Below are 72,089 nucleotides of genomic sequence, written 5' to 3'. Positions count from 1 at the left end.
TTATGCATCAGTTTTAAAGTTTCTGAGGTCGTGTTAATCAGCCAAAGGAATCACTTAAACCAACTTATAGATCAATGTAAAAAGTGTGTTAGATTAAAATAGCTTTTAGAAGATTGTATTTTTTGTGCATTCTATTATTTTGTGTTCTAAGTTACACATTTGAAATCAAGGAAAGTACAAACAAGCAACCTATAAAATATTAGGGTTAACTTTTATCAAGACTTCTGTACTAAAGAACTGTGAGACTTGTATGTAAGTAAGGTTTTATTTATTGATATAACAGTAACTAAAATTTACAAGTTGAAACATATTATGCTGGATAAGAAAATGAAAAAAAAAATCTTTTAGGTATGCATGCATGATGTAACTCAGTATGTTGTTTACTGTAACATTGTGCTCTAGCCAGGTGATTTACTGATTTATTGTACTAGTTTCCTTAGATACAATGGAGAGAGTAATCAAGTTAAATAAAAGTAGCAATAAAAGATTAAAAGACTAGGTTTTAGGATAAATAATTGTAATATGTGTTGCAATATGCAGTCATTATACAAATAAACATACTTTTTATTTCACTTTATATGTTTCGGCTTTTAGCTACAGATGATTTCATTATAATTAGTGTTAGAGTAGAGACAATATACTAAAATGGCTGAAAAACTTTTGATATTTGTTTAAGAACCTGTATAGAGGCTATGTATATGAAAACTGTAATATGAATATAAAAATTATTTTTGTTCTTAATATGAAAAATGACCACTGAATCAGACTAGCTTTAAGTTCACAGTCAAATCTTTAGTAAAAATACTTTATTAAAAAATGGGATTTTTGTTTTCAGCAGACTTCTAATCTTTACGTAAACAGTATTAAACTTTATAGTTTGATGGTTGAAATAACTGAACTCATGTATGGAGAGTTAATATATCATACCTTATGATTCTGAATATTTGGACATGATAGACTTGAATAACCATCCACTTTGGTTTTGGATACAGTTTTTTATTGTATTGATATGTTTGAAGTAGTGGTAAACATATATTACCAGTTCATGTAATGGTTACATGTTTTGATATGTTTGAAGTAGTGGTAAAAATATTTTACAAGTTTATGTAATGGTTACATATTTTGATATGCTTGAAGTAGTGGTAAATATATATTACCAGTTCATGTAATGGTTACATGTTTTGATATGTTTGAAGTAGTGGTAAAAATATTTTACAAGTTTATGTAATGGTTACATATTTTGATATGCTTGAAGTAGTGGTAAATATATATTACCAGTTCATGTAATGGTTACATGTTTTGATATGTTTGAAGTAGTGGTAAAAATATTTTACAAGTTTATGTAATGATTACATATTTTGATATGCTTGAAGTAGTGGTAAACATTTATTACCAGTTTATGTAATGGTTACATGGTTTGATATGTTTGAAGTAGTGGTAAGCATGTATTAACAGTTTATGTAATGGTTACATAAAATAAAGATGCAAAATATTAAACAGAATGAAAGAAAAACAAACCAAAATGAGTTGCATGGGTGTTTGCATTAATAATTTAGAATAGAGAACTTTTGAATATCTTTATGTGATTTTTAATTAAACGTTTTCTTTGAATGAAAAGAATTGTATTGCATGTAACTCGAACTGCATGTTTTACTTTATTTTGTATTAATGAGGGACAAAGAGTTTCTTTTTGCATGCTTTATCTTATGTTTATAGTTAACTTTTCTTTTACAGCTCATGGCTTTAGACAAGAACAACCAAAGTTCCTATAATAAGGTTTGATTCACGTTTGTTGCTTATGATAGTCTTTCACACATGATTAAAATTTGTTTTCATGATCAAAGAAGGTAAGTTATGGACTCCAATATTCTTCTGAGAATTATCCTCTGGATGAGAAAGTTTGCAAGCAATGATATTTAGAGTTAAATACCACAAGCCATCTTCGGGTCAGGAGATGGTATACAGAAGTAATCTGTAATGTCTTTGTCCACCAACTGTCCTTTATTCAAAGGATTTGTTGTTTCTAATGTAATTGGCATCCATAACCAACCTTCTTTTTTTCTTGTTACTTTTGACATTTTAAGGTTTTTGAGATTTTAATTATTTTTCAAATACTTCAATAAAGAAATGCTAAGTAAGGAAGTCCAGTTAGTCTTAATTTAATTATAATTATGTGGATTTCTGTACGTGATGTTCTCAAAATATTCTGAATCATATTCCATAAGGCAACACTTTGTTCATAATTAAAATATTACATGGAAAGCTCTGGACTTAAAACATGGCCTGTAGTTTTATGTTGACGTATTACTTCAACCTCTTCTTTACTTTCGCTCACAAGTTCTTAGTAATAGTTCTTTTTGATTTAATGCAGTGATAGCAACCCTGGAACGTCTTGATCCTGAAACAATACAGCAGAAAAAGGAAGAAGATGAAGATGACAACGAAGACTGGAGTCCAGTGCAGCCTCTTCCCATCACACAACAGCGAAAACTACCTCACTTAAACTCAAGTCTGTCATGGGTAGCTATGGAGAAACTGAAGTGATGTTGGAAACTCTACATGAAAATAAAATAATATAAAACCTTATCTCATGTAGTATCATACTAATGATGTGTTTCAAATCATGGAATGTTTCCTCTAACCAGTAAAGCTAATTCATGCTTAAATTATGTAGATGGGTAAAAGGTACCTCCAGGCTTATGTTATACAAATAAAGGGGTAATTGTATAGATTCCTGTTTTAAGTGCCTGAAACTTTCAGTAGTGGTGAAAGAATGTGTTTATATTGATGTGCATCTTGGTGGTAGATAACAAAGAAAATGACAGGAGTGATAGTAATACATGTGTGATATTAAGGCTTGTGACTAAAGGTTGTTTCTGGTTGGTGTTTTTAGTTTGCAGCATTTTGAACGTGATAATAATAAAAGTACGTCACCGTGCTTCAGCAGATGAAACAATATTTGACATACTACAAAACACTGACATTCTTTTCTGAAATATAAATGTTTTGATATCTTTTTGTAGTTCAGTTACATCATAAATCTCTTTGTTGTACCACAGTAGTTCTCAAACCTAGGGTCAAAGAAGGCTTAGTTGCAGTTCAAAGTTTGGCAGAAAAGATATATGTAGTAAGCAGGACTGGTTGAAACAGATTTTCAGATAAATACGATTACTTATGTTCAAGACGCCTTTGAAAATATTTGGGGAGGTGCTGTTCTGTTACAGTTCATACAAAGTTGGGTAATATTAGTTGGAAACTGTAAAATTAAAACTGTAACATGAGATTTGGAGCAAGTTATTTTAATTTTGAAGGTACAATTAATATTCACAGTTTAAACAGATAATTAGAAGCTATTAATGCTTCATTTTTTGTATTTTCTCACATATGCAACTGTTTCATGAGTCATACTCCAATTAGTAGGTAATTTATAAATCAGTAGCTTTAAGTATGGGAATTTGTTGCAAAGTGCATACATGTAAAGAGTACCACTTACAGAATTATCTCACAAATGGCCTGATGCTGATTTAAACTATTCATTAATAAGAATATTTTAATCAACATAAATTAATCTTTGTTTTTGAGGTGTTATGTGTTTCAAGGTGTTTGTTTTTTGTAAGTTTTCACAAATTGTTGCTTATTTCTATGAAGGAATTGAGGAAATATTCTAGCATGCTAATGTTAAGTTTCTGTTACAGGTATATATGACATTTTGTTGTATAAAAAGTAATTGTAAAGTAGTAACAGTAGGTTGTGGACAGTTTTCATCTGTTACCAAAATGTTGTAATAGAACGGGATCAATGTATGGGCTTGAAATTAGTTTAAATGATTGATGAATTGTATCCCAGGAAAGATGTTACCATGTTTTGTAACATATTCAGATAACTGTTGCTAGTTGTATGTTTTCACCAGATAACAGTGATAAAGTATGGTAAAGATCATAAGTTCTTTAAGGTTTGTTACAGGAAAAAATTTATCCATTTGAAGAGTTACTTGTTCTTACAAGTGTTGTTTTTTAGGAAAAAACAGTGGAATTAATAGGATAGCATGAATTAGTTAGTAATATTACCTCCAGATGGGGACATAGACAACTTAGTCAATTTATTAGAAATAACAATAATGCTGAGATATAATGAAGTGTTTAATGTCACTCAGGATATATGAACTGAGCTCAGAAAGGCTTCTGTTTCTTTAGATTTAAACAACATCCTGTTTATTGCTCTTTGTTCAAGTATCTAATAGTAACATCTTGTTTCAAAAAGCCAATTTAGCTTTCATTAGTACTAATATAAGATTAACAGACTAGCAAAATTTGGATGTGTTCATCAAACATTTATTACATTTCACTAATAGAGCTGCTGAATTTACTTGTTTCAGATTAAAAGAAGAAAACTAAAGTACTTGTGAACACTAAGATAACAGAACTCTACAGTAGTAGTGGAAAACCTCAAATAGTAGAATAATTCATCAACATTTATAAAAACAAAACATTCAATTTAAAATATCCAAGGAGTACTTATGTAGACAGTACTACCAGAACAGTTCACTACTACTTGTGTAGACAGTACTACCAGATCAGTTCACTACTACTTGTGTAGACAGTACTACCAGAACAGTTCACTACTACTTGTGTAGACAGTACTACCAGATCAGTTCACTACTACTTGTGTAGACAGTACTACCAGAACAGTTCACTACTACTTGTGTAGACAGTACTACCAGAACAGTTCACTACTACTTGTGTAGACAGTACTACCAGATCAGTTCACTACTACTTGTGTAGACAGTACTACCAGAACAGTTCACTACTACTTGTGTAGACAGTACTACCAGAACAGTTCACTACTACTTGTGTAGACAGTACTACCAGAACAGTTCACTACTACTTGTGTAGACAGTACTACCAGAACAGTTCACTACTACTTGTGTAAACAGTACTACAAGAACAGTTCACTATTGTGTAGACAGTACTACCAGAACAGTTCACTAGTACTGGTGTAGACAGTACTACCAGAACACTTCACCTACTACTTGTGTAGACAGTACTACCAGAACAGTTCACTACTACTTGTGTAGACAGTACTACCAGAACAGTTCACTACTACTTGTGTAGACAGTACTACCAGAACAGTTCACTACTACTTGTGTAGACAGTACTACCAGAACAGTTCACTACTACTTGTGTAGACAGTACTACCAGAACAGTTCACTACTACAGGTGTAGACAGTACTACCAGAACAGTTCACTATTACTCTGTGGACAGTACTACCAGAACAGTTCACTATTACTTGTGTAGACAGTACTACCAGAACAGTTCACTACTACTTGTGTAGACAGTACTACCAGAACAGTTCACTACTACAGGTGTAGACAGTACTACCAGAACAGTTCACTACTACTTGTGTAGACAGTACTACCAGAACAGTTCACTACTACAGGTGTAGACAGTACTACCAGAACAGTTCACTACTACAGGTGTAGACAGTACTACCAGAACAGTTCACTAGTACTTGTGTAGACAGTACTACCAGAACAGTTCACTAGTACTTGTGTAGACAGTACTACCAGAACAGTTCACCTGTACTTCTGTAGACAGTACTACCAGAACAGTTCACTAGTACTTGTGTAGACAGTACTACCAGAACAGTTCACCTGTACTTCTGTAGACAGTACTGCCTGTACAGTTCACTAGTACTTGTGTAGACAGTACTACCAGAACAGTTCACTAGTATTGGTGTAGACAGTACTACCAGAACAGTTCACTATTGTGTGAGACAGTACTACCAGAACAGTTCACTACTACAGGTGTAGACAGTACCACCAGAACAGTTCACTACTACTTGTGTGACAGTACTACCAGAACAGTTCACTGTCTACTTGTGTAGACAGTACTACCAGAACAGTTCACTACTACAGGTGTAGACAGTACTACCAGAACAGTTCACTACTACAGGTGTAGACAATACTACCAGAACAGTTCACTACTACAGGTGTAGACAGTACTACCAGAACAGTTCACTACTACAGGTGTAGACAGTACTACCAGAACAGTTCACTAGTACTTGTGTAGACAGTACCACCAGAACAGTTCACCTGTACTTCTGTAGACAGTACTACCAGAACAGTTCACTAGTACTTGTGTAGACAGTACTACCAGAAAAGTTCACCTGTACTTCTGTAGACAGTACTGCCTGTACAGTTCACTAGTACTTGTGTAGACAGTACCACCAGAACAGTTCACTAGTATTGGTGTAGACAGTACTACCAGAACAGTTCACTATTGTGTAGACAGTACTACCAGAACAGTTCACCTGTACTTCTGTAGACAGTACTACCAGAACAGTTCACTAGTACTTGTGTAGACAGTACTACCAGAAAAGTTCACCTGTACTTCTGTAGACAGTACTGCCTGTACAGTTCACTAGTACTTGTGTAGACAGTACTACCAGAACAGTTCACTAGTATTGGTGTAGACAGTACTACCAGAACAGTTCACTATTGTGTAGACAGTACTACCAGAACAGTTCACTACTACAGGTGTAGACAGTACTACCAGAACAGTTCACTACTACTTGTGTAGACAGTACTACCAGAACAGTTCACTGTCTACTTGTGTAGACAGTACTACCAGAACAGTTCACTACTACAGGTGTAGACAGTACTACCAGAACAGTTCACTACTACAGGTGTAGACAATACTACCAGAACAGTTCACTACTACAGGTGTAGACAGTACTACCAGAACAGTTCACTACTACAGGTGTAGACAGTACTACCAGAACAGTTCACTAGTACTTGTGTAGACAGTACTACCAGAACAGTTCACCTGTACTTCTGTAGACAGTACTACCAGAACAGTTCACTAGTACTTGTGTAGACAGTACTACCAGAACAGTTCACCTGTACTTCTGTAGACAGTACTGCCAGTACAGTTCACTAGTACTTGTGTAGACAGTACTACCAGAACAGTTCACTAGTATTGGTGTAGACAGTACTACCAGAACAGTTCACTATTGTGTAGACAGTACTACCAGAACAGTTCACTATTGTGTAGACAGTACTACCAGAACAGTTCACTAGTACTGGTGTAGACAGTACTACCAGAACACTTCACTACTACTTGTGTAGACAGTACTACCAGAACAGTTCACTACTACTTGTGTAGACAGTACCACCAGAACAGTTCACTACTACTTGTGTAGACAGTACTACCAGAACAGTTCACTACTACTTGTGTAGACAGTACTACCAGAACAGTTCACTACTACAGGTGTAGACAGTACTACCAGAACAGTTCACTACTACTTGTGTAGACAGTACTACCAGAACAGTTCACTACTACAGGTGTAGACAGTACTACCAGAACAGTTCACTACTACTTGTGTAGACAGTACTACCAGAACAGTTCACTGTCTACTTGTGTAGACAGTACTACCAGAACAGTTCACAACTACTTGTGCAGACAGTACTACCAGAACAGTTCACTACTACAGGTGTAGACAGTACTACCAGAACAGTTCACTATTACTTGTGTAGACAGTACTACCAGAACAGTTCACTAGTACTTGTGTGAGACAGTACTACCAGAACAGTTCACTACTACTTCTGCAGACAGTACTACCAGAACAGTTCACTACTACAGGTGTGACAGTACTACCAGAACAGTTCACTACTACAGGTGTAGACAATACTACCAGAACAGTTCACTACTACAGGTGTAGACAGTACTACCAGAACAGTTCACTACTACAGGTGTAGACAGTACTACCAGAACAGTTCACTAGTACTTGTGTAGACAGTACTACCAGAACAGTTCACCTGTACTTCTGTAGACAGTACTACCAGAACAGTTCACCTGTACTTCTGTAGACAGTACTGCCAGTACAGTTCACTAGTACTTGTGTAGACAGTACTACCAGAACAGTTCACTAGTACTTGTGTAGACAGTACTACCAGAACAGTTCACTAGTATTGGTGTAGACAGTACTACCAGAACACTTCACTACTACTTGTGTAGACAGTACTACCAGAACAGTTCACTACTACTTGTGTAGACAGTACTACCAGAACAGTTCACTACTACTTGTGTAGACAGTACTACCAGAACAGTTCACTACTACAGGTGTAGACAGTACTACCAGAACAGTTCACTATTACTTGTGTAGACAGTACTACCAGAACAGTTCACTATTACTTGTGTAGACAGTACTACCAGAACAGTTCACTACTACTTGTGTAGACAGTACTACCAGAACAGTTCACTACTACAGGTGTAGACAGTACTACCAGAACAGTTCACTATTACTTGTGTAGACAGTACTACCAGAACAGTTCACTACTACTTGTGTAGACAGTACTACCAGAACAGTTCACTACTACTTGTGTAGACAGTACTACCAGAACAGTTCACTACTACAGGTGTAGACAGTACTACCAGAACAGTTCACTACTACTTGTGTAGACAGTACTACCAGAACAGTTCACTACTACAGGTGTAGACAGTACTACCAGAACAGTTCACTACTACTTGTGTAGACAGTACTACCAGAACAGTTCACTGTCTACTTGTGTAGACAGTACTACCAGAACAGTTCACAACTACTTGTGCAGACAGTACTACCAGAACAGTTCACTACTACAGGTGTAGACAGTACTACCAGAACAGTTCACTATTACTTGTGTAGACAGTACTACCAGAACAGTTCACTAGTACTTGTGTAGACAGTACTACCAGAACAGTTCACTACTACTTCTGTAGACAGTACTACCAGAACAGTTCACTACTACAGGTGTAGACAGTACTACCAGAACAGTTCACTACTACAGGTGTAGACAATACTACCAGAACAGTTCACTACTACAGGTGTAGACAGTACTACCAGAACAGTTCACTACTACAGGTGTAGACAGTACTACCAGAACAGTTCACTAGTACTTGTGTAGACAGTACTACCAGAACAGTTCACCTGTACTTCTGTAGACAGTACTACCAGAACAGTTCACCTGTACTTCTGTAGACAGTACTGCCAGTACAGTTCACTAGTACTTGTGTAGACAGTACTACCAGAACAGTTCACTAGTACTTGTGTAGACAGTACTACCAGAACAGTTCACTAGTATTGGTGTAGACAGTACTACCAGAACAGTTCACTACTACTTGTGTAGACAGTACTACCAGAACAGTTCACTACTACTTGTGTAGACAGTACTACCAGAACAGTTCACTACTACTTGTGTAGACAGTACTACCAGAACAGTTCACTACTACAGGTGTAGACAGTACCACCAGAACAGTTCACTACCACTTGTGTAGACAGTACTACCAGAACAGTTCACTACTACAGGTGTAGACAGTACTACCAGAACAGTTCACTACTACTTGTGTAGACAGTACTACCAGAACAGTTCACTACTACTTGTGTAGACAGTACTACCAGAAGAGTTCACTACTACTTGTATAGACAGTACTACCAGAACAGTTCACTACTACTTGTGTAGACAGTACTACCAGAACAGTTCACTATTACTTGTGTAGACAGTACTACCAGAACAGTTCACTACTACAGGTGTGAGACAGTACCACCAGAACAGTTCACTAGTACTTGTGTAGCGAGTACTACCAGAACAGTTCACTAGTACTTGTGTAGACAGTACTACCAGAACAGTTCACTACTACAGGTGTAGACAGTACTACCAGAACAGTTCACTAGTACTTGTGTAGACAGTACTACCAGAACAGTTCACTACTACTTGTGTAGACAGTACTACCAGAACAGTTCACTACTACAGGTGTAGACAGTACTACCAGAACAGTTCACTACTACAGGTGTAGACAGTACTACCAGAACAGTTCACTACTACAGGTGTAGACAATACTACCAGAACAGTTCACTACTACAGGTGTAGACAGTACTACCAGAACAGTTCACTAGTACTTGTGTAGACAGTACTACCAGAACAGTTCACCTGTACTTCTGTAGACAGTACTACCAGAACAGTTCACTAGTACTTGTGTAGACAGTACTACCAGAACAGTTCACTAGTACTGGTGCAAACTGAAACAACAGAACAGTTCACTGGTACTGGTGCAAACTGAAATGATAGAACAGCTCACTGGTACTGGTGCAAACTGAAATGATAGAACAGCTCACTGGTACTGGTGCAAACTGAAACGAAAGAACAGTTCACTAGCACTGGTGCAAACTGAAACAACACAACAGCTCACTAGTACTGGTGCAAACTGAAACAACAGAACAGTTCACTGGTACTGGTGCAAACTGAAACAACAGAACAGTTCACTGGTACTGGTGCAAACTGAAACAATAGCACAGTTCACCAGTACTGGCGCAAACTGAAACGATAGAACAGCTCACTGGTACTGGCGCACACTGAAATGATAGAACAGTTCACTGGTACTGGTGCAAACTGAAACGATAGAACAGTTCACTAGTACTGGTGCAAACTGAAACGATAGAACAGTTCACTAGTACTGGTGCAAACTGAAACAACACAACAGCTCACTGGTACTGGTGCAAACTGAAAGGATAGAACAGTTCACTAGTACTGGTGCAAACTGAAACGACACAACAGCTCACTAGTACTGGTGCAAACTGAAACGACACAACAGCTCACTGGTACTGGCGCAAACTGAAATGACAGAACAGCTCACTAGCACTGGTGCAAACTGAAACAACAGAACAGCTCACTAGTGCTGGTGCAAACTGAAACGACAGAACAGCTTACTAGCACTGGTGCAAACTGAAACGACAGAACAGCTCACTAGCACTGGTGCAAACTGAAACGACAGAACAGCTCACTAGCACTGGTGCAAACTGAAACGACAGAACAGCTCACTAGCACTGGTGCAAACTGAAACGACAGAACAGCTCACTAGCACTGGTGCAAACTGAAACGACAGAACAGCTCACTAGTACTGGTGCAAACTGAAACGAGAGAACAGTTCACTGGTACTGGTGCAAACTGAAACAAAAGAACAGCTCACTAGCACTGGTGCAAACTGAAACAACACAACAGCTCACTGGTACTGGTGCAAACTGAAAGGATAGAACAGTTCACTAGTACTGGTGCAAACTGAAACGACACAACAGCTCACTAGTACTGGTGCAAACTGAAACGACACAACAGCTCACTGGTACTGGCGCAAACTGAAACGACAGAACAGCTCACTGGTACTGGCGCAAACTGAAACGACAGAACAGCTCACTAGTGCTGGTGCAAACTGAAACGACAGAACAGCTTACTAGCACTGGTGCAAACTGAAACGACAGAACAGCTCACTAGCACTGGTGCAAACTGAAACGACAGAACAGCTCACTAGCACTGGTGCAAACTGAAACGACAGAACAGCTCACTAGCACTGGTGCAAACTGAAACGACAGAACAGCTCACTAGCACTGGTGCAAACTGAAACGACAGAACAGCTCACTAGCACTGGTGCAAACTGAAACGAGAGAACAGTTCACTAGCACTGGCGCAAACTGAAACGAGAGAACAGCTCACTAGTGCTGGCGCAAACTGAAACGAGAGAACAGCTCACTAGTGCTGGTGCAAACTGAAACGAGAGAACAGCTCACTAGTGCTGGTGCAAACTGAAACGACAGAACAGCTCACTAGTGCTGGTGCAAACTGAAACGAGAGAACAGCTCACTAGTGCTGGTGCAAACTGAAACGACAGAACAGCTCACTAGTGCTGGTGCAAACTGAAACGACAGAACAGCTCACTAGTGCTGGTGCAAACTGAAACGAGAGAACAGCTCACTAGTGCTGGTGCAAACTGAAACGACAGAACAGCTCACTAGTGCTGGTGCAAACTGAAACGACAGAACAGCTCACTAGTACTGGTGCAAACTGAAACGAGAGAACAGTTCACTGGTACTGGTGCAAACTGAAACGAGAGAACAGTTCACTGGTTCTGGTGCAAACTGAAACGAGAAAACAGTTCACTGGTACTGGTGCAAACTGAAACGATAGAACAGTTTACTGGTGCTGGTTTAAACATTATTAACTATTTGACTATGGTCTGAGTGGATTCCACCTGGCCAATATCCATCTAAGTAATCATGAGTCAGATATTGTAACTTTTTAAAATATACACATATATATATATCTTAAGAAAATTTTGTATATTATCAGTAAACATTGCAAGGCTTTTGTACACAAAATATCAGATCTTATAATTAAGTTTAAATATTTTTGTAATTAATTTTTTGCTTGTAGATATTTTTCTTCTAAAATGTTAACTATCCAAGATGCAAGTAATTTTTATTATATGATTAATAATTCGTTTATGCATCAGAGATATCCCACATATGAATTATCTGTGACCTACAGTTAATTATGAAATATTTTTTTAGAAAACACTATATTTTACATGTTATTATCTCCGTTTTAATTCTGTATGGGTTTAGTTTTTTGGACTGACCTTGTAAATCACCATAAAAAAATGTGAAATAGACATAAGTTCCATTTTTGTTGTTATAGAATGACTACAGATTATAACACACATACACAGACGTTTATCCTAAGTTTCTTAGATTTTGTAACATTATACGTGTGTCTATATTTATCATTCACTGCCAGTACAGTTCACTAGTACTTGTGTAGACAGTACTACCAGAACAGTTCACTAGTATTGGTGTAGACAGTACTACCAGAACAGTTCACTATTGTGTAGACAGTACTACCAGAACAGTTCACTACTACAGGTGTAGACAGTACTACCAGAACAGTTCACTACTACTTGTGTAGACAGTACTACCAGAACAGTTCACTGTCTACTTGTGTAGACAGTACTACCAGAACAGTTCACTACTACAGGTGTAGACAGTACTACCAGAACAGTTCACCTGTACTTCTGTAGACAGTACTACCAGAACAGTTCACCTGTACTTGTGTGGACAGTACTACCAGAACAGTTCACTAGTATTGGTGTAGACAGTACTACCAGAACAGTTCACTAGTACTGGTGTAGACAGTACTACCAGAACACTTCACTACTACTTGTGTAGACAGTACTACCAGAACAGTTCACTACTACTTGTGTAGACAGTACTACCAGAACAGTTCACTACTACTTGTGTAGACAGTACTACCAGAACAGTTCACTACTACTTGTGTAGACAGTACTACCAGAACAGTTCACTACTACTTGTGTAGACAGTACTACCAGAACAGTTCACTACTACTTGTGTAGACAGTACTACCAGAACAGTTCACTACTACAGGTGTAGACAGTACTACCAGAACAGTTCACTATTACTTGTGTAGACAGTACTACCAGAACAGTTCACTATTACTTGTGTAGACAGTACTACCAGAACAGTTCACTACTACTTGTGTAGACAGTACTACCAGAACAGTTCACTACTACAGGTGTAGACAGTACTACCAGAACAGTTCACTATTACTTGTGTAGACAGTACTACCAGAACAGTTCACTATTACTTGTGTAGACAGTACTACCAGAACAGTTCACTACTACTTGTGTAGACAGTACTACCAGAACAGTTCACTACTACAGGTGTAGACAGTACTACCAGAACAGTTCACTACTACAGGTGTAGACAGTACTACCAGAACAGTTCACTACTACAGGTGTAGACAGTACTACCAGAACAGTTCACTACTACAGGTGTAGACAGTACTACCAGAACAGTTCACTAGTACTTGTGTAGACAGTACTACCAGAACAGTTCACCTGTACTTCTGTAGACAGTACTACCAGAACAGTTCACTAGTACTTGTGTAGACAGTACTCCCAGAACAGTTCACCTGTACTTCTGTAGACAGTACTGCCAGTACAGTTCACTAGTACTTGTGTAGACAGTACTACCAGAACAGTTCACTAGTACTTGTGTAGACAGTACTACCAGAACAGTTCACTAGTACTGGTGCAAACTGAAACAACAGAACAGTTCACTGGTACTGGTGCAAACTGAAACAACAGAACAGTTCACTGGTACTGGTGCAAACTGAAATGATAGAACAGCTCACTGGTACTGGTGCAAACTGAAACGAAAGAACAGTTCACTAGCACTGGTGCAAACTGAAACAACACAACAGCTCACTAGTACTGGTGCAAACTCAAACAACAGAACAGTTCACTGGTACTGGTGCAAACTGAAACAACAGAACAGTTCACTGGTACTGGTGCAAACTGAAACAATAGCACAGTTCACCAGTACTGGCGCAAACTGAAACGATAGAACAGCTCACTGGTACTGGCGCACACTGAAACGATAGAACAGTTCACTGGTACTGGTGCAAACTGAAACGATAGAACAGTTCACTAGTACTGGTGCAAACTGAAACGATAGAACAGTTCACTAGTACTGGTGCAAACTGAAACAACACAACAGCTCACTGGTACTGGTGCAAACTGAAAGGATAGAACAGTTCACTAGTACTGGTGCAAACTGAAACGACACAACAGCTCACTAGTACTGGTGCAAACTGAAACGACACAACAGCTCACTGGTACTGGCGCAAACTGAAACGACAGAACCGCTCACTAGCACTGGTGCAAACTGAAACAACAGAACAGCTCACTAGTGCTGGTGCAAACTGAAACGACAGAACAGCTTACCAGCACTGGTGCAAACTGAAACGACAGAACAGCTCACTAGCACTGGTGCAAACTGAAACGACAGAACAGCTCACTAGCACTGGTGCAAACTGAAACGACAGAACAGCTCACTAGCACTGGTGCAAACTGAAACGACAGAACAGCTCACTAGCACTGGTGCAAACTGAAACGACAGAACAGCTCACTAGCACTGGTGCAAACTGAAACGACAGAACAGCTCACTAGTACTGGTGCAAACTGAAACGAGAGAACAGTTCACTGGTACTGGTGCAAACTGAAACGAAAGAACAGTTCACTAGCACTGGTGCAAACTGAAACAACACAACAGCTCACTGGTACTGGTGCAAACTGAAAGGATAGAACAGTTCACTAGTACTGGTGCAAACTGAAACGACACAACAGCTCACTAGTACTGGTGCAAACTGAAACGACACAACAGCTCACTAGTACTGGCGCAAACTGAAACGACAGAACAGCTCACTAGCACTGGTGCAAACTGAAACGACAGAACAGCTCACTAGCACTGGTGCAAACTGAAACAACAGAACAGCTCACTAGTGCTGGTGCAAACTGAAACGACAGAACAGCTCACTAGCACTGGTGCAAACTGAAACGACAGAACAGCTCACTAGCACTGGTGCAAACTGAAACGAGAGAACAGCTCACTAGCACTGGTGCAAACTGAAACGAGAGAACAGTTCACTAGCACTGGCGCAAACTGAAACGAGAGAACAGCTCACTAGTGCTGGTGCAAACTGAAACGAGAGAACAGCTCACTAGCGCTGGTGCAAACTGAAACGAGAGAACAGCTCACTAGCACTGGTGCAAACTGAAACGAGAGAACAGCTCACTAGCGCTGGTGCAAACTGAAACGAGAGAACAGCTCACTAGCGCTGGTGCAAACTGAAACGAGAGAACAGCTCACTAGTGCTGGTGCAAACTGAAACGACAGAACAGCTCACTAGTGCTGGTGCAAACTGAAACGACAGAACAGCTCACTAGTACTGGTGCAAACTGAAACGAGAGAACAGTTCACTGGTACTGGTGCAAACTGAAACGAGAGAACAGTTCACTGGTACTGGTGCAAACTGAAACGAGAGAACAGTTCTAGTACTGGTGCAAACTGAAACGATAGAACAGTTTACTGGTGCTGGTTTAAACATTATTAACTATTTGACTATGGTCTGAGTGGATTCCACCTGGCCAATATCCATCTAAGTAATCATGAGTCAGATATTGTAACTTTTTAAAATATACACATATATATATATCTTAAGAAAATTTTGTATATTATCAGTAAACATTGCAAGGCTTTTGTACACAAAATATCAGATCTTATAATTAAGTTTAAATATTTTTGTAATTAATTTTTTGCTTGTAGATATTTTTCTTCTAAAATGTTAACTATCCAAGATGCAAGTAATTTTATTATATGATTAATAATTCGTTTATGCATCAGAGATATCCCACATATGAATTATCTGTGACCTACAGTTAATTATGAAATATTTTTTTAGAAAACACTATATTTTACATGTTATTATCTCCATTTTAATTCTGTATGGGTTTAGTTTTTTGGACTGACCTTGTAAATCACCATAAAAAAATGTGAAATAGACATAAGTTCCATTTTGTTGTTATAGAATGACTACAGATTATAACACACATACACAGACGTTTATCCTAAGTTTCTTAGATTTTGTAACATTATATCGTGTGTATATATTTATCATTTTATTTTATTCACCTCTTAGTGTGTCTAGTTAACAATACAGGAGTTATATGTGGTTGTAGCAGCTCTGTGTTACCATGTTGAGTAGTATAAAACTGACCTTTATAAAGTGAAGCTGTTTTAGCTTTGTAGAATACAATTACATTTCAGTTATAATGCATTTTATAAGTATGTATATTTTATTACTATTTACAAGTAGTCTTAAATTCTTATTGTTTTCTTAAACATAAAACAGCAAATAAAGAAATATAGAAAACAATTACTTTTTTAGGTTTTATATCATTTTGAAATAAAAAATCATAAATTACTATATATGAATAAATATGTCATAGAAGTAAATATATATGTTAAGAAATACTACTGAAAACATGAACAGGGTGACCTTGTTTGATTTGCTAAATATAATAATATCTCAGAAAATATAAAAGATAGGAGGTTCTTATTTTGTATTTTAGCTTGTCAGCATCAATAATTTGAATTTCTTTTCCATAAGAAACTAAAAACTGTATGTGGACATCCCAAACATCTATTTTGAATCAAAGCTTCATCCAATATACTAACATGCATAAATTGTTATTTAGGGATTTTATGCCAATATTCACTTTTAATTTAAGAAATTTGAATTATAATTTGACATCAAACTTATTGCTATACATTTATAAAACAAGCAGTAGTTCAGAACATTTGAATGTAAGTCTATAAATGTGATTATATGGACTCCTCTTCATGGCAATAGTGCTTGTGTAGACTGAAATACAGAATTATTAATTATTGAGAATACTAACAGAACAGTTCATTAATGCATGTATAAGCAAGAACAACAAAGCTGTACATTACATCTGAATGAAATGTTAGATGATTATATATTTAAAAACAGCTGGTATGGGTGGATAAAGCACTAACAGAGGAGCAAACAACGTTTTGACCTCTTCGGTCATTGTCAGGTTCGAAATGTTGTTCACTCCTGTACTAGTGCTTTCTCTACCCATACCAGCCATTTTTAAATATATAATTTTCTCTACAAGTGGGTTTACTCTTAATCATGGAAATGTTAGATGGTTTTCTGATTTATTACTGTGTAGAGTGAAAGTTTTTATTAAATGTAGTTCATAAGCATGAGTACTGGTAATACAGAGACTGAACATGTCCATGTTGTAGTATGTGTGAAATGAATACAGAGACTGAACATGTCCATGTTGTGGTATGTGTGAAATGAATACAGAGACTGAACATGTCCATGTTGTAGTATGTGTGAAATGAATACAGAGATTGAACATGTCCATGTTGTAGTATGTGTGAAATGAATACAGAGATTGAACATGTCCATGTTGTAGTATGTGTGAAATGAATACAGAGATTGAACATGTCCATGTTGTAGTATGTGTGAAATGAATACAGAGACTGAACATATCCAGGTTGTAGTATGTGTGAAATGAATACAGAGACTGAACATATCCAGGTTGTAGTATGTGTGAAATGAACACAGAGACCGAACATATCCAGGTTTTAGGAGATGTGAAATGACAAACAAAAGTAAATCATCAAAGTATGTGTATTTTGTTGATAAGCAATGTGTTGATATTAATACAGTAATTAATAGATGTTTCATGTATTTGTGATAAACTTATGTTACTAATACACAAATATTTTAAATAGTTTACGTAGCACTTTTCTACATATAATATCAGAGATATTGTTAGACACTGTATATAGTGTAGCACTTAGTGTTATAAGTACTTAATAATGCAACAGTAAATAGGTGTTGAAGTTAGCTATTAAAACTTATCTTTGTTTCATCTATGAAATCAATTTATTTCCATGTTATTTTATGTTATCTAATATTTTTTCTTTATCTTGACCTTGTAACCTTTTGAACTTAGACAGAAAGATGTTTTCTAATCTTTTTTTTCAGGATATTTTTATGCAGCAAATTTTTATTTGAAAGCTCATGCCAATAATTTTTCACCCCTATTAACAACTCACCAGGTCAGTACGTGTGACTACCCTCAACTCTCATGTTGTTTTAGTTGGTGTTATTCTCAAGTTACGTTGTACCTATTGTAGTACATTCTGTGTAAATGTGTTGGAAAGTATTACTACTGGTTATAATATAATTTTGTATGAACTCTGTTCTCTAGTTGCTTTGTTATATCTGAATTTTAGATGTTATTAGAGCAAAACTGTATAAAGAGTGTAAAAGGTGACACCTTTGTGAAACGACAATTTGTTTAACTTCATTACTTAACTCGTTTATTACATTCCAGTACTTAGCATACAAACAAGCCATACACTATTGTTTGTTCTACATGTGTAAAACTACTGCATTCCTTATACCTGTACTTCTGTTGAGCCTTATATTTTACTTTGGTGTAAGTGTGTATATCTGTGCTTACACTTAAAAAGAATTTGTGGAAGGTTTATAATGTCTTTTCATGCGTTTTATGTGAAAAGCTGCCCAAAGATATGGTTAGACTAATATGCTTGTTAAAGGAGAACAGAACTTTTGTCTGACTAACATGCTTGTTAAAGGAGAACAGAACTTTTGTCTGACAACATGCTTGTTAAAGGAGAACAGAACTTGTTTGTCTGACTAACATGCTTGTTAAAGGAGAACAGAACTTGTTTGTCTGACTAACATGCTTGTTAAAGGAGAACAGAACTTGTTTGTCTGACTAACATGCTTGTTAAAGGAGAATAGAACTTGTTTGTCTGACTAACATGCTTGTCAAAGGAGAACAGAACTTGTTTGTCTGACTAACATGCTTGTTAAAGGAGAACAGAACTTGTTTGTCTGACTAACATGCTTGTTAAAGGAGAACAGAACTTGTTTGTCTGACTAACATGCTTGTTAAAGGAGAATAGAACTTGTTTGTCTGACAACATGCTTGTCAAAGGAGAACAGAACTTGTTTGTCTGACTAACATGCTTGTTAAAGGAGAACAGAACTTTTGTCTGACAACATGCTTGTTAAAGGAGAACAGAACTTGTTTGTCTGACTAACATGCTTGTTAAAGGAGAATAGAACTTGTTTGTCTGACTAACATGCTTGTTAAAGGAGAACAGAACTTGTTTGTCTGACTAACATTCTAGTTATAGGAGAACAGAACTTTTTTCTGACAACATGCTTGTTAAAGGAGAACAAAACTTGTTTGTCTGACTAACATTCTAGTTATAGGAGAACAGAACTTTTTTCTGACAACATGCTTGTTAAAGGAGAACAAAACTTGTTTGTCTGACTAACATTCTAGTTATAGGAGAACAGAACTTTTTTCTGACAACATGCTTGTTAAAGGAGAACAAAACTTGTTTGTCTGATTAACATGCTTGTTAAAGGAGAATTGAACTTGTTTGTCTGACTTGTTGAGAAGAAAGGTTTAGCACAGATATACAAACAAAGAAATTTATAAGTAATGATTAATTAAAACTCTTGTAACTTTGATTTAGAAATCCTAGGATTGAGATTGTATTTATAATGATATTGTGTTAGGTTTGCAAATGTTCATATTATTGTTCACCCAATATTTTTTATTTTAATCTATGTATATATGTGATGCTAACTCGTATGGTAATGTTGAATCATTACATTTTGGTATATTGTTTGAGAAAACACATGTTCATAATGTGTAGTACATTCTGAAGAGATTTACACTTTGTGATAAAAAGTTTAGAGAAAACTACCTTAATGGTCCAGATAAATATGAGATATGTTTTTATTTCATTTCAACCAATGTTCTTCCTTCATGGTTTCATCAGGGTTAATATATGCAACTGTTTGATATTAGAATATTCATTAAATTATAAAACTGATTATAATGTTCTATTTCTCAAGCCTGCTGTAGTGTGCATCAGACAATGTATAGATTATTGTTAATGTTTCATTATTGTTCCTATAATTATATTTTCTATTCATGTATATTTTTTGCTAATCATAAAACAGTGTAGTTCTCTTCAGTTTTTATATCTTATATTAAAGTAATATATTCCACATGTTAGTATAGCAGTTTTATCATTTAATGAATATTTTGATATGAAACAGGTGCGTATATTATACCTGATGAAGTCGCAAAGGCAAAACTGTGGAGAAAACAAACTGAGTTCTGTAATTGTAAACAAAACTTCTGAATGTAATTTGAAAAGCCAATATAGTTAATACAGTTTAGGAACTGTTAGAATATTTAAACTTTCAAATTTGAAAGGTGTTAACTGAAATATATAACAATAAATATAGGGACTGTAAAACCATCCCATTATACATCTATTTTACCATTCTGTTACTTCTGTAATGTTTTCATTGTGAAATATTCTGTAATTTCTGTCCTATTTTCTTTATATAATATCCTATTATTGTACTGTTGTACTCTCTCAAACATCTCCTATGTTGTTTATTTCATGTTAGTTTTATTATAGTTTATGTACAAAAAAAATGTTCTTATTGTGATGTTTCATTTCTTAAGGTTTTCATATTAACGAAATTTATATATACCAGTTGTTTTGATTAAGCTGACCATTGTTGTTAATAATGCTATTACAAAGAGAGTTTACTGTACAATTTATCTGTTTGTTCATTATATTTAAATACGCTTTTTGGAATTTGTTCTTCAACAACTAAACATAGTCATAGACAAGTTAAATTTACTTTTTAATTAGATCTTTTGTGTGTATAGCCATTTTAAAGAGTGTCTAAGTACTGATTTAATGAGGTGAAGTCGAACAATGATAAATGCTCATAAAATTTGTGACTCCTCAGAAAATTTTTACCAATTCTTTACTTTGATGTTGTGGTTTCAAATGCGGTAAAAAGCAGCCAATGGGAGTCACTCCAAGTTTAACTACATTTACTGTAAATATATATTTTTTTCTTAAAGTTCTCGACGTGTTATTTACAGTTTTATAAATTTCTTTTATGAATAATTTCTTTTATAATATTTTATTTTGATGTCTACTTGTTATGTATAACTTGTCTATAGAATATCAACCTGGCATATCATAAAAATATGAAACTTAAGCCTAAAATGTACTAATGATGAAATGTGTGATGCTTTTAGCGTTAGCTTGCTTTAGATAACATTAACAATTACAATAGCAATGAATGGCCTACACATCGTTATTTCTTATCACTGAACGAAACATTTATTAAGATTAAATATGTTTGAGCCGCAGTTTAGTGTTGAAAACAGTTCACATTTTAGCAGCATATTCAACTTTATACTAGAATATTATATGATTCTTCTGGGTGTTTAACTTTCCAGTTGATTATTGTTGCCTTATTTTAGATTTAAATATGAATATGTATAGCTTACCTTTTGTCATTCGGCATAACTAATTTTATTTTATATATCCTGTACAATATCATTGGTGTTTATTAAGGCTTAGAAGCAGGGGCGTAGATTTTTTACACCCAATGGGGGATGATTTTTTCAACCACTTACGTGGACTGTTCAATTTACAAATTGATTATCTCTGATTACGTGAACCTGAAAGCTGTAAACATGTAGTCACAGAGTAATCTCGTTGTCACGATACTTGCATGTATACTTAGGCCTACTGACTGATACTGACGAACTATCGCTTAGATCGAAAAGCTTAGAAGCACGCCTATATTAAAGATATGTTTCGGCTACTGAAAAAGCCTACATATAGGCCTAATTATGTAATTCGATTGGTAAGAACACGAGAATCACAAGAACAAACACAATTTGTAGGCCTATGATGCAATAAAACAATTCAACAGACCAAACTGTAGGGGGGGATGATTGTATGCACCATACCCCTCACCTAAAATGAAGGGGATATATACTTCCCCAGGATCTACGCTCCTGCTCAGGAGTTAAATAAAACTCGTTGTGGTTCAGTACTGAATATCAGTATGCAGTATGGTGGTGTGTTTGAACTCTTGTGACTTTTTGGATATTTACGTTAAATTCTGTAAACAAAGAATTTATCACAAAATTGTTTTATTAGTTCTATCAAAACTCTGAAAGAATGCAATATTGATGTATAATAAAAAGTTGAATTATATGTATAAAAGTTTTGTTTGGTAGTACATAATTAAAATACCCTGGCATGACTAGATGGTTAGGGTGTCGACTCGTAAACTGAGGATCATGGATTCGAATTTCCGTCACACTATACTTGCTCGCCCTTTCAGCTGTGGGAGCGCTATACTGTGACAGTCAATCCTATTATTCGTTGGTAAAAGAGAAGCCCAAGAGTTAGCGGTGGGTGATGATAACTCGCTGTTTTCCCCTTATCTTACACTGCTAAATTACGCGAAATTCAGAAACAAACAACTCTATTGTTTATTGTTGCGCACGATGTTCTTACACGAGGACAGAATGTAACGCGAGATAAAAATACGAGATTTATACGATACGGTAATAACATCATAAGAATGTTTAAAAAACATCGATGAACTCTTCATGAATATTACGGAAATAAAAGTGTTAGAGTGTAAAAAATTAAATAAAACACACAATAAAAATACGTATAAAACATTTAAAGAAATAACAATACTTATGGTTATTTTAAAAAGTATCAAAACCACTAATATGCACGACATAACTTGGAAATATCGTTTTTCACGTGGTTCTTTTATTGATGTTGGAAAGGGAGTACCATAGAGCAGTGTTTATAAGTGCTCGCTGCTACAGGCTTATTTTAGCCTAATCAAAATTCTACATAAGTATTATGGTGCTATTTCAGAGAGCGGAATATTGTTGTTTTCAGCTATTTAGTTGTGGTTGCAGTTGTAACAAATAAACATCGGCATCTACACTTGAAACGGCTATTTATAGAACAGACTGCTTTAAGACCCTTAACGTATACTCTGTGTAAAGACGACCGTTGTAGCTGTTGTACTTAACTATTTTCAATATAACCCAATCGCTGTTGACATTGGACAAGTAAACCTTTGTCTCGTTTGTAAGAAATCAGCGGTTAGCACGTGACTGACGGTATTGTCCTGTGTTATGATGTGAAAGTTGTCTAACAATATGAGTTTTGTGTGTTTTGAATGGATGATATGTAATTGTAAAGGCAATGAGTCTATGATAAGAGGTAAAAAATGTGTTGATTTGATGAATTCGGGTTTGGACACACGTCGTTATACCACCAAATACGTTGGATAATTATTGATATGATTGTGGTTAGAGAATATCTGAAGAATTTGGTTTGGTTTGGTTTTTGAATTTCCCGCAAAGCTACTCGAGGGCTATCTGTGCTAGCCATCCCTAATTTAGTAGTGTAAGACAAAAGGGAAGACAGCTAGTCATCACCACCCACCGCCAACTTTTGGGCTACTCTTTTACCAACGAATAGTGGGATTGTTCGTCATATTATAACGCTCCACACGGCTGAAAGGGCGCGCATGTTTGGCACGACGGGGATGCGAACCCGCGACCCTCAGATTACGAGTCGCACGCCTTAACACGCTTGGCCATGCCGGGCCTATCTGAAGAGATAAGGAAATAAAGAAAAATATAATTAAACTTCGCTAAGGTTAATTATCTCCAACGATATAATTTCATAATGTCATCTTCGCATGTGGTCTATTTCTTCACTTCCTAACAAGTATGTTTCCGTCCTTCTATATTGACGATCTAACATCATCTGATTATGTATAATTTTACTAATTTGACATTTGTCACCTTTTATTCTATGCCTACAAGTTAGTGGTATCTTTGTTTTATTACAATTTAAATGCAGTTATTTCAAACTTGAAATAATAATTTTAGAGGGCGATAGTATACAACAATATGGAAACAAGAGGTATGCGTAATACAGTCTTGCATCAGACCTTTGGGCGTGGCTTATTTTGCCCAAGTTTTTAAGCTGGCAGTAGGTGTCAGAAACAATAATAAAGACAAACGTAAAAAAGACAAAGAAAATTACAGAAACATGTAAGAAATAATACTTTAGGTAAAAATGAAAAATTCGGAAATAAATATTTTACTTTTTATTACCATATACCTGCTTGTAATGTAATGTAAGACTTCCTGTTTCAAGAATGGAATTAAATGACGCATTTACTCACGACGTTCCAAAACACGTTCACGTAACGTGACATGTAATGCCATTGTTTAAATATATAGATGTAAAAACTGATTAGAAACCATTTTGAAATGTATGTAGATGTACAAAACAAATAAGTTATAAAAATGCCAAAGAGAACAGTAGAGTTTAATAGCAAACGTAGAACAATAATAAGTTTATAAGAGAAAGCCGTTGATTAGGAAACTGTGTTAACAACAGCTTAATTATTGACTCGGTTGGTTTACCTGGTGTCAATAATTGGTTTAGGCTTACATCAGCCGTTTGACTTACTTACATTAGCTGTTTGACTTACTTACTTGTAATTTACTTTAGCTGTTTGACTTATTACGATGTTTTTTTCTTTCTTTTCCCTATTGACTCTTTCCTCCACCTCCGTTGTTTATTTTACATAGATTCAGTTGAGGTACCAGAACTATAGAGGTTGGATTATAGTTTATAACACCAAATCTAAGATTTACAATACAAAGTGTTATTAACATGTTAGTACTAAAACAAATATTGGAGGTTGGGTGAAAAGAATTGACGGTAACACATAGCATCGGATTTCTGGGTTTATGTCGCCAGGGGTAACTATATTCTGCCTACAAGTTATAGGACAAGAGTAGTATTGGAATATGAAACATTGGGGTTTTACCACTCGTATACTAACCCCATTTTGAATATGTAGTGTGCTTTCTACTTTTGGCCCGGCATGGCCAGGTGGGTTGAGGCGTTCGACTACCCGTCACACCATACATGCTCGCCTTTTCAGCCGTGGGAGTGTTATAATGTGACGCCAAATTCCATTGGCGGTGGGTGGCGATGACTAGCTGCCTTCCCTCTAGTCTTACATTGCTAAATTAGGGACGGCTAGCACAGATAGTCCTTGTGTAGCTTTACGCGAAATTCAAAATAAACCCTTTCTACTTTTCCATCTGTTGCTGATACAGCCCCAAACGTTTTCACTTCAAAATGACACCACCTTTAGATGAATAATATATTTTACATTGATTTGTTACAGTTGTTGCATACATTTATAATAAATATGTATTCCTTAGACATCAGAAACTTTCTAAAAAATGTCTTTTATTGGAGTTTGAACATTATTTTATAATCTGTTAATGATAAATTTTATTGGTTAAACATTAAAATAATTACCGATCACATCAAATTAAAACGATTCGCTATCTAAACCTTCAACATCATATCCGTTCTTTTCAATTGGATATACCCTTTACAAATATAGTAGTCATAAAATCCTCTAGTTTGAAATACAGTGTTCATACCCATCCATATATCTTAGGTATCTGTGTGGTGTCACCACTATTCTTGCGCTTATGTACCCACGGTCTTCAAGTGTAAATGGGCATACATCGGCCATATTTCTCTGAAAAAACAAACAAATTTACAATACATGCGTAATTGAATATAACATAATAATGGATGGGTTGGGACTTACGGGCCACCCTGTATAACAATATATTCTAACAGTACTCGTCTAGAGAGATTATATCAAGTTTATACTGTACGTCTCTTCTCAGATGTGGTCTGTACACAGTGGAAAGAGGAAAGACATTTCTTCACTCTTATGTCATTAGTTGTTAGATACTGTTACACTGAATTATATGTATGTAAACCAAAAGTAGCCGTCCTCAGTGATGGAAAAAGCTTTAAGTTAATCTACTTCATGTACTTTTAAAAATGTTGTGTTTCACTCAAAGCTCTGAGCCACTTACACCTTCCATCATGTAAAGTAATTATTGAGCCAATCAACAATGACGTACCGTTACGTCATATTTTGTGTGTGAAATCCAATTTTGGCATCAATGTTACTCGTGCCTATTCTCGCGTCATTTCAAAAGTGAGTGTTGAGCTTTGCCTGTGTGCGCAGTTTTCAAACGCAGCACAGTAAGCAGCCGCCATAAACGAGAAACAGACGAACAGACTCTCGGACAAACGCCACGCTCCGTAATGAAACCTATATAAAAACTAGTGTGTTTCGCGCCATGCTTAATTTCTCGAAATAGGAGAAGTTATAAAATCGAAAATGCATTTATCCAGATTACGGTCTGTTCATTACGATGTTAATGAAAGGATGCAAGGGAGAGTGTGAAACCTTATAAGTGTTGTAAGTGTTTGTATAATAAGCCGTAGTCTGGGATCATCTAGCCTAGAGTTTGTTTGGAATCAAGCACAGAATGGGCTATTTGTGCTTTGCACACCACAGGTATTGAAGCCCTGTTTCTAGCGGTGTGAACCACAGACATACCACTGTGCTACTGGGGAGAAACTAGTCTAGAGCCGTGAAACCAACAATATAAATTCATTAAGATTAAATCGTTTCTAAATTAAACTTTCTTCTGTTATATCCTAATGTTCTTAATATAAAACAAACCTCTTTAATCAACGGAGACTCTAAATTAATAAGTGAACAAATATTTTCCAGTTTTGTTGTCCATACATTTCATTTTTTAATTTCAGTGCAAAGACTAGCAACATTAAGTTCCCAGGTGGACTACCCGTCCCCTGGACGGAACTTATGCAAACTCATGATTAATGAAAGGTTATTTTAGGCCATGAAAATTGGCTCTTCCTCGCCGAGGTAGAACAGCAGTAAGTCTTTGGATTTGTAATGCTAAAATCAGAGCTTTGTTCCTCTCGGTTGACACCGCAAATAACCCGATGTGGCTTTCTTATATTAAAACATTTCCTCATAAGTGATTGTAAAAAACGTTTTTCAAAATGCAAAACTGAAAATTTGTTTCTAGGCCCATATTATTATGTTTGTATAGATAAGTAGCTACATGGACATATAACAGACACTACAGTCATATTTATATAGATAAGTAGCTACATGGACATACAACAGACACTACAATCATATTTACATAGATAAGTAGCTACATGGACATACAACAGACACTACAATCATATTTATATAGATAAGTAGCTACATGGACATACAACAGACACTACAATCATATTTATATAGATAAGTAGCTACATGGACATACAACAGACATTACAATCATATTTACATAGATAAGTAGTTGCATGGACATGCAACAGACAGTACTATCATATTTATATACTAGCTTGACCTAAAAAAACTCCATGCCAATTAGAGGATCCATCAACAGGGGGCTAAGTAATGGTAAAAAAAAAAAAAAGCACACTAAAATATTCATAATAACCCCAAAATTGAAACTTTTGTATTACCCCCACATGCATGTCTAATTCTGATTATCTCGCAAAGGAATTTACAAACGTTTGACTAAATCGATTGCACTTTTCTGTCTCTTTGGTGGTCAAGACTGATTTCCAAAATATTATTTATTTCAGTTAACTATGAAATGTAAAGTTAGGGTATACTATGGGTTGAAGGTGGCACCACTTGCCCTCTCATTTTCGACAGGGTGTGTGTGAGTGTGTATTCTTATAGCAAAACCACATCGGGCTCTGCTGAGTCCACCAAGAGGAATCGAACCCCTGTTTTAAGCGTTGTAAATCTGTACTAGTGGGGACATTTATGACAGCCCATTTTTTAGTCTATATAATATTGTACAGCCTAACATGGCCAGGTGGTTAAGGCGCCTGACTCGTAATTCGAGAGTTGTAGGTTCGAATCCACGTCGTCCCAAACATGCTTGCCCTTTCAGCCGTGGGGACATTATGATATAACGGTCAATCCCACTATTCGTTGATAAAAGAATAGTGCTCGTGGTGTTTTGTGCGAAATTCACAAACAAACAAATAATAATATTGTACCCTTTACCCCGTGCATACAGACAGTGGCGACATGCTGTGAATACGAATAGTCAAAGCAAAACTTTTTTTTTCAGTTAGTGTGTTTTAGGGTTACAAGGCCCGACATGGTCAAGCGTGTTAAGGCGTGCGACTCGTAATCCGAGGGTCGCAGGTTCGAATCCCGGTCGCACCAAACATGCTCGCCCTTTCAGCCGTGGGGGCGTTATAATCTTACGGTCAATCCCACTGTTCGTTGGTAAAAGAGTTGGTGGTGGATGGTGATGACTAGCCGCCTCTCCTCTAGTCTTACACTGCTAAATTAGGGACGGATAGCGCAGATAGCTCTCGAGTAGCTTTGTGCGAAATTCAAAACAAACAAACGAACAGCGTACAGCCTTCTCGACTCTACCGGGAGCATTTAAACGACGAGTTACATGATTTAAGTGCACTAACTAGATGCATTATTTTATGTTGTTATTATTTGTGTTTTATAGGGGCTATTTGACTCCCATCTTGGGAGAGGGGGTCGTTTTATCCAACCTTGTAGTGAAACAGTTCCTCATCACAAAAAGAGTTTTTTTTTCAATATTAAAAAAGAATTGTTTTATTACAAAACGGGTTTAATTTAAAAAACTGTATATTTAATAACATTCATCTTCATTCGTGAAAACCGTGTTCTAAGTTAAGATGGCCGTCTTATTCCATCTTCCCTTATTACCGTTCTTACAGTAAGATAAGTCCCTGTACTAAATCCACTGTTAATCTAAGTTAAGATGGCCGTCTTATTCCATCTTCCCTTATTACTGTTCTTACAGTAAGATAAGTCCCTGTACTAAATCCACTGTTAATCTAAGTTAAGATGGCCGTCTTATTCCATCTTCCCTTATTACCGTTCTTACAGTAAGATAAGTCTCTGTACTAAATCCACTGTTAATCTAAGTTAAGATGGCCGTCTTATTCCATCTTCCCTTATTACTGTTCTTACAGTAAGATAAGTCCCTGTACTAAATCAACTGTTAATCTAAGTTAAGATGGCCGTCTTATTCCACCTTCCCTTATTACTGTTCTTACAGTAAGATAAATCCCTGTAATAAATCCACTGTTAATCTAAGTTAAGATGGCCGTTTTATTCCATCTTCCCTTATTACTGTTCTTACAGTAAGATAAGTCCCTGTACTAAATCCACTAAAATTTTCTTTAAAGGTAAAAGATTCAAACAAGCTTCAGAAAACAATTCTATTCTAGTATAACGTACTATTTCACATAATTAGTGATAAATTTTAATTTTTCTCACGTGATACAATGTTTAGTTTTGATTTGTTCTTCCAATTTTTAACTGATTGTTTATTTGGTAAATTATTGACCACATTCAATGACGGATTTCGCTGAGATTAAAAGTTTCAGTTTGTTTATCATGTTATTGTACATTAAAGCAATTACGAAAAAATATGGGTTTTATTTATTTATTTTATTTTTTGTAGAGAGTAATTGTTCTGGATATCGTGAGAATTGTTATTTTAATTATGTTTGTTTTAATTTCACACAAAGCTGCATGAGGGCTATCTGTCCAACAGCCTTGTTTCAGACAAAGCTGCATGAGGGCAATCTGTCCAACAGTCTTGTTTCACACAAAGTTGCATGAGGGCTCTCTGTCCAACAGTCTTGTTTCACACAAAGCTGCATGAGGGCTATCTGTCCAACAGTCTTGTTTCGCTGCATGAGGGCTATCTGTCCAACAGTCTTGTTTCGCACATGAGGGCTATCTGTCCAACAGTCTTATTTCGCACAAAGCTGCATGAGGGCTATCTATCCAACAGTCTTGTTTTACACAAAGCTGCATGAGGGCTATCTGTCCAACAGTCTTGTTTCACACAGAGCTGCATGAGGGCTATCTGTCCAACAGTCTTGTTTCACACAGCTGCATGAGGGCTCTTTTGTCCAACAGTCTTGTTTCACGCAAAGCTGTATGAGGGCTATCTGTCCAACAGTCTTGTTTCACACAAAGCTGCATGAGGGCTATCTGTCCAACAGTCTTGTTTCACACAAAGCTGCATGAGGGCTATCTGTCCAACAGTCTTGTTTCTGGCTTGAAATCCATAATTTTCTTGAGAAAATCGCCGTTAATAAAAGGAAACCAAAGTTATTTTAATGTGATTTGTTTTCAACAGTCTTACTGCTATAATCTTTCACTTTGGATATTTGTTTTTCTTCGTTCGCTGACAACTATTTATTTAACTTCCATTATATTGATAAGTTAATATTAATTAATAATCTATAAGTTAACCCTTTTGAAATTTATCCTGAAATTGAATTAGAGCGTTATAAATATTTAATTTACAAAATACACTTTTCAGAGTTAGATACTGGCTTCTTTTGTTTTTTTTACACAGACTGTTTGACAACGCATACGGATACGATAGTCTGTGGGGTAAATATGGAAAAGGAATCACATAATGTTATTCATGGTCACAGGTGGAGAATATAATTGACAGAACAGGAGATATAGATGCTGCTGCTTTTGTTGTGTAGGTAGGAGCTAATAGTGTAGGGAAAGATATGTCAGAGGAGGCAAATGATAAGCCCAAGGGGTTGATGAAAGGATTTATAGAAAAGCGTCACAACTTTACTGTGTCAGGGGTACTGCCCAAGATTAATACAATTATAAATAGGTCATTGCGGAAGAATGCTTGGCTAAGGATGAGTTGGTTTACTGGTTGGACTTTTGAAATCAGTTTACTGGGAGAAACGAGGTATTTGGATTGGATGGTTTGCGTTTAAATATGGTAGGAGCTATTAATAGCAGTCTGCAAGAACTAATTGCTTAGTTGTAAAGGGAGTTTTAAACAAGGGCTATACAGTGGTAAGGGGCAGGATAAACTAAATAAGAAAACCCATCATGCAAAGAAAAGTTTGGTATAGGAAGCGAGTACGAAAGTAGTTCTTAGGTTAGGCTTAACTGTTACTGTTGTCATACTAGAAATATAAGAAGTAAAATAGGTAATTTTAGTGCATTGGTAGGAGTGGGGAATTCTGATATAATGGGAATAACTGAAACCTGGTTAAATGTTGATGACAGAAATACGTGGTTATAAACTATTTAATATAGAGTATCAAAGAGGAATAAGTTTATATGTAAATGTGAGTTACATATCATAGTTATTAACAAGGACATTTAATCCATCCGAGCTTCTGATCGTGAGTATTGTTACAGACAACCAGATGGTACTGATGAAATTATTAGTGAAAGACTTTACAGTGAAATTAATTTGTTAGCTATTAATCAGATCATTATTATGGGCAATTCTAATTTCAAACATATAGATTAGGAAATGCTAGAGGCAAACCGTGAGGGAAAAATAATTTTAGAAACTATTGAACATGGCTTTCTTCACCAATGCGTCAAACAACCTACAAGAAAAACCACTATTTTAGATTTATTGTTAACTTTTTAGGTGTAAATTGTTGAGTGGATGGAAACTGGGGAACATCTGGGTGTCACTGAGCGCTGCTCTATCAGGTTCGATGCTTTGCTCCATATGAAGATAAAGAATAATGATATTTTGGTTACAGATTTTAATAAAAAAGCAAATTTTGAAGGGATCTAAAGAAATTATTTGTTGTGAACTGGACACTTGCTTAACTGAAAACCCTTAACATGTTAACAGTGTAAGTTTGTTTTATCATTTATAACGTTCTTTGTTGTGCAGCACAAAGCTACCCACTGGGCTACATACGTACTACCCATCGCTGGTATCAAAACTCGCTTTTAACCTCTAAGTCCTCAGATGTACAGCTGAGCTCTTGGACGTATAAGACCACAGGAAGACATGATATATAGTATACCATCACAAGTAACTACAGTGTAGTATCATGAATTTGATAATGTTTTCTTGCTTGATTTACTTTAATAATGTTATTAACATACATAATGAATATTCGTGTCGAATTGTTGGTTAACATAGTCGTAGTAAACGTGTTGTAAGTTTTTCCTTATTTTATTTCAAATTACTCCTTTGAATATATAAATAAATGAATTCCATTGTTTTGCACTGATACAAGTAAAGTCAAATTAAAATTATGGCGGTACATATTGAACATAAATTTTTCTATAAGTAGTTTCTTTTCTTTTTTTATCTTTTAAACAGAAATCTACACGATCATCTGTCTGTGCTTTGCCTACCACGGGTATTGAAACTCGAGTTTTAGGGCTGTATGCCTCCAGACTTACCGCTCAATCAATGGCGACTTCTATAAACATTAAAATTTCAGTTTATGTAATTTGTTTTAAGTATTATGTCATATATATTTTTAAGATTTGTTTGGAATACATCATTAGAAAGAAAAAAATGTATCACATGTTTTCCAGTTTACAAAACAACTGAATGAGAAACTGGCAAAAGCTAAATATTTATATTAATAATTCTCTTTCATCTTATGCTTCTGAGAAAGTGATCTAAATTACGGAGGTAGCGACATAGTTTAGAGTCCGTGCCATACCCCAAAATATTCTCCACTTCCTAAGCTGTGGGTGCGTTATAAGAATGACAGTCAATCCCTTACTACATTGTAGGGTGTTGCTGACTGGTTGTCTTCCCTCTGGTCAGTAGCTCAGAGACGGTAACAATCTGTTTGGTTTTTGATTGGACAACACTGAACACCTGATGACCTGAGCACTGGTGGTAACAGATTTATACCAGATAGATTCTGTCATATCATACTGCGTAGTTAGTGGGATTTCAGATTGGAATTTTCGTATGGGTCAGAAATGTATGTGGTTTGGTTATTTCATTTTGCCAATTTAGTTACCACATGTTTCATCTTGGTATTAATACTTTTATCTTTTACGTAATTTTCCCTGTCAAACAGTCGTCATATTAAAACGATTTAGAACACGTAAATCAGCAAATCACATGGATGACTGTCTGAGAAAAATCAAATGTCAAAAACAAAATGTGTTATAACTGATATTCTTAGCTAGTAAGTTGTTTGTACTTCCACAAAACGTACTCGTCTATTTATAAGGCTAAAATGAAAGGTTCTACATCTGCCGTGAACATAGCATAGATAGCCCATCGTGTGGTTTATCCGATGGTGTATATACACTGCTGGCCAAATTCTTAAGGCCGATGAACATAAAGGAAAAATATGCATTTTCCATTGTTAGACTCAACCACTTATTTGAGTAGAGTTTCGAAAGATGAAAATAAGAAAAGAGAAAAAAATATTTTTTAGTATTTAATAGGGAAAATGTGAACACTATGAAATTAGTCTAAATACTAGCTGGTCAAAATGTGAACACTATGGAATTAGTCTAAATACCAGCTGGTCAAAAGTTTAAGACCATACTGAAACGAAGCGTTAATCGGTAAACACATAACGAAATTTAGTCATTTGTGTTCAAGCATTAGCGTTGTCAAAATCTCCCACTGACATCTCCTGTGTTACATTGGGTAAAACAATGGGGTTCAGTTCGGGCGAACACGCTGGATGGTCCAAAAGAATCACGTTATTCGCCATGAAAAAGTCCTTTGTCCTGCGAAAATTGTGGATTGCAACGTTGTCCTGCTGAAAGATCCAGTCATTTCCACACAAGCGAGGGCCTTAGTCAATAAGGATGCTCTTGCTCTCTCCGACATGCCAATGTAGCCATCTGCTGTTTGACGCCCCTGTATAAACTGAAGCTCTATTGTTCCATGGAAGGAGAAAGCACCCCAGATCATGATAGAACCTCCTCTACTGTGTCGTGTAGCAAACATCTCCGGTGGGATATCCTTATCATGCCAGTAACGTTGGAAGCCAACTGAACCATCCAGGTTAAATTTTCTTTCATCACAGAACAAAACTTTCGTCAACTTCTCTACGTCTCATGTTTGGTGCTTCTCAGCAAAGTTTAACCGAGCTGTTTCGTGGTGTGGAAGAAGGCGTGGCCTTTGAAGACGTTTACGGTTTTTAGCGCCTTTCTCTCGTAGATTCCGTCTTATTGTTCTTGAGCTGCATTCTGCATCCGTAAGGGCCTTAATCTGATTCGACGATCGGCTGGTGTCTTGCCGGACAACCCATCGAATCCTTCTCCTTCACGTCAGCGAAATTTTCTTGGGCCGATCACTTGAAATTCTCGTTTCGTATCCCTCAGGGTCTTTTAAGACATTTTCAACTGCAGTTTTACTACGCCCAATCTCACCAACGATGGCACGTTGAGAGATACCTTGCTTTTGCAGCTCGACAATTATGCCACGTTCAAACTCTGTCAACTTTTTAGCCTTTGCCATGTTTTTACCTAATGTAACACAGGAGATGTCAGTGGGAGATGTTGACAATGCTAATGCTTGAAACACAAATGACTAAATTTTGTTACGTGTTTACCGATTAACGCTTCGTTTCAGTATGGTCTTAAACTTTTGACCAGCTAGTATTTTGGCTAATTTCATAGTGTTCACATTTTCCCTATTAAATGCTAAAAAAGTTTTTATTTTTATTTTCCATTTTATTATTTTCATCTTTCGAAGCTCTACTTAAATAAGTGGTGGAGTCTAACAATGGAAAATGCATATTTTTTCTTTATGTTCATTGGCCTTAAAAATTTGGCCAGCAGTGTATATCACCTCATAAAGTGATAGTCGTAAGATAGTAAATGTTGTCTTCTGTATTCTGGTATAGATATAATTATGACAAAATAACATGTTGTCTTCTGTATTCTGGTATAGATAGAATAGTGACAAAATAACATGTTGTCTTCTGTATTCTGGTATAGATATAATTGTGACAAAATAACATGTTGTCTTCTGTATTCTGGTATAGATAGAATAGTGACAAAATAACATGTTGTCTTCTGTTCTCAGGTATGGATAGAATAGTGACAAAAGAACATGTTGTGTTCTGTTCTCAGGTATAGATAGAATAGTGACAAAAGAACATGTTGTCTTCTGTTCTCAGGTATAGATAGAATAGTGACAAAATAACATGTTGTCTTCTGTATTCTGGTATAGATAGAATAGTGACAAAATAACATGTTGTCTTCTATATTCTGATACAGATAGAATAGTGACAAAATAACATGTTGTCTTCTGTATTCTGGTATAGATAGAATAGTGACAAAATAACATGTTGTCTTCTGTATTCTGATACAGATAGAATAGTGACAAAATAACATGTTGTCTTCTGTATTCTGGTATAGATAGAATAGTGACAAAATAACATGTTGTCTTCTCTATTCTGGTATAGATAGAATAGTGACAAAATAACATGTTGTCTTCTCTATTCTGGTATAACCTTAGTAGCCACTTTATTAGGTACACCTGCGCTTTAATGCAAATAGCGAATTATGTGGCTGCAACTCAATACATAAAGCATGCAGAAATGGTCAAGAGGTTCAGTTGTTGTTCGGTGAAACATTAGAATGGGGAAGATACGTGCTCTAAGCGACTTTGACAATGGAATGGTTATTGGTGTCATACATGGTGGTTCCAGCATCTCGGAAACTGCTGAGCAACTGGGATTTTCACGAACTACAGTGTCTAGAGTTTACATAGAATGGTGAGAAAAACATTTAGTATGCTGCAGTTCTGTGAGCTAAAACACGTTGTTAATGAGAGAAGACAAGTTGCCAGGAAAGCCACAAATACACAAATAACCACTCTTTAAAACAGTAATGTTCAGAAGCAGATGGTCTACAGCAGCAGACAAACACTCCGGGTTTCACTCCTGTCAGTTAAGAACAGGAAGATGAGGCTACAGTGTACACTGGATCACCAAAAGTGGATGATTGAAGATTGGAAAAACATTCCCTGGTCTGATGAATCTTGAATTCTGCTGTTACACACTCACAACTTGACGTAAACAACATTAATCCATGGATTCATTCTGCCTTGTGTCAATAGTACAGGCTGGAGGTGGTGGTGAAATGGTGTAGGAGATGTTTTCTTGGGACACATTAGGCTCGTTAATACCAATTAAGCATTATCTGAATGTCACAGTGAACCTTAGCATTGCTGCTGACCATGTGCATTTCTTTATGGTCACAGTCCACCCATTTTCCAATAGCTGTATCTAGCAAGATAATGTGCAATATTACAAAGCACACATCATCTCAAGCTGGTTCCACGAACATGACAGTGACTTGAGTCACTGCAATAGCCTACACATTCCTCAGATCTTAATCCAATATAGCATCTTTGAGATGAGGTGGAAAGGGAGGTTCATAGCATGAATATGTGTCCGACAAATCTCCAGGAACTGCTTGGTCCTGTCGAGTCAGCATTGGTTCTCAACAGGTGTTTTGGACGTTGTGTCTGATGCTGGTGTTTGGGTACAGTGCTCAAGAAACCCTGGCATTGTTAAAATGTCTTTGTTTAACATTGTAGTGCGCCCCTCGTAGGGCTTCATAGTGGGTGGGGTCAGTGGGCACTGAAATGTATTGCCTTTATTATAGATATCCCTATTCATGTCGTCCTTTCAGCCATGGGGGCGTTATAATGTTACGATCAATCCAACAATGCGTTGGTGAAAAAGTAACCAAGAGTTGGCGGTGGGTGGTGATGACTAGCTGTCTTCCCGCTAGTCTTACACTGCAAAATTAGGGAAGGGTAGCGCAAACAGCCCTCGTGTAGTTTTGCGCAAAAATCCAAAACAAATTAAACCCTATTCATGAAAAAATAAATAAAAATGAAAAACAGATTACTGGAAAACGATCACACATGGACGACTCTGATGTACCATCACCATCGCAGTCAGATTCTGTACTTCGATTTCTAATTATCCATTCCTTATCTGAGAAACTCTTAGGGCAGATGTCTCCATTTTTTCAAAACGGATTAGAAGGGCTTGCTGGCTCCCCAGGTCAGTAAAGAAGTTGTGCTCTGGAGACGGTTTGGTGGAAACATCTTCACCACAACATACCAAACTCCTGAAACTGAAGGCCATTGGGGATATACCCATTGACTCTGCTCTTCATGCAACTCTGAATTCTTCCAGTAACGTTATGGTTGAGAGGACTTTAAAGAACATTCGTAAGTCAGAGATTCTCGCTGGTTTCTCCAGCCAAGGCATTTCTGTGGTGCGCCGAATATCCACTCGCAAATAATGCCTACTAATGTTCTGATATTGACGTTTACATCACCACGTCCTTCTGATACAGTCAAAGCAGGTTATCTGAACTGTAAGGTACGGCCATACATTCCAAATCCTCAAATACATCATGTTGTGGTTCTTTAACATGTGTTCGTTATGGTGGCAAAAACCACGACGCCTACGAGTGCAAACAGGAGCCACATTGAGTTAACTGTAGTGGTTCACACCTTACTTACTCTATTTCTTGCCCTGTGTGGGTGAAGAAAAAAGAGGTACAACGCTTGAAGACTGTAAAAATATCTAGAGGTTCGGAAGTTATTGTCCCTACTCCATCTCAGACATATGTTGTCGTCTATGTTGTTCCATTATCACATTTGGAGTGTAGACAGATCTCTCCATGCCTCCAGCAAAGGTGTTTGCAAAACATTTGAAGAGTTTTTGCCCTCCGTGATTAAAAGAGTTGACGAATCTAGTCTATTTCCATCTCTGTCTCTGCCACTCCTTCTAGTGACAGCCCAGGTCTACTTCTTTTGGCTTCAAATTCGGGTGTTTCCTCGGTTACATCCTCTTCTGCAGCTCCAAGATGCAAAACGATTATTCAGTCGCTGGACTATTTGTCCACAGATAGAGACCTTCCTAGTCAACCCAGGGCAGGGTCCATGGAGGTCAATAGACCTTTGTCCAATAAAAAAAATGTGGTTGCAAACAGAAGAGCTCCCTCTTCCATTCTCCTCTACATAAATAAAAATGACCACTATGATGCAGTGGAACTGTCAGGGTTTTCATTCAAATATAGATGACATTAAAATTTTGATTGATTTTTATCATCCTGTATGTCTCTCTTTACAGGAAATGCTTCTGAAACCTGCTGATGCAATCATCCTTTGGTACCTTTCTTTGTATAGAAATGACAGGTAGTGTGATGGAAGAGTGCATAAAGGGATGGTACTACTGGTCAATCAGCATGCACCCACTTTGTCTTTGCCACTCGATACACCTGTATCGGGAGACCATAGTCATCCATATTTTCTTGGGTTGTACCATCACCATTCGTTCTCTCTACCTGTCTCCTGAAGAGACCTATGATCAGTCAAACCTTGAAGCCCTCATTGAACAGTTGCTATTTCCCTTTTTAATCCTGGGGGATTTTAATGGACATAATTCCCTTTGGGGTGGTACTGATATTCATGGGAGGGGTCGTTCCATAGAGTATATGTTCTTGGATCACAACCTTTCTCTCTTCAATACTGATTCTTATACTTATTTTAAAGCACCAAGTTAGTCGTTTACTGCTATTTATCTCCATGCCTGCTCCCCTTCACTTTTCTCTTACTTTCCTTGGAGGGTTGACAGCAACCCATGGGGCAGTGATCATTTTCCTATCATACTGAGAGAGACTGGCCATAGTTGATGCAACCAGACCCGCGTGCGTCGATAGAAGTTGGACTAGACCAACTGGCCCTCTTTCACTGCTCTCTCAGAACTTGGTTCTACCATCGTCTGTAAGTTTCGATAGACGAGTGCATGGCAGCAGTGACTGACTGTATTGTACAGATAGCTCCTCAGTGTATTTCTTAAACCTCGACAAGTTTTCCACAGTATCTTTGTCCGTGGTAAAATCTTGCCTGCCACGTGGCACGGAAGACTCAAAAACGGGCCTGGGATACCACACTGCTTTTTAGTGGGATCGTGCACGTACTCAGAAGGTCATATGTCAAAGCTAGAAGAAATTTTGGATAAAATACACATCTAGCATCTCTTCTACCACAAGTTCCAAAGTGATATGGGACAAGAATCGAAAAGTCAATGGACAGTATGCTTCTGTCCACCTTTCAATCTTGCTTTCTGATGGCCAGGAAGTTACTAATGCTCATAACATCGCCGATACTGTCGGAGAAAGCTTTTCTCGTGCATCAAGCACTTCTGCTTAACCTCCCACCTTCTTAAACATGAAGACATGGGCAAAGTGATCGCTTATTTTCTGTCAGGCTGATAATCTCTATAATTATAATCGCCCCTTTACAGTGGTGGACCTCAAGCTCACTCTTTATCAGTCTGGCAGTACATCAGTCGGACCTGATGATATTCACTATGAGATGTTGCGCCATCTATTTCCTGTTTTTGTTGCTGTTCTTCTGGTTGTTTTTAACTGGATCTGGCAGGAGAATGTTTTCTTTCTGAAGCTTGGCACCATGCTATTGTGTTACCTTTTCCTAGGCCTGGGAAAGATCCCAAGTTTCCTTCAAACTACTGTCCAATTGCTTTGATGAGCTGTCCCTCGAATCAAACAAATTCCTCTCACCCATCCAGTGTGGATTTTGACGACAACGCTCCACTGTGGACCACCTGATTCGACTTGAAACGTCAATCAGGGAAGCCTTACTCAAGTGACAACATCTTGTTTCTCTATTTTTTTACCTTGATAAAGCATATGATACTACTTGGAGGTATGGCATCCTGCGAAATCCCCGCTCACACTGGTTGCGTGGTCATTTGCCGATTTTTATTAAACATTTTTAATGGACTGACGATTCCAAGTTGATGTGGGTCAGACTCTTTCCTATTATTTCCCACAGGAACTTTGAGTTTTTGGAGGCTGTTTCTTGAATGCCACACTTTTCATTATAAAGATTAATGCCATTACTGGACAACTATCCCCTACAGCTGCAAATGGTTTCTATGTTGATGACTTCTACGCTTCTTGTTAGTCGTCGAACAGGAGGTTTATTGAGCAGAAGCTACAGACTGCCCTCAATTATTTACTGAAGTGGATCACAGTAAATGATTTTACTTTTTCTCTCTCTACATGCAATACGGGCATTCACTCAATTCCGAGATCCGCTTTGATAAACTTGTGCTTCCTGTGGTCTACTGTCAGGCTGATAATCTCTATAATTATAATCGCCCCTTTCAAGTGGTGTAACTCAAGTGACTCATCAAACAGCTACGTGTCAAGTGTACAAAGACATTGAACTTCCTCTGTGTCCTCTCTTTCACCTCTTGGGGAGTGGATCTATGTTCTATGTTCAAGATCTATCGTCCCCTCATTCGATCAAAACTGGAATATGGGTCTCTGGTCTATGGCTCTGCCAGGATTTCGGCCTTGAAGATGTTGGATCCTGTTTATCATTAGGGGCTTTGGCTCTGCACAGAGGCCTTCCACACTTCTCCAATCCAGAGTTTGTACACTGGGTCTCATGAACTTCCTCTATATATTCGCCATTTTCAACTGTCTTTACTGAATGCTTCAAAACTTTGTTCCTTACCATAGCATTCCACCTGGAGATGAGTTTTCCTTCTTCAGTGGATCATGCTTTTCAGAATAAACGGTCGGCCATTTTTTCTTTTGGGCTTTATATCCATTCACCAATTCAATGGGTGAATTGAGTCTGTTCTTGAATAACACTGCTGTATGCACTGGTCAGCCCATCCAACCATGGCTTATTTCTATTCCCAAGTGTGACCTTTCTTTACGTCAGCTGAGAAAGGGCAGATATTCCCGATTGGAATTACTGTCTTCTGTTGGCCATCTTTCCATTCCCATTCGTAGAGATGGTTCAAAATCACGTCACTCTGTCAGCTCTACCATGATTTGTTGTGGTTTGGTGGTTGTTGTACACAAAATCCCCACTACAGTTTCTGTGTTCACTGCCGAACTGTATAACATTTCTCTTGCCTTAGATAAATAGAAGCTATGTAGCACACGAACTGTACTATTTATACTGACTCGCTTAGTTCTCTACTGGCCCTGGTATCGCTTCATGTTAGTTCTGTACTGGTCCTGGTATTGCTTCATGCTAGTTCTGTACTGGTCCTGGTATTGCTTCATGTTAGTTCTGTACTGGCCCTGGTATCACTTCTTGTTAGTTCTGTACTGGTCGTGGTATCACTTCATGTTAGTTCTGAACTGGCCCTGGTATCACTTCATGTTAGTTCTGTACTGATCCTGGTATCGCTTCATGTTAGTTCTCTACTGGTCCTGGTATCGCTTTATGTTAGTTCTGTACTGGTCCGGGTATTGCTTCATGTTAGTTCTGTACTGGTCCGGGTATTGCTTCATGTTAGTTCTGTACTGGTCCTGGTATCGCTTCATGTTAGTTCTGTACTGGTCCTGGTATCGCTTCATGTTAGTTCTGTACTGGTCCTGGTTTCGCTTCATGTTAGTTCTGTACTGGTCCTGGTATCGCTTCATGTTAGTTCTGTACTGGTCCTGGTATCGCTTCATGTTAGTTCTGTATTGGTGCTGGTATCGCTTCATGTTAGTTCTGTACTGGTGCTGGTATCGCTTCATGTTAGTTCTGTACTGGTCCTGGTATTGCTTCATGTTAGTTTTGTACTGGTGCTGGTATCGCTTCATGTTAGTTTTGTACTGGTCCTGGTATCACTTCTTGTTAGTTCTGTACTGGTTCTGGTATTGCTTCATGTTAGTTCTGTACTGGCCCTGGTATCGCTTCATGTTAGTTCTGTACTGGCCCTGGTATTGCTTCATGTTAGTTCTGTACTGGTCCTGGTATTGCTTTATGTTAGTTCTGTACTGGTCCTGGTATTGCTTCATGTTAGTTCTCTACTGGTCCTGGTATTGCTTCATGTTAGTTCTGTACTAGCCCTGGTATCGCTTCATGTTAGTTCTGTACTGGTCCTGCTATTGCTTCATGTTAGTTCTGTACTGGTCCTGGTATCACTTCATGTTAGTTCTGAACTGGTGCTGGTATTGCTTCATGTCAGTTCTCTACTAGTCCTGGTATCGCTTCATGTTATTTTTCACCCTGTTTTTGTCCATACTCTAAACTGACTGGTCCATTTCTCTCTATCATCTACTTCTGTATAGTTTTTCTGGATACCAGGCCACGTCAGTATTCACGGACACGAGCTTGCTAACATCGCAGCTAAGTGTCACCTCTGGTAGTATCACAGCCTTTCCTAGTCCATACATGGACTATGATTCTGTATTTAAGATTCGGCTCCGTGCCAGTTGGCAGTCGACTTGGAGTGAGCAACGTGATAACAAGCTTTTCCAAATAAAACCCTATATCGGACGTTGGCCGTCCTTGTTTCAGTAAGGATCAGAAAGAGGAAGTTGTTCTAACTCAACAACACATTGGTCACAGTTTTATAACTCATCGTTTTCTTTTATCTGGAACTGATGCACTACTGTGTAGTCTGTGTATCACTCTGATCACAATAAGTCACATTTTACTGTCTTGTCGTCGTTACGACTCTTAACGACGGTACCATTTTAAATGTTTTATACACAGGTTTACCCCTAACGCTGGACAGTGTCACTGACGATGGTGACACTGTCCACCTCAGTTGTGTTTTTAAATTTTAAGGGCAGCTGTCCTTTCTAACTCTATTTAAGATTTTAATTAGAAAATTGGATTTTGTTTTTTCTCAAAATGATTTTTTTTACGTGTTTTAATAATTCTAATTTTATTTTTACTTTTTACCGGTTGTTTGGTGCAGATAGCCTTGTTGCTTTGCACCAGCAAACGCCAAACAACCAAAGAAATACAGTTGGGCTTCTTATATTGGTAAAGTGTATATATCATTTAGAAGGGGAGTTGGGTCATTTTTAATATATCCCGTAATAACCTTCGTTAACTTTCGTGCATGAAAAATATTATGGCATTGCACCTAATTTATTATTCGAAATTTTACAGCCGATAATAAAATATAATAGTAAAAAACATAACTGTTTAGTTTACCTTGTTACATAGAATTTGGTCGGATATTATATAATAGTTATCGTTTCAGACTATGAATTCGAGAGTTGAAGGTTCGTGTCACGTCACAATTGATTGTTTGTTTGTTTTGGAATTTCGCACAAAGCTACTCAAGGGCTATCTGTGCTAGCCGTCCCTAATTTAGCAGTGTAAGACTAGAGGGAAGGCTGCTAATCATCACCACCCACCGCCAACTCTTGGGCTACTCTTTACCAACGAATAGTGGGATTGACCGTCACATTATAACGCCCCCACGGCTGGGAGGGCGAGCATGTTTATGCGACTCGGGCGCGAACCCGCGACCCTCAGATTACGAAGCGCACGCCTTAACGCGCTAAGCCATGCCAGGCCCAATTAAGTGAGAATGTTAGTTTTATTGACGAGTCACGTGTCATTATTTCATTACAATATTTATTTGGGAAAAATTCTGTGCAAACGTAAAGTTGTTTATAAATTATTGTTTTAAGTCGTTATATCATGAACCTTTGAATTACTGGTTTCACCACTTTAGATTAACTTTTCACGAAGTCAAAAATCTACTCGTAAATTTTAGATTTCTTAAAATTAATAGTTTCACTGTGAATTTAAAATTTAACAGTGAAGCGAAACTTTCGCAAAATATTGAATGTTTTTATTGTGTTTTCAAGATGATTTGACGTATATTTCAGTTCTGGTATGTTTAACTCTATTCAGTTACCTATTGTGATGGTACTGGTCTCAGTCAGTTAATGTACTAAACGTGTTAAATGAACTGGACTAATACATACTGATAGTTATGCACGTGGACACAGGTTAGCACTGTGGTTCAGCTTTGTATTTCGAGCCAAGTGATTCGAGTTCTAATCTGTGCGATGCCATTAAATAGTGTGTGTGGCTTATAAAAGTAAAAAAAATACATATAGTGTAAAGGAATGATTATTACACTGACCTTTGAACTCCTAAATGTAAATAAGAACTGTCTACGTTTTTCTTTCGAATGAAATTAGCATTGAGTAATTTCAAGTTCAAATGTAAATATTCTATTCTAAGGATACTTAAGTGAATACAGAGAAGGATGCACTAAATCTGTCATATCTAGTGCTGATAATACGCTTAGTCCATCACCAGAACTTAGCAGACAGGCTGGGGTATGACAGACACTATTTATGTCATTAGTTGTATGAACTACAACAACTCTAATGTTGTAAACTGTAGTTATTATTATTTATTCAAATAATTTACAATTTAGAATTAGTGTTTGGTTTCTGTTGAATATTGCGCAAAGCTACACGAGGGCTATCCGCACTAGTCGTCCCTAATTTAGAAATGGAAACTAGAAGGAAGGGAAGCTAGTCATCACCATCCACCATCAACTCTTGGACCACTCTTTTACCAGCGAATAGTGAGAGTTACCGTCACATTATAACACTCCCGCGGCTGAAAGAGCGAGTATGTTTGGTGGGACGGGGATTCGAACCCGCGACCCTCAGATTGCGAGTCAGTCGCCCTAACCAGCTGGCTTAGAATTAGGGTAAGAATTTATAACACATTATTTGTATTCAAAACCAACTATTTAGTTATCAGTTTTATTTTTACTTGAATTAACGTTACTATGAATCGCAACTATTAGTCGTGTTGTTCTCGTCATGGGTCACTTCAACCATAACGTTAAAAGGAGAGAAAACTACACTAGCAATTCTGAGAACGGAAGTGTAAGAGTATATGTCAAACACACAATATCCAGCGTACCTAGTGCCGACGAGGTATTGTGAGAAATGCGACGGTTCACCAGGCTGGCTGGGTTACGTAGTCGCTGTTGTTGTAGTATGAACCAGATTAACTAATAACATGACTTTTAAGAGAGAGAAAGAAGAACTTTATTTTTCTTTTAACAACATGTAAGTACAAAGAAATATCACACGAGATAAACAACACCGAGCATCGACGTAGGATAGCGAACTTGTCATTGTTTTTACGTGCTGTGTTCTACTGTTCTAACGTGTATTATTTCTTTAAAATGTGATTAGGTTGTAGAATTATATTTTAGTGGATGCGTAGACTATACTAATACAGATATAATGTTACTGCTGTGACTTACTATCAAAGTAAGAACATTTCAACACAAGGAATGCCATTACAGGTGACTGAATATTGTAACAAGTAGCTTTTCAGAACAAACAAAGTATCGTTTCGATTAAGGATTAATAAACGTTGGATGAAACCGAAATCTAAGTGCAACTTATTTTGAAATGTGAAACGATTTTTGTGTAAGTGGGAACATTATCACAGGAAACCAAGAACAGCGAAAACTTTGCTTGAAAATAAAAGCTACTTTATATTCTTACGATAATATATTAATTACGATAAATTTTGTCGTTGTTTAGTTTAAGCTGAGTGAATAGGAATCATTCGTTCTTGTGATCCTTCTAAGGCCGGTAGAGGCGCTTCAACTGTTAGAACGCCATCTTTTGATAAAGATGATTTAATCATTTCTGGGTTGGTTCCATTTGGCAACAGAAACTCTCTGTTGTACTCTCGATAAACTTGTCGGCACTCAGATTTCTCTTCGTGCTTAGCATGCACCTATAAAAATATAAATAAATAACAAAAAGAAGTTAATTAAACCAGGAAAATAATACGGAGCTAATAAAAAGACACATACATATATACATGAAAAGTACAAAATATATGTAATTTATATCTAATTTAAAAAAATAACTACAAATAAGATGTTTTATTTTGTAAGTACAGAAAAACTGTATATAAACATTAAAATATTTTTTCAGTACATGATTGCATACATAAGTTTATCAGAAATAATGATCATACTTACTGATTACTTGACAAGAAGAATTTTAACTGAACTTGTAACAACAAACAAATATCCTAAAAGTTGAAAATGTATATAAAACTTGCAGTCCTGAATTGTTAAAAAATATTAACCTATGCAATTAACAATTGATATTATTATTAATTATTGAAACACAACTAATCTTTTATTAAGAAATGCTAATGTTTTGCATTTTCCAAATCCTTCGTTTTTAGCTTCAGCATAGCGGCGTATAGAATGGTTGTAAGTTTTATTTTTGTCACGTACAAACTTTTAGTTCGAGGCTTCACTTCTTCATTCATTTCAGATCTAATTACTTCCGCGGCTATTGAGGATTTCCTCTTTTTAAAATAGAAAAATAACTATAAATATTGATTTCGCTGCATGAAAAGTGCTATACACAAAATATCCATTTGATAAATGTTATTGAGAGGACTTATATATATGTTAGTGTTACTAATTTATATAACAGTTTAAAAATTGTGGTCGTACAGATGACTAAAACGTTACAAAAATAACGTTCTTATTTCAAACCGTTGTAACAACTGGTCCCCAGTGGCCACAACGATATATCTGCGGAAGTACAACACTGTAAACGTGGTTTCCATATGCGTGTTGAACAGAGAACAGTTAGCAGTTTGTTTAGCTTTGTGCTTAACTACAAACAAACAGGTAGCAACCGGTCTTGTTATGTTAGTGCAATTTTACACATAAAGTCCTAAATAACCAAGAAAAACAAAGAAAGTCGGATACTGTGACCCTGTTGAAAAGTTGAAAATGTGTGAAATCTATTGGTTGGTCGTGACATCTTTAATGGCAACATTTTACTATATTTTGTGGCACAGAGACATTTGTTAAACAAAGAAACACATGCAGTAGCAGCTTCCTTTAGTATTGAAGACGATATTTCTGGTGTAGGTTATGACTCAACCTTGGAACAGCTGAACTGAACAGAAGAAGACCAAGAACTATCTTAAGACATGTTCAGGGTCTTTAGAAACTCTAAACGTTTTAAAACATCTCTTTTTACAGGCAGTGAATAAAACAATAAAAGGTATGAGAGTAACATCCAGAAACTTGCCAACTAGTTGTACATAGGGCAGCCTTAACCCATCACCTTGTATAACACTCCCTGCCAAGTATAAAAATAAGCATTGTTTCTAGCTGATGTGAATATTTAACCTCCTGTTACTAATAAAGATATCAAATAAACATCATAATGTCGACATTATGTAGCTTTGTCTTTAACTTAAAACAATAAACATCATAATGTCGACATGATGTAGCTTTGTCTTTAACTTCAAACAATAAACATCATAATGTGGACATTATGTAGCTTTGTCTTTAACTTCAAACAATAAACATCATAATGTCGACATTATGTAGCTTTGTCTTTAACTTCAAACAATAGACATCATAATGTGGACATTATGTAGCTTTGTCTTTAACTTCAAACAATAAACATCATAATGTCGACATTATGTAGCTTTGTCTTTAACTACAAACAATAAACATCATAATGTAGACATTATGCAGCTTTGTCTTTAACTTCAAACAATAAACATCATAATGTCGACATTATGTAGCTTTGTCTTTAACTTCAAACAATAAACATCATAATGTCGGCATTATGTAGCTTTGTCTTTAACTTCAAACAATAAACATCATAATGTCGGCATTATGTAGTTTTGTCTTTAACTTCAAGCAATAAACATCATACTTATTTTCACGTGAAGTAAAACTAACCTGAGTTAACAATAGTAATTTTTAGAGTAACAAAAATACTGTTGTTGCAAAAACGTCGATCAGAAAGTTTCACGCTCACTATTCGTTTTTTGAAGCTGTTTTGTAAACAGTATAATTTTTTTAAAAAAACAAAATAGGAAGGATCATTGCCCGAGAACAATGTCTGTTACTGCATGTTATTACAGTATAGGAAGTGCAGGATGTTCGATGTCTGTTTCTGCATGTTATTACAGTATAGGAAGTGCAGGATGTTCGATGTCTGTTTCTGCATGTTATTACAGTATAGGAAGTGCAGGATGTTCGATGTCTGTTTCTGCATGTTATTATAGTATAGGAAGTGCAGGATGTTCGATGTCTGTTTCTGCATGTTATTACAGTACAGGATGTTCGATGTCTGTTTCTGCATGTTATTACAGTACAGGAAGTGCAGGATGTTCGATGTCTGTTTCTGCATGTTATTACAGTATAAGAAGTGCAGGATGTTCGATGTCTGTTTCTGCATGTTATTACAGTATAGGAAGTGCAGGATGTTCGATGTCTGTTTCTGCATGTTATTACAGTATAGGAAGTGCAGGATGTTCGATGCCTGTTTCTGCATGTTATTACAGTATAAGAAGTGCAGGATGTTCGATGTCTGTTTCTGCATGTTGTTACAGTATAGGAAGTGCAGGATGTTCGATGTCTGTTTCTGCATGTTATTACAGTATAGGAAGTGCAGGATGTTCGATGTCTGTTTCTGCATGTTATTATAGTATAGGAAGTGCAGGATGTTCGATGTATGTTTCTGCATGTTATTACAGTATAAGAAGTGCAGGATGTTCGATGTCTGTTTCTGCATGTTATTACAGTATAGGAAGTGCAGGATGTTCGATGTCTGTTTCTGCATGTTATTATAGTATAGGAAGTGCAGGATGTTCGATGTCTGTTTCTGCATGTTATTACAGTACAGGAAGTTCGATGTCTGTTTCTGCATGTTATTACAGTACAGGAAGTGCAGGATGTTCGATGTCTGTTTCTACATGTTATTACAGTATAAGAAGTGCAGGATGTTCGATGTCTGTTTCTGCATGTTATTACAGTATAGGAAGTGCAGGATGTTCGATTTACTTCACGTGATCTAATGATTAACACATCGGGTGCTGATCGATCACAAAGAAGTGACTGAAGAAAAAAAAAATTTTCTTTAGTAACTATGCTTTGCGCAAGAGCGATAGGCATCACCGTTTGGATGACGTAAACACTTTTTCAGCCTAACACTCCTGGTAGTTGTTTCTCAGATTAGAATTTTCTTGTAGTTGGATTAGACTATATAAGGAAACTTGGTAAAAGAATACGTGGATAACAACAAATCAGTAAACAAACGGGAAGGTAACGAATAATGCTACACACATAGCATAAACACATTGTTATACTATCGTGACAGGTAATGAGCTTACTGAGAGAAGATGGGAGTAGAAAGACATTTATATGCAAAAACGGCTCGTTTGGGCTGAGAAAACACTTTTTCTCAGCCCAAACGAGCCGTTTTTGCATATAAATTTCTCAACAAGTGGGTTTCTCGTCATCACTGATTAGAAAGACATTTGTAATCATTGTTAACATACCTGACACCAGAGAGAGTCGTCAGCCCACTGTTAACATACCTGATACCAGGGAGAGTCGTCAGCCCACTGTTAACATATCTGATACAAGGAAAGGTCTTCAGCCCACTGTTAACATATCTGATGCTAGGAAGGGGCTTCAGCTTACTGTTAACATATTTAATGCTAGGAAGTGTCTTCAGCCCAATGTTTTCTTAAGATATGTTATTCAGTTTTTTAAATATGCTTCCTTAAGACATGCTATTCAGTTTTCAATATGCTTCCTTGAGACATGTTATTCAGTTTTTTAAATATGCTTCCTTAAGACATGTTATTCAGTTTTTTTATATATGCTTCCTTAAGACATGTTATTCAGTTTTCAATATGCTTCCTTAAGATATGTTATTCAGTTTTCAATATGCTTCCTTAAGACATGTTATTCAGTTTTTTATATATGCTTCCATCTCGTTTTCTTTCCCCCGAGCTTTTTTAAGCAGTTAGGAAGGTTTACATCTGACCGAGTGTAACAGTCATTTGTTGTTGTGATTTATAAATTACTACTCTATCCTGAAATGTTATTTGGGTATCTTTTGTAAGATCTGTATTTGGTAATATCACACAGCAAAACAAAACTATTAAGTATAGCAAGGAATCATGGGTAAGTTGTAGAACCACGAACATCTTCTTGCATCTTCGTCATGAAATCTTGGAAACTTTCCAAACCGGTAGTTCTATTTCTCTCACATAGTTAAACACATGTATAACTCAAAGCTCACCCTGGACTGAATACACTCGTCTTTGCTAAAAATAACTTAAGTCTGCCAAAGCAATTTTGACGCGTATTTCTTATAACATTAGGGCTTTTGATGTATAAATATTCGATCTTCGAACTAATGGATTCAGCATTACTACTTCTTGGTGTAATGAACTTGAATTTATTAATTTATAGAAGCTTAATTAAATGATAATTAACAAAGAGTCTGGAAACGCTTTAATAAATCTGGGGGTCTGGCCCCCTGAATGTCGTTGGACTCCATACGTTAATGCTGTTCATTAATCTTATTTTAGATTTGGTTCCAACATGTTATCATTCCACCATCCAATAAAGGAAACCTGGACTGTCAATCCCAGAATGTACCTTTTTGAATGAAACTACCAATCACACTCATTCAAAGAAAATTAGTTATTCAACTCTGATTTCACAAGCAAAGGAATTTCTTAAGTAAAAGTTTTACAAGCCATGAAAACTGTTATTTAACATGGAAAACTATGTTCTATATTGCTTTGTTTGTATGTTGTCGGAACACTGGTGTTCGTGTGACAGCTTTAAAATTTTAAAATCTTACTTTTTTATATTTTTCTCAGTTGTTATAGGTTTAGCCTCCTGGTGGCACAGTGGTAGGTTTCACATTTTAAAGCGCTAAAATTCGGCTCTTGATACCCGCAAGTGAGCAGAGCACAGATAGCCAATTATACAGATTTGTGCTTAGTAATAGAGAAAGAAAGACACAAAGAGATTTCAATTCCCATCTAAACTTTCACAGAAACATGTGTATCTTCTTCTGTTTTTCTGTGGTGAACTTTTACTTAGAGCTATATACGACCAATGAGAGATCAAACAGAAGCGTACCAAGATGACACAGAACGACGAGGATTTGTGAGTCACTGTCCTTGAGTCACTCAATGCGACGACTTTTATTATAATACTTAGAAATAGAGGGTAGTTATGCATCTGGACAGTTACTTACTGATCCTTGGATTAAACCCGGTTCAGAGAACAACTCAGTAACCTTCTTAGTGGAACTGTTGATAATGTGGGCTGTGCACACTATTCCTTTACTGTCTTTGTTGAAAGACGAAGATATGTGTGACTAACCAGATTGGGTGCTGGTTGTATTAATAGTTCCACATTTAAATGGCGAAGCTACATGAACTTCTTCCCAACGTTTGCAATATTTAACATCGTTACTATATAATCGTTATATCTCATAAACAATTTTAGCACGGCTTACAATAGGTAAAATAAATGAGTAAAGAATAATGTTCTAATCCATCTTCTTACGACCTTACGTGCAATTGCAATAACGATATAAAGTGTAAGATTACTTTTTATAAATATCTGTTTATCTTTTGTACCTTGAAAGTTCTGAAAACTAACTTGTTAAAACTATATCCACTAAACCGAAAAGAGAAATTGTCTTTCTTTTGAGCGTAAAGCTACACAGTACGAAAAGTGTATTCTTCGCACAGTTGGTATCGAGCCCTTATTTTTAGCCTCATAATTTTTCAAGATTCGTTGGGCCGCCAGGGGGCTACAACGCAAATGATTTATTAGATGAACCTGTGTTTGCAAGATAAACAGATGTACAGAATCTTAGAATTATCTTAACTATGCATCACCAAGTTACTTGTGGGCCTATTACATTTTGAATGTAGAACCTAGAACCTTAATATTGTAATTAATTCTAATGTTTGCTCCTTGGGTCTCCTATATATCTTATATGAAAAGGATAAAAGGATATATTTTAGTCATTGTTCTTTGTTCTTACCACTAGGTGTTGTAACAGAAAAAAGAACGCAAAGTTTATTGGCTTGTTGCCAAATGTAGACTCGTTGATAATAAACAGAATAGACCATTTTGTAACTTGAAGGTTAAAATTACTAAATTGTCTTCACAGTGTTAAATTCTGCTTACGAATATAACCACACACCTTTTACTTCGCTTTTGAGGGTCGCAGACTCGAATCCCCGTTACACCAAACATGCTCGCCCTTAGCCATGGGGGCGTTATATTATGACGGTCAATCCCACTATTCGTTGATAAAAGGGTAGCCCAAGAGTTAGCGGTGGGTGATGATGACTAGCTACCTTTCCTCTAGTCTTATACAGCTAAATTAGGGACGGCTAGCGCAGATAACCCTCGTGTAGCTTTGCGCGAAATTCCAAAAAAAACAAACTTTTATTCAAAATATCACTGAATTTAACAGTCAACTTGTCGTGTATTACACGGAGAATCATCTAGCACTACAGGGGGAACTGAAAACTAAAGATAGCACTACAGGGGGAACTGAAAACTAAAGAATAAATTAATGCACTGAATTGTATACGGGAAGCCAATTAGCTGACCACTAGATGGAAAAGTAATTTTCAAGTTTTCAATTTGATTTCAACTTAAAGAAGCCAATATATTACAATGTTATTTAAAGTTTTAAAAAATTCACAGAAATAAAGAATACATCTCTTAAAATAAATGTTAATACATAATATTTTCACATGTATAGTGCCGAAGTTGGTCCTCACTTCTTCTACCCATACCGAGACTTTTTCACGCATAATAGTTATTAGAAGGAAATATTAATTCATTTCTAGTTGGAAATGCCATTTTCATAAAGCTCTAGCAGATGGCGCTGGTGTATATCTCATTATACTCAGTTTATGAGAAAGTGGATGGCTCTGTCGTTCTCAAAACTAATATCAAAAAATATATATGTCTTAAGATACGATATTTACTTTAAGGTCAGTGTACTGAACATTAGGAGATAAAAATAGTGTCTAATTTGATTTTAAATGTAAAATATGATAAGTGGAGTAAGAATTATTTCAGTAACTTTTATCTAAGGTGACTTCATCATTCATTAGTTAAGATCTCCCCTTCTTGAAAAAGTCATGCAAGCTTTATTTAAACCAAACTTAATCTATTATTATTATTCCGTTTCTACTGCTAAACACGCCAACTAGCTGGAGTATATTGCTTTCAGACAGAGCTGCGTGTGGCTCGTTGATAGGTTTTACCAACGATTATCCGTTTTCGTGACAACGTTCATAACGTGTATTGGTTTCTATGACAACATTCGAAAGATCATCTAGTTATACTGTAACTACCTTGGCAGTTTCAAACTCTATTTCGCATTAAAACAGTGTTAAGTTTCATGTAAAAACTAGTAAATATGTTTCAGCTTTTTAGACTAATGCTGACCGGTCGTACCTTATAGGACAACTACAACTGACGTCACTACTGTATCCATTGTTTGTTGTTGCTTTGTTTTTACTTTCAGGACTTCGAGGGAACCCAAGCATAGCAACGATGAACAAACTCTCGTTACAATAAACACATTTTCCAACTAATACGTTTTTTTACACTGTATTTAAAGTAGTACACGTCTTAACAAAAATACAATGTAATGACGAATACTGAAAACAATTATATTCAACTATTTTGTGTCAACTTAGAATATTTTAAAGAAAATTAAAATCTCTTTTGTCCTTCAACGTGTTAATTTGTCAGTAACTCATGTCCTTTTTACACATCTATATGAATGACATCACAAAACAATGTTTTGCATTAGCTCAGCAGTTAGTTTGGAGGTTCATAACACTAAAAACTTGGTTTATATATTCTTAGTGAGCAAAGACAGATAACCTATTGTGTAGCTTAACAAGAAATATAAACACAAACTAAAGATAATTTAACAGAATTGTAATCCATAATTTATCTGAAAATTATAAGCGAAATATGAAGATGGGTGATGTCCTTATCGATATGTGATCACATGTTTCATAAGTAAGGTATACTTTATTACTTCTTCAATGTTACTTTCATTCGAAGTAGTGGTTACAATGATTAGTATATGTACTTTTATTATTCTCCATTTTAATACATTTTCGATGGTTATATTTATGGATCGACATATGGATTTCGGGTTAACATAAAGCTCATAAGCTAGCCGAAACTCACCAGTTATTATTGTATTTACGGCCGAAAAGATCGATAACAATGCATTCTAACCTTATACATAAACAAAAATACATGAAAAGTATATTTCATTAGCTATACTTATGACCTAGGTTATTTTTGGTTCTGGTCTAAGTAAGAAGGGTTCTCTAATCGGAAACTAATATAATTAAGTGATGTTTGGCTGTTTTTCACAACCTGCTGGTGCTATTCTAGCAGCTTACCTGAAGACGGTTGTCCACAGTCTTCACCACGATTTCCTCAGGGCTGTACTCAGATACGTCAAACCTTTAGCAGCTTACCTGAAGGCGGTTGTCCACAGTCTTCACCACGATTTCCTTAGGGCTGTACTCAGATACGTCAAACCTTTAGCAGCTTACCTGAAGGCGGTTTTCCACAGTCTTCACCACTTCACCACGATTTCCTCAGGGCTGTACTCAGATACGTCAAACCTTTAGCAGCTTACCTGAAGGCGGTTGTCCACAGTCTTCACCACGATTTCCTTAGGGCTGTACTCAGATACGTCAAACCTTTAGCAGCTTACCTGAAGGCGGTTGTCCACAGTCTTCACCACGATTTCCTCAGGGCTGTACTCAGATACGTCAAACCTTTAGCAGCTTACCTGAAGACGGTTGTCCACAGTTTTCACCACGATTTCTTCAGGGTTGTACTCAGATACGTCAAACCGTAACTTTAATTCCTTTCCAGCTTCGCCTTCTTGAATAAGAGGAGACTTGAGCCCGTCCAACCAGGTTCGCAGTTCAGACTTATGCGTGGTGCCCTCGTTAGATGACGTTGATGTATGCGTGGTGCTAGTGCGTTGAGTTTGGCTGGTGCTGGTAAAAGAATCACGTTCACGGTCCAGTAGCTGTGACCGGAACTTGTTCATCTCTTCTTCCATCCGTTTCATCTCGGCATCGAAACGTTCTCGGACGGAGCTAAATTCCTGGTCGATGATGTGGGAGTCCGTTTTAAGGATGGGAAGCTTTCTTTCTGAGCTGGTCATCTATGGAATGAAGAAAACTGTGCATAAACTAAGTTTTTACTGTAAAACATAATACTGACGGACAAAGACACCTAATATAAGTAAACGTGTGAAAAACTTCCAAACCTAAATCAGTTCTTTATATAATTTGTTTTGTCGTGTAATAACGACCAGTATAAAGAAATTCTAGAGAATCAAGATATTACTTTGAAGAAAAAGATAATGTATCATTGTGTACCATAAGATTGGTACTAACAAAATGAGATAAACCACAAAAAGATAATGTATCATTGTGTACCATAAGATTGGTACTAACAAAATGAGATAAGCCACAAAAAGATAATGTATCATTGTGTACCATAAGATTGGTACTAACAAAATGAGATAAACCACAAAAAGATAATGTATCATTGTGTACCATAAGATTGGTACTAACAAAATGAGATAAACCACAAAAAGATAATGTATCATTGTGTACCATAAGATTGGTACTAACAAAAAGACCTACTCAAAGAAATATACTTATTATAATACTACAAGACGGATGAAGAAATGACAGAATAAGAAAAACGGACAAATAAAATAGATGTAGCAAATAACATTCCAAGAACTGAATGGAAATGGGCACGACATGTAGGAAAGATATGTGGGACATTAGGAACAATGAAATGGTAACCTAGGAGGAAAGATATGTGGGACATTAGGAACAATGGAATGGTAACCTGGGAGGAAAGATATGTGGGACATTAGGAACAATGGAATGGTAACCTAGGAGGAAAGATATGTGGGACATTAGGAACAATGGAATGGTAACCTGGGAGGAAAGATATGTGGGACATTAGGAACAATGGAATGGTAACCTAGGAGGAAAAGATATGTGGGACATTAGGAACAATGGAATGGTAACCTGAGAGGAAAGATATGTGGGACATTAGGAACAATGGAATGGTAACCCAGAGAGAAAAGATATGTGGGACATTAGGAACAATGGAATGGTAACCCAGGATAAGGAAAAAATCTGATAGAAGATAAAGAGAGACGCAGGTACAATAAAAGTGTTGTAAGCAGGAGTCAGAAGGAGATGCAGGTATAATATAGTGTTGTAAGCAGAAGTCAGAAGGAGATGCAGGTACAATATATTGTTGTAAGCAGGAGTCAGAAGGAGATGCAGCACAATATATTGTTGTAAGCAGAGTCAGAAGGAGATGCAGGTACAATATATTGTTGTAAGCAGGAGTCAGAAGGAGATGCAGGTACAATATATTGTTGTAAGCAGGAGTCAGAAGAAGATGCAGGTACAATATATTGTTGTAAGCAGGAGTCAGAAGAAGATGCAGGTACAATATATTGTTGTAAGCAGGAGTCAGAAGAAGATGCAGGTACAATATATTGTTGTAAGCAGGAGTCAGAAGGTGCGATGCAGGCACAATATATTGTTGTAAGCAGGAGTCAGAAGGAGATGCAGGTACAATATATTGTTGTAAGCAGGAGTCAGAAAGAGATGGAGGTACAATATATTGTTGTAAAGCAGGAGTCAGGAAATGCAGGTACAATATATTGTTGTAAGCAGAGTCAGAAATAGATGCAGGTACAATATATTGTTGTAAGCAGGAGTCAGAAGGAGATGCAGGTACAATATATTGTCACGTAAGCAAGGAGTCGTGAAGGAGATGCAGGCACAATATATTGTTGTAAGCAGGATCAGAAGGAGATGCAGGTACAATATATTGTTGCGCTAGCAGAGTCAGAAGGAGATGCAGGTACAACATATTGTTGTAAGCAGGAGTCAGAAGGAGATGCAGGTACAATATATTGTTGTGCATGAGAGTCAGAAGGAGATGCAGGCACAATATATCGTTGTAAGAGCAGGAGTCAGGAGACGGCGGTACAATATATTGTTGTAAGCAGGAGTCAGAAGGAGATGCAGTACAACATATTGTTGGCAAGGAGTCAGAAGGAGATGCAGGTACAATATATTGTTGTAGGCGAGTCAGAAGGAGATGCAGGCGCACAATATATTGTTGTAAGCTAGGAGTCAGAAGGAGATGCAGGTACAATATATTGTTTGTAAGCAGGAGTCAGAAGGAGATGCACGTACAATATATCATTGTTGTATGAGTCAGAAGGAGATGAGACGCAGGTACAATATATTGTTGTAAGCAGGAGTCAGAAGGAGATGCAGGCACAACATATTGTTGCAGGCAGGAGTCAGAAGGAGATGCAGGTACAATATATTGTTGTAAGCAGGATCAGAAGGAGATGCAGGTACAATATATTGTTGTAAGCAGGAGTCAGAAGGAGATGCAGGTACAATATATTGTTGTAAGCAGGAGTCAGAAGAAGATGCAGGTACAATATATTGTTGTAAGCAGGAGTCAGAAGAAGATGCAGGTACAATATATTGTTGTAGGCAGGAGTCAGGAGATGCAGGTACAATATATTGTTGTAAGCAGGAGTCAGAAGGAGATGCAGCCAATATATTGTTGTAGCAGGAGTCAGAAGGAGATGCAGGTACAATATATTGTTGTAGGCAGGAGTCAGAAGGAGATGCAGGTACAATATATTGTTGTAAGCTATGATCGAATGAGATGCAGTACAATATATTGTTGTAAGCAGGAGTCAGAAGGAGATGCAGGTACAATATATTGTTGTAAGCAGGAGTCAGAAGGAGATGCAGGTACAATATATTGTTGTAAGCAGGAGTCAGAAGGAGATGCAGGTACAATATATTGTTGTAGGCAGGAGTCAGAAGGAGATGCAGGTACAATATATTGTTGTAAGCAGGAGTCAGAAGGAGATGCAGGTACAATATATTGTTGTAAGCAGGAGTCAGAAGGAGATGCAGGTACAATATATTGTTGTAAGCAGGAGTCAGAAGAAGATGCAGGTACAATATATTGTTGTAAGCAGGAGTCAGAAATAGATGCAGGTACAATATATTGTTGTAAGCAGGAGTCAGATGAACTTTCCAAGCAGGTTTTCTGGTTGTTCAATGAATAATCAGCTTCATATGTTAGTGAAATATCTAGTTGTCAGTAATTAACAACCGTTTTAAACAATTACGTGAATGTCCTATAAATTACCTCTTTTCTTATAAAGTAGATCAAATAATTATCCAGCTTACTAGATAAGATATCTAGATAAGATAAGATAGGTAAGATATCAACTTGTGGATAATTAACCACTTTTATGGACAAGTTTTCCAATAATCACTTAACTTTAGAAGTAAATTATTTTGGTAATCCAATAACTTACAAGCATCTGGAAAGTTTTTCAATAATCAGTGCAATAATGAACAGGCTTTGGGGGTAAGCTTTCCAATAATTAATTAACATTTTAAGTAAGTTATCTCGGCAGTCTAATAATGAGCAGGCTTTGGGGGTACGTGTTCCAATAATTAGTTAACGTTTTAAGTAAGTTATCTCGGAAGTCCAAAAATGAACAGGCTTTGGGGTAAGTTTTCCAATAATTAGTTAACTTTTTAAGTAAGTTATCTCCGCAGTCCAATAATGAACAGGCTTTGGGGTAAGTTTTCCAATAATTAGTTAACATTTTAGGTAAGTTATCTCGGCAGTCTAATAATGAGCAGGCTTTGGTGTAAGTTTTCCAATAATTAGTTAACTTTTTAAGTAAGTTATCTCGGCAGTCCAATAATGAACAGGCTTTGGGGGTAAGTTTTCCAATAATTAGTTAACTTTTTAAGTAAGTTATCTCGGCAGTCCAATAATGAACAGGCTTTGGGGGTAAGTTTTCTAATAATTAATTAACATTTTAAGTAAGTTATCTCGGCAGTCCAATAATGAACAGGCTTTGGGGTAAGTTTTCCAATAATTAATTAACTTTTAAAGTAAGTTATTTCAATAATCCAATAATTAACCAATTTTTCGGTAACACAGCGAGTTTCAGATGAATCATGGAACTTGTACAATCTTTAATTTTAAATTCATTTTCCTGCTCTGTAGGAGAAATGTAACAGTCAATCCTACTATTCGTTGATTATGGAGTAGCCCAAGAGTTGACGGTGAGTGGTGTTGACTAGCTGCTTTCCCTCTAGTGGTGCCCCCCCCCCCCCGTAGTGGCTCAGCGGTATGTCTGCGGACTTACAACGCTAAAAACCTGGGTTTGATACCCGTGGTGGGCACAGCACAGATAGCCCATTGTGTAGCTTTGTGCTTAACTCAAAAAACAAAACAAAAAAAAAACCTCTAATCTTACATCGCTAAATTAGGTATGGCTAACGCGAAATTCAAACCAAACCAAACCTGTAGAAGACATACATGTTTGGTTTAGAAAATTAGTATTTTGAAACAATGAAACAAAATTAGTATTTTGAATTAGTATTTAATTTGGACATGAATAAAGTACTTCAGTAAAACAGCTAAAAATTACTAAATAATTATTCATTTTGGTTCTGGAGTACATTTAAATTAGAGTGGATTATTCTTGCTCTGCTCACAACCGGTTTCGAAACACGGTTTTCAGTCCGAAGACATACCACTGTGCCACTGGAAGGCATTTTGTGTTAGAAATATCCAAGAACGCGGAAAACAGGACAAAGTTTAACTAATAATTTTAAAGGAAATAAATTAGGTGTAAGAAAAACAAATAATGAAAATATTTACTCACCATTGTTTAATATTGCTTACAATAAAATCACGTGGATCTTCTAACTTTTACAAGCTTAGCAGAACGTTTACAAATATCAACAGATAGCTTTAGTGTTAACGAATTGTTCTCATGCACGTCTTTGCAGAACTCGATATAAGGCGTACCGCTGAACGAATATACTTATATATAGAATACGACCGTGGGAGATTCGCAATGACGTCACATACCATAACCTAAAAATTACAAACAGAATCAGCTTTAACGCCCCCTTCCATCGTGAATCACATCTGGTGAAACAGAGTAATACGCAACTCTGAAGACATTGCGCATGCTCAGAAACCCATATGTATTTAACCTTCGTCTTTTTAATGTCTTATTGGCCGCTTAGTTTGTGACGTAATGCTGAATACTCATGTAGAGAAAGATGAAAATTTTTCTAACATGTAATCACTGTTTATCACACTATTTTAGGTATTAAACGTTTCCACTGAGTCTTTTAAGGGGACACAGTTTTCGGCATCAGACTCATTGTGCAAGCGATGATACACAAGAAAGGAAAAAAGGAAAAGAACATTTGAAGAATATTGGGAAACATTTATTATTTATTAAAAAGATCAAACCAGTTCACCTTCAACATAACCAGAGTATTCTGTATGTAATCTCACATGTCTGAAATTCAATTTCAGGCTATTATAATTAGAGAACATTGTGAAATATATACACATGATTTTAAAGCCAAAGTTCGGATAGAAACGCTGTATTTGGTAAACAGAAACATGCGCGGTGGGAAAACGAAATATAAATAAAAATGACACTTATGTTGTTGTGAACCAGTATGAATTAGAGATATGTATAAAAACCATCTAGAATGTTGGAATATAAAATAACAATGAAATGTTCATCTACTATAACTGTATCTAGAATGTTGGTGTATAAAATAACAATGAAATGTTCATCTACTATAACTGTATCTAGAATGTTGGTGTATAAAATAACAATGAAATGTTCATCTACTATAACTGTATCTAGAATGGTGGTGTATAAAATAACAATGAAATATTAATCTACTACAACTGTATCTAGAATGTTGGTGTATAAAATAACAATGAAATGTTCATCTACTAGAACTGTATCTAGAATGTTGATGTATAAAATAACAATGAAATCTTCATCTACTACAACTGTATCTAGAATGTTGGTGTATAAAATAACAATGAAATGTTCATCTACTAGATCTGTATCTAGAATGTTGGTGTATAAAATAACAATGAAATGTTCATCTACTACAACTGTATCTAGAATGTTGGTGTATAAAATAACAATGAAATGTTCATCTACTACAACTGTATCTAGAATATTGGTGTATAAAATAACAATGAAATGTTCATCTACTACAACTGTATCTAGAATGTTGGTGTATAAAATAACAATGAAATGTTCATCTACTAGAACTGTATCTAGAATGTTGGTGTATAAAATAACAATGAAATGTTCATCTACTAGAACTGTATCTAGAATGTTGGTGTATAAAATAACAATAAAATGTTCATCTACTACAACTGTATCTAGAATGTTGGTGTATAAAATAACAATGAAATGTTCATCTACTACAACTGTATCTAGAATGTTGGTGTATAAAATAACAATGAAATGTTCATCTACTACAACTGTATCTAGAATGTTGGTGTATAAAATAACAATGAAATGTTCATCTACTACAACTGTATCTAGAATGTTGGTGTATAAAATAACAATGAAATGTTCATCTACTACAACTGTATCAAGAATGTTGGTGTATAAAATAACAATGAAATGTTCATCTACTACAACTGTATCTAGAACGTTGGTGTATAAAATAACAATGAAATGTTCATCTACTACAACTGTATCTAGAATGTTGGTGTATAAAATAATGAAATGTTCATCTACTACAACTGTATCTAGAATGTTGGTGTATAAAATAACAATGAAATGTTCATCTATTAGAACTGTATCTAGAATGTTGGTGTATAAAATAACAATGAAATGTTCATCTACTACAACTGTATCTAGAATGTTGGTGTATAAAATAACAATGAAATGTTCATCTACTACAACTGTATCTAGAATGTTGGTGTATAAAATAACAATGAAATGTTCATCTACTACAACTGTATCTAGAATGTTGGTGTATAAAATAACAATGAAATGTTCATCTACTACAACTGTATCTAGAATGTTGGTGTATAAAATAACAATGAAATGTTCATCTACTACAACTGTATCTAGAATGTTGGTGTATAAAATAACAATGAAATGTTCATCTACTACAACTGTATCTAGAATGTTGGTGTATAAAATAACAATGAAATGTTCATCTATTAGAACTGTATCTAGAATGTTGGTGTATAAAATAACAATGAAATGTTCATCTACTACAACTGTATCTAGAACGTTGGTGTATAAAATAACAATGAAATGTTCATCTACTACAACTGTATCTAGAATGTTGGTGTATAAAATAACAATGAAATGTTCATCTACTACAACTGTATCTAGAATGTTGGTGTATAAAATAACAATGAAATGTTCATCTACTACAACTGTATCTAGAATGTTGGTGTATAAAATAACAATATAATGTTCATCTACTACAACTGTATCTAGAATGTTGGTGTATAAAATAACAATGAAATGTTCATCTACTACAACTGTATCTAGAATGTTGGTGTATAAAATAACAATGAAATGTTCATCTACTACAACTGTATCTAGAATGTTGGTGTATAAAATAACAATGAAATGTTCATCTACTACAACTGTATCTAGAATGTTGGTGTATAAAATAACAATGAAATGTTCATCTACTACAACTGTATCTAGAATGTTGGTGTATAAAATAACAATGAAATATTAATCTACTACAACTGTATCTAGAATGTTGGTGTATAAAATAACAATGAAATGTTCATCTACTACAATTGTATCAAGAATGTTGGTGTATGAAATAATAAAAAAAGTATTTATACTCCATACAACTGTCGATTTGGGTTGAATTTGATTCAAAGCTAAACAAGGTCTATTTGCATTGGCCTTCTCTAAATTAGTAGTGAAAGATTGTAAGTCAGCACCACCCATCACCAGCTGTTGGCCTTCTCTAAATTAGTAGTGAAAGATTGTAAGTCAGCGCCACCCATCACCAGCTGTTGGCCTTCTCTAAATTAGTAGTGAAAGATTGTAAGTCAGCACCACCCATCACCAGCTGTTGGCCTTCTCTAAATTAGTAGTGAAAGATTGTAAGTCACCACCACCCATCACCAGCTGTTGGCCTTCTCTAAATTAGTAGTGAAAGATTGTAAGTCAGCACCACCCATCACCAGCTGTTGGCCTTCTCTAAATTAGTAGTGAAAGATTGTAAGTCAGCACCACCCATCACCAGCTGTTGGGCTTCTCTAAATTAGTAGTGAAAGATTGTAAGTCAGCACCACCCATCACCAGCTGTTGGCCTTCTCTAAATTAGTAGTGAAAGATTGTAAGTCAGCACCACCCATCACCAGCTGTTGGCCTTCTCTAAATTAGTAGTGAAAGATTGTAAGTCAGCACCACCCATCACCAGCTGTTGGCCTTCTCTAAATTAGTAGTGAAAGATTGTAAGTCAGCACCACCCATCACCAGCTGTTGGCCTTCTCCAAATTAGTAGTGAAAGATTGTAAGTCAGCACCACCCATCACCAGCTGTTGGCCTTCTCTAAATTAGTAGTGAAAGATTGTAAGTCAGCACCACCCATCACCAGCTGTTGGCCTTCTCTAAATTAGTAGTGAAAGATTGTAAGTCAGCACCACCCATCACCAGCTGTTGGGCTTCTCTAAATTAGTAGTGAAAGATTGTAAGTCAGCACCACCCATCACCAGCTGTTGGCCTTCTCTAAATTAGTAGTGAAAGATTGTAAGTCAGCACCACCCATCACCAGCTGTTGGCCTTCTCTAAATTAGTAGTGAAAGATTGTAAGTCAGCACCACCCATCACCAGCTGTTGGCCTTCTCTAAATTAGTAGTGAAAGATTGTAAGTCAGCACCACCCATCACCAGCTGTTGGCCTTCTCTAAATTAGTAGTGAAAGATTGTAAGTCAGCACCACCCATCACCAGCTGTTGGGCTTCTCTTTTACTAACGAGTAATGAGATTGAATATGGCATTCTTATGACATTAAGGCTGAAAGGGTGAACATACTTGGTGGGACGGGGATTAAAATCCAAAACTTTCAAATTGCGAGTTAAGTGCTTTAACCACCTGGCACAATTGTAAATAGAATTGCTGTTCGTGAAATATAAATGTCTTTAATCATTAAACTGTAGATGAAATATTGTTTCTATAAAATAACAAATAAACATTTTAACACAATATACTTGTAGATAGAATATATTGTATAAGTTAACACTGGAATGTGTTTACTCAGAACAGTTTTAAGTATAAAACTGGTCATAATATTAAGTATATTTTCTTAGTCTGACGTTTTGTTGTATCCAGGCCGCAGTGGCCGGAGATGAAATTTATTATATATAAATACTGTGTTGTTTTTCTTGCAACAAATATAGATGATTACAACTGCACATGTCCAGCTTGGAAGTGTTCATGTCTTACATGTCATTTTATGAAAAGGTTTATATATTACCATTCAAACTATTAGTACATTTGTTGTAATCTAGCAAATCTGATGAGTTCTGGTACTGAGCAAAACGCATCGTCGGTAAAAGATATGGCGGACACACTGCTGTTGAAATACAGTTATATACTATTCTTTTCGGAAAAACTCTAAAGCACCGTAAAAATAATGTTGTGCTTTAAAACGCAGTAGGCCTAATATTATTGTCTTATAAAAATAAAACTGATAATAATTATAAAAATATAACTAATGAGTACTGCTGTAAACATAATACTGGTGTGTAAAAACATGCAGAAACTGCAAACTGTAGTTACAGTATTGGTAAGCTAAGTAACAGAGAACGTGTTTACTCAGTAAAGCTGTATATACAATGCTGATGTTCCAAGTACTACAGAAATGTGTTGACTCCGAGCAGCCGTAGGACCAATCTTTACTTGTAAAAACAAAATTTTGTAAAACTCAAGAAACTTGTGATAAGTTTTCCATTTTGTCTTTACGTCACATAAAATGTAAAATTTTGGAAGCTACTTGGTGATCGCTCTAGCAAGGCCGCTATGGTATTAAGCCTATTATGGTCAGAAGCAGCAAGATTGGCCTTCGTGCACCAGGACAGCTTTCTTACATTTGTGAGGTACAGTGTTGAAACCCTGTGTGTTATGTTAAACACAGCGCCATCAGTTACGATTTCATCGTTTGACTTTTCCACGAGCCGGAAAGTGTTCTTATATGAAACAGAACCAACTACCACAAACCCACAAAATATTCGGATATTCAAGAATAGCTGGAAAAAAGCTTTTTCTTACCCTCGTGTTTCAGCGGTAAATTTAATGGATTCCGACGCTAAGAAATCGGGTTTTGATATCAGTTTTGTTCAGAGCACCAATAGATTATTGTGTACCTTTCTAACCAACAGCAAACAAGCCTTCCTCTTAGTGTATTAGTTCAACATTAGAAATGACCGTGTGCCAGTTATGCCCATGTAGGTTTGCATGAAAAGTTAAAAAGTCTTCCAAAACTGTTGTTTTTCCTCATGAAATTTGACAATTTACTTTATTATATTCGTTCGATTGTACGTGGGTGCAGAGTTTTTACCGTCACCATTCATAGCTGGGTAAACTTAAAGTTTGAGTGTATGACTGATCGACATTTGAATTTACTGTCGTCATCCAGTGAGACAGCAATAAGTTTACGGACTTAAAATATTAAAATCCGGGGTTCGATTCTCCGCGGTGTACACAACAAGTAGCCCAATATGACTACTTTGCTCTAAAACCAAACAATCATTGACTGTATCAGAACGAAAATGTGCTGTGCCAGTTTAAAACGTGTTCGTTGTAAAACAGAGTTTTGAAAGTTTGCTTATAATGTACCATAATATGTATTTTACTTAATGTTAGGGTTCAACACTATCCAAAGATGATGTTCGGAACGTTTTTTAAATTACTCACGAGGCATCATAGTTTTAAAACTATAGAAAGTAAGGTCAAATTACCTAGTAAAAGTATTGAGGCTGGTGTATTAGTTTATGGCTTGTTTAAGTCGTATGTCAGTTGACGCTTGATGTTTCAAATAGTTCTAGTGTATATTACTAGGTTATTGTTTGTTGAAGAAGGAGTCTTGTCATGGATAAGTGACTGATTTTGTTGTGCAACAGTTCTGCGTTACAGGAACAGAATTGGTTAATAGTGTAGTACACGCACGTTACATTGTCGCACTGTATATTTCATTGTAGGTTGGAGGTCAATGAACGTTTCTATAGCGATTAGGAAACAAACTTTGGTTTTATTGTATTAATTTCCGTGAATATACCATGTATACAGCTTTTACCACGAAATAATGGCTTGTTTTATGGATCTGGGTTAGTCCTCTTGGTGAGTGAGCGAAGTTTATGTACCTAGTTCTACATCAAATACTAGCCCTGATGAAACCACAATGACAAAACTTTAACCAAATTAAAAGGTTTTGTATTATTACCTGAATAATAAAGGTATTAATAATGGATTAGGTTTGTTCATAATTTTTTTTTTTACCTGTATAACTGTATGAAGTCAGTATATTTAACCAAAATTACCCATTTGCCACTCGAACTAAAGTAAGTTCAGAAAGAAAAGGTATAGAGCGTATTAAGTTTCTAGAACAAAAATATAGAGGGCGTTATTTGCTGAAAAAAATTGTGACATTAATCCCTGAGGTACCCCACTTGTGACATTAATCCCTGAGGTACCCCACTTGTAACATTAATCCCTGAGGTATCCCACTTGTGACATTAATCCCTGAGGTACCCCACTTGTGACATTAATCCAGTTTGACTGAGCTCCAACCCTGTTTTCTTCATCCAGTAATTTTTCTATCCATTTAGCTAATTTATTCCCCACAACTGTAGGAATAATTATTACCAGTGTTTAATGTGGCACTTTGTTAAAGTTTTTTCTGAAAATCCAGATACACCAAATCTACACCCTTACCTTCATCTACATAACCAGTGACCTTTTCAAAGAATGCTAAAGGATTTGTAAGTGAAGATTTTTTTACCGTAGTGAAACCATGTTGACCATCAAATACATTTCTAAATTATACTAAATGACTTTACAAAACATTTTATTACACTTCTAGAAACAACTGATGTAAGACTAATTAGGTATATAATTACTGAAACAATGTTCATTACCTTCCTTTACATTAATTAACTTTCAATTCTTTAAAACTTACCCACTATTCAAGTACTTTGTGACGTTTAGTCATCTAAAATGCAAAGCCCTCTATTGTCAATAGATTAATATGTTGTGTAATGGAGATAAACTTTAAGAAATAACATTTGAGAGCACGCAGTTAACCTCAGCCTTTCTCCACGTGGTATTCGTCTCAAAATCACGTGATAGAAAAACATTTTGCATATTTGCAGTCAATACCGTCGTAGTTGTTGGTTTTCTCATGATATGAAACATTTAACAATATTTATTACTTCTTTGACTATTTAGAAGAGATTAAATCTGGCTTTGACTTCAGCAATATATGTTTTTATGAAGATAAAGGTTTTTCACATATTATTAAAATCAGTTTAATTAATGAAGTTAAGGGAAAAAAATTGAATTTTCAACCTGGACTGTCTTTTGTGTTTGCGGTTTATTCAAAGACACCTCATGGTTCGGGTATACATGAAGATAATTTTGTCCTATTGGCCAGAGGAAAACCAGTGAGTTAGTCAACGGTACACACCGCCAAGAAAGCTTTGTCATGTTTTTTAGACCCACTATTGAGTGTTATTTTTAGAGCATGTTTACAACTGAAACTACACGGCATATTCAGGTGCATGACGTCAGCCCAGCAATCTTCGATATTCAACCTGGCAGGCTAACTACTAAGTTACACTTGTCTCAAGTTTTAGGAGAAGACACTGGCATGCACATGCGCACATGATAAAATTTAAAATATTTGTTTGTTTTTGAATTTCGCACAAAGCTACTCGAGGGCTATCTATGCTAGCCGTCCCTAATTTAGCAGTGAAAAACTAGAGGAAAGGCAGCTAGTCATCACCACCCACCGCCAACTCTTGGGCTACTCTTTTACCAACGAATAGTGGGATTAACCGTCACATTATAATGCCCCCACGGCTGAAAGGGCGAGCATGTTTGGCGCGACGGGGATGCGAACCCGCGACCCTCAGATTACGAGTTGCACGCCTTAACCCACCTGGCCATGCCGGGCCTGATATAAGTGACCTCATGACCTGGTTTGTTCCAGATTTCAAGTGTTATATAAGTGACCTGATAACCTGGTTTGTTCCATATTTCAAGTGTTATATAAGTAACCTGATAACCTGGTTTGTTCCAGATTTCAAGTGTTATATAAGTGACCTGATAATCTGGTTTGTTCCAGATTTCAAGTGGTATATAAGTGACCTGATGACCTGGTTTGTTCCAGATTTCAAGTGTTATATAAGTGACATGATGACCTGGTTTGTTTCAGATTTCAAGTGTTATATAAGTGACCTGATAAACTGGTTTGTTCCAGATGTCAAGTGTTATATAAGTGACCTGATAACCTGGTTTGTTCCAGATTTCAAGTGTTATATAAGTGACCTGATAACCTGGTTTGTTCCAGATTTCAAGTGTTATATAAGTGACCTGATAACCTGGTTTGTTCCAGATTTCAAGTGTTATATAAGTGACCTGATAAACTGGTTTGTTCCAGATTTCAAGTGTTATATAAGTGACCTGATAATCTGGTTTGTTCCAGATTTCAAGTGTTATATAAGTGACCTGATGACCTGGTTTGTTCCAGATTTCAAGTGTTATATAAGTGACATGATGACCTGGTTTGTTTCAGATTTCAAGTGTTATATAAGTGACCTGATAAACTGGTTTGTTCCAGATGTCAAGTGTCATATAAGTGACCTGATAACCTGGTTTGTTCCAGATTTCAAGTGTTATATAAGTGACCTGATAACCTGGTTTGTTCCAGATTTCAAGTGTTATATAAGTGACCTGATAACCTGGTTTGTTCCAGATTTCAAGTGTTATATAAGTGACCTGATAAACTGGTTTGTTCCAGATTTCAAGTGTTATATAAGTGACCTGATAACCTGGTTTGTTTCAGATTTTAAGTGTTATATAAGTGACCTGATAACCTGGTTTGTTCCAGATTTCAAGTGTTATATAAGTGACCTGATGACCTGGTTTGTTCCAGATTTCAAGTGTTATATAAGTGACCTGATAAACTGGTTTGTTCCAGATTTCAATTGTTATATAAGTGACATGATAACCTGGTTTGTTCCAGATTTCAATTGTTATATAAGTGACCTGATGGCCTGGTTTGTTCCAGATTTCAAGTGTTATATAAGTGACCTGATAAACTGGTTTGTTCCAGATTTCAAGTGTTATATAAGTGACCTGATAACCTGGTTTGTTTCAGATTTTAAGTGTTATATAAGTGACCTGATAACCTGGTTTGTTCCAGATTTCAAGTGTTTTAAAAGTGACATGATAACCTGGTTTGTTCCAGATTTCAAGTGTTATATAAGTGACCTGATAAACTGGTTTGTTCCAGATTTCAAGTGTTATATAAGTGACCTGATAAACTGGTTTGTTCCAGATTTCAAGTGTTATATAAGTGACATGATGAACTGGTTTGTTCCAGATGTCAAGTGTTATATAAGTGACCTGATAACCTGGTTTGTTCCAGATTTCAAGTGTTATATAAGTGACCTGATAACCTGGTTTGTTCCATATTTCAAGTGTTATATAAGTGACCTGATAAACTGGTTTGTTCCAGATTTCAATTGTTATATAAGTGACATGATGACCTGGTTTGTTCCAGATTTCAAGTGTTATATAAGTGACCTGATAAACTGGTTTGTTCCAAATTTCAAGTGTTATATAAGTGACCTGATGAACTGGTTTGTTCCAGATTTCAAGTGTTATATAAGTGACCTGATAACCTGGTTTGTTCCAGATTTCAAGTGTTATATAAGTGACCTAATAATCTGGTTTGTTCCATATTTCAAGTGTTATTAAGTGACCTGATAACCTGGTTTGTTCCTGATTTCAAGTGTTAATTGTTGACTTTTTTTCCATGAAAACCAGAAACATATTTCCAGCTAAACCCGATATGTTAAAGGATTAAACAAATATATAAAGTTAAAAAAACGACATAAGAATAAACATATAAGTGCAGAGACACGATGTTTCCAAACAGAAACTAGTGACTGTAGTTCACAGAATTTCTGTAGCAGTACTGGGAACATGAGGTTGACGTTTATGGTACGTTAATGGTTTTTGTTACTTATGGATTATTATAACGGTTATACTTAAAACTAAGTTGACTAAGAATCCAACTTCATGGACTGATTGATGGAATCACTTCCTTACCAGAAATTAACGATAAAAATAGTAGACGTAAGGGAAGTGTACTAATAACTTAATTACAGATATGTTCGTGTTCCCTCCATTACCTCAAACAATAATCACCTTGTGCGTATAAAGCCAGCCACGTGACAAACTCTGACCACTAACGACCAATTATTGTATTATTTTTGAGCTTTTGAGAGAGGTGACAGCCATCTAGAGGAAATTATGAATTGTCTGCTTCCATTTTTAGTAGGATGTGGCTATTAATAACATAAACTACCATTAAATTCAACTCTCCAAGCTTTGTTTAAGTTTTACCTGAATAATAAATAAGATTTACTTATCTGTTTGTGGTTTTCATGGTGACACGTGAAAATCAAATTTTCTGTTTTCGGTATATTATTAAAGCATTTAAAACCCAAACTACCAAATTCGAACGTTAACTACTGGTGAGTCCAAAAATTACATCATTAACTCACATATCCGTTCAACGCAAGAGAAAGATTTGGGAAGTAAATTCCGAATGCTGACTATCTTGAGGAGTTAGTTGAAAAGTATATGCGCTAAGCTTGAAAACAATAAGTTCGGAATTTCGCCATTTATAAGGTTAGATACACAGGAACATTTGTAAAATAATGGTTTAGAGAGACTTGATGATTTTATGTTACCTATGTCTTAAACGTCCAAAAATGACTAACAACATATTTGTTCTAGATTCTGGCTAGAACTAGCATACTGAAAATAACACAAAATACATTAAAATACTTCATTATTTATTGTTCGGAATCTTATATAATACACTAACGACAACTTATTCACCACACACTAAACTGTTGTTATGCAAAGTTTAAAAACAAAGAAACAAACAACAAGCAATCAGTAGAATTAATCACTAAATTGAAAACATACTTACACCCTTGTGCAAATTAATTGAAATAAGATGGAAAATTACGATTTTTTCAATTTTTTTTGCGTTTTATTTCTCAGAGTCCAAAAATTACTCACAAATTAATACATGATATTACCGCCTTTATTTTTCAGAAGATCATTAATCCGCTTTGGCATCGAGTCCACGAGTTGATTGCAATCTTTACTAATTTTTGGATCGCGGTACCACCCCTCAATTATGGCCTCAATTAGCTTATCTTACGGAGTACAGTCTTTTCCCTGACGTCTTTCTGTACAAATCGCCCAAAGATTTTCAATAAAATTTAAGTCCGGAGAGTTTCCAGGCCAGTCCAGAACCTTTATTCGTGTTGTAGTAAAAACATTCTTCACAAGTTTCGATGTGTGGCACGGAGTCAGATCTTGCTGAAAAATGCCAGATCCATCTGGAAATCTCTTTTTCACTTCTAGAACGACTCTTTTCTGCAAAACTTCGATGTACTGTGGTCCTCGCATCATACCTTCTTCGATATGTAAGCCTCCGACGCCACAGTAGCTGAAAAAGCCCCAAAACATCTTCTTCAAGGGATGTTTAACGAACTGATTGATGTGAGATTCTCGAAGTTTCTCACCTGGAGATCTGCGAACATGCAGACTTCTTTGACCCTGTACGAACAAATGAGTCTCGTCACTGAATAACACCTTCCTCCAATTTTCTTGCGTCCTTGTTATTTTCGGCTGTTAGTTCGAGTTTGTATTTTACTTTCTGAATCCTAAAAAAAGCGTAAAACAAAAAACGTTTATTTTTTCTTTATGAACATGGTTTTCATTCTGCAGTTTGCTCGACCAATCTTAAAAAACTGATACTTTTTGGTTTCTGTGAAGTTCAAATTACGATTTCAGATATAAAGTTTCAAGGAAATGGTTTGTTTACATGTGTTTTTGAATTTCGCGCAAAGTCACACGAGAGATAAGGGCTATCTGCCAACTCTTAGGCTACTCTTTAACCAATGAATAGGGGATCGATCTCCACCTATAACGCCCTCATGGCTAAATGAGCAAACATGTTTGGTGTGACGAGTATTCACATCCGAGACCCTCAGATTGGGTGTCGAACTTCCTAACCACCAGGCCATGCGGGTCCCAACTGAATTTTGACGACGTTCTTTGATAACAACTACTTAAGTTAAGTGTTAACTATTAAAACTAGAGGTTTTAACTGGCTGTATGTTTTTATTTGACTATCAGAATTAAGAAAATGTGTTTCTTTAGAAAGAGCTACAGATTAACCACGCTCTTTGGCTCACGGCGTTTTACCCCTGTTACTAACATTTTAATTCATTAGAAGAAGCAA

The 72,089-nt window shown here is 36.3% G+C and overlaps 2 protein-coding genes and 1 long non-coding RNA gene across 5 annotated transcripts in view; 1 reads left to right on the top strand and 2 right to left on the bottom strand.

Annotated features, from left to right (window-relative positions):
- The window catches only part of LOC143233340 (uncharacterized), a 209,011-nt gene extending 206,426 nt beyond the window's left edge, over positions 1–2,585 (top strand). For all 3 annotated transcript variants that reach the window (XM_076469530.1, XM_076469678.1, XM_076469605.1), the window contains exons 26-27: positions 1,735–1,776; positions 2,372–2,585. In XM_076469530.1, coding sequence (XP_076325645.1) covers positions 1,735–1,772 — 38 coding nt within the window. In that variant the 3' untranslated portion in view covers positions 1,773–1,776; positions 2,372–2,585. The remainder of the gene's footprint in view (positions 1–1,734; positions 1,777–2,371) is intronic.
- Positions 2,586–44,735: 42,150 nt separating this feature from the next.
- LOC143233279 (alpha-crystallin B chain-like) lies at positions 44,736–59,652 on the bottom strand. Its single transcript, XM_076469423.1, has 3 exons — positions 59,382–59,652; positions 54,393–54,776; positions 44,736–45,465 (listed from the first exon to the last, which is right to left on the bottom strand). The coding sequence occupies exons 1-3, from the start codon at positions 59,382–59,384 to the stop codon at positions 45,268–45,270; spliced, it is 585 nt and encodes a 194-aa protein (XP_076325538.1). The 5' UTR covers positions 59,385–59,652; the 3' UTR covers positions 44,736–45,267.
- A 10,954-nt stretch (positions 59,653–70,606) lies between these two features.
- LOC143228935 (uncharacterized) overlaps positions 70,607–72,089 on the bottom strand; it is a 2,159-nt gene continuing 676 nt past the window's right edge. Inside the window, exon 2 of the long non-coding RNA XR_013015634.1 lies at positions 70,607–71,508. This is a non-coding gene — a long non-coding RNA (uncharacterized LOC143228935). The remainder of the gene's footprint in view (positions 71,509–72,089) is intronic.

Source organism: Tachypleus tridentatus, chromosome 1 (assembly GCF_004210375.1).
Source record: "Tachypleus tridentatus isolate NWPU-2018 chromosome 1, ASM421037v1, whole genome shotgun sequence".
NCBI classification, from domain to species: domain Eukaryota; kingdom Metazoa; phylum Arthropoda; class Merostomata; order Xiphosura; family Limulidae; genus Tachypleus; species Tachypleus tridentatus.
Note: the sequence above shows the minus strand (reverse complement) of the source record. Positions and strands in the feature narration are given on the sequence as shown.

Bases quoted from the DNA above. Each gene is read 5' to 3' on its own strand.
- LOC143233279 (XM_076469423.1), bottom strand. The intron at 45,466-54,392 runs GTAAGCTGCTAA...ATATTTTTATAG, and splicing joins CTGTGGACAACCGTCTTCAG to GTGCATGCTAAGCACGAAGA.